The sequence below is a fragment of the Lolium perenne genome, chromosome 1 (assembly GCF_019359855.2).
Source record: "Lolium perenne isolate Kyuss_39 chromosome 1, Kyuss_2.0, whole genome shotgun sequence".
Lineage (NCBI taxonomy): Eukaryota > Viridiplantae > Streptophyta > Magnoliopsida > Poales > Poaceae > Lolium > Lolium perenne.
In genome coordinates this window covers 149,879,773-149,951,325 of record NC_067244.2, presented here as the reverse complement: position 1 = coordinate 149,951,325, position 71,553 = coordinate 149,879,773, and the positions used below count along the sequence as shown (strand labels likewise).

Sequence of the window (71,553 nt, the reverse complement as noted above, 5' to 3'; positions counted from 1 at the left end):
CAGTGGTTGCCGCACCGGCTTGGCATCTTTCCGGACGTTTAAGGAGTGCTCAGCCAGCTCCCTCGGAACACCTACCAAATCATCAGTTGACCAGGCAAAGATATTCCGATTCTCATGGAGGAAGCTGACGAGCGCGCTTTCCTATGCTTGATCAAGTCCGGCACCGATACGAACGGTGCGCTCTGGGTAAGCCGGATCCAGCACGATGTCCTTTGTTTCATTTGTTGGCTTGAATTCCTGTGAGCCCATGTTTTCACTCATTGCCGCTAAGCTCAATTGTGAGGACTGAGCCAGCGCAACGGCTGTTTGCATTCTTTTCTTTTCCTCCGCAATCACCAGTGACTCCGCCAGGTTCGATCCGGCAGATGCTGTTTCCAGTGAGACCTTATAGTTTCCCACCACAGTCAATGGTCCACGAGGTGCCGGCATCTTCATCTTGAGGTAAGCCGTGTGAGTTGTGGCCATGAAGGCTGCCAACGCCGGTCTCCCCAGTAATGCATGGTAGGGACTGTCTAGATCCACCACCTCAAACTCAACATTTTCAACCCGGCAATTGTCACGTCCTCCAAATGCCACGTCCACCCGAACTTTTCCTATCGGGGCACAGGACAAGCCAGGAACGATCCCGTGGAACGTTGTGCGCGTTGGCTGAAGCATGTTTTCTGTTATGCCCAACATGCGCATGGTGTGCTTGTACATGATGTTTATGCTGCCCCCATTGTCTATCAGCACCTTGCTGAATTTTACTCGAGCTTGCGGCCCCTTCATGATTGGGTCCACAACAAGAGCATATCCACCCGGATTCGGCATGATTTTAGGGTGATCCTTGAATGACCAGGTAATTTCCTGATTGGACCACAGCATGTACTTGGGGACTGCCGGCATCACAGCGTTGACCTCCATGGAGCGGCGGTGTACACTTTGCCTGTCTGTTGGCTCAGTGACAAAGACAACACAGCACAGATGCGGGTCTTCGTAAACATTCCGGCCTAAAGGTGCCGGTGGAGGTGGTTGATCATCTTGCTCCACCCGGTTAACTTGCCGTACCTTCTTTGCCGGTTTGGTCGCAGGTAAGGTGTTTGCCCCGGTAAGTGGCGGCGGTGGTGGTAGCTGTTGTTGCCGCGGCATGTCTTGTGGTGGCTGCGCATCTTTTACCGTTCCCTTCTGCATCAAGTACTTGGTCCAGGTACAATCCTTCGTCAGATGGTTTGACGGGTGTGCCGGATTCGGTGTGTGTGCCACCGGCAAGGTTGATCCATGGCAGCTTCCATGGTGTATTTTGCGGGTTCTTGCCAGTTTCTTTTCTGGACCCAGGGTTTCTTTTCCACCCATTGTTTCTTAGGACCCGCCCATGGCTGCGATCCGGTTTTTTGCCTCTGACTGCCGCTGGCCTCAGAGTTTTCCTGCACAGCAGAAACTTGCTGCGGACCATACCTTCGATCCGGAAAATCTTCCCTTCTTTTGTTATTCCGGTTATCCCGGTGTTGTTCGTGGCGCAGCTGTTCCGGCTCAGCTTGCACTGCCGGCTGCGTTGGGTCTCCCAACGCATAGCTATCCGCCACACGTATCATCTCTGCCAACGTTGTCGGCATGTTTCGCTGCAACTTTTGCCACAGCGGTGAACCTCTTCTGCATCCACTGCTAAACCAAGCAATGGCCTGTGCCTCGATTACCCCTTCACAGGAGTTCCTTGTAGTGTTCGACCGGGCCAGATAATCCCGGTCTGTTTCGTTCGGGCGCTGTACGCACAGAGCAAGTTGCTGCGGCCTGTTTGGCCTTTGATAGGTGCTGCTGAAATTGCTCACAAAAGCCTCCTCAAAATCTAGCCAGCCATTTATGCTTCCTGCCGGCAAGTTGTTTAGCCAGATTCTTGCCGGTCCAACCAAAAACGATGGTATGATCCTCACGGCCCAACGCCGGTTTCCTCCTCCTGCTACGGTTCCTCCACCGCCTGCGACGTATACCGCGGTCACGTAATCCGCGAGCCAGTCTTCCGGCTTTGTGGTGCCATCGTATGTTTTTGTGTCACGGGGCAACATAAAGTTGCGAACTGGTGGTTTTTCCTTCATGATCCTTGGGCCAAAGCACTTTGGACCTGGAGGACCTTCCTCCTCGATCATTTCTGACAAATACACTCTATCCAGACGGTGCCTCGCATCCCGTTCCGGTAAGTATCTCTCTCCCAGGCGTTCTCCCAATGGGTTCCAGTATGCTGCCGGTCTTGCAGAATCAGCTTCATCATAACATTCCGGTACCGCGGCCCTTGCCTGCCGGTACCTCGGGGGATCTATTTCCTCCTCATCGTACGCTGCCCTTGCAGCTCGATAGTTTTGCCCGGTTCCATATCTTCCGGCATGATTGTTCCCGGCATAGCCTCCTCTGGCGTAGCCTCGCTCTGCCCCTTGGCTTTTTCTACCGGCATCATGTTGCCCGGCTTGTTGCTTTCCGGCAAGAACCGGATCATACACAGTCATCTGCTGTGCGTTCACTTCTTTTTCTCTTCTTCTATCCGGATGGGGGGACGAAGCCTGCCCATGGGACTTGCTTCCGGCGTTCTTTGTTGAACGCGCGGATTTTGAGGCCGCTGCCTTGTTCAACTTAGCCAGCTGCTCAGCATTTTGCTGCTCAATAGTTTCCAGCAGCTCTCTAACACGCTCTTGCTGTTTTGCCAAAGCATCTCCGGAAAGCGACTCGCATAGCTCTACCGCAGCTTTAGCAGCTTTTATAGTTTTATCCGGGCTACTGTACTTAGGCTTTTCCACGATGCTAACAGATGCAGAGGTACTTTTGCCGGCATGAATCTCTTTGCGCAAATCCTGATCTAGGTTGCGAGCTTTTAGCCGGTTTTCCGGCATCCTAGCAGCATGCGCGCTAACAGAAGCAAAGCCATGGGCAGCGTTATACTCACGTACGGTTAGGTTCAGCTCGCGCTGCGCCCTGACGATGTCCTTGCCGCTCTCGAGCATCTTTTGGCGCTGCGCCTCCAGCTCCACCTGAGCCGCTGCCGGGTCGATGTTCTGCGCGATGGGGGTGGCGAGGACGTTCATCGCCGCCTGGAGCGGTGTTTCCGGTGGCGCGGATGATGCTCCCGCTGCGCCTGCGCCGCGCTCCAGCGGTGGCTTGGCTGCACGGGTCGAAACTGCGCGACCAGCACCTTCACCCACAGCTTCTTTTCCTGCACCAGCCACACCGGTCATCATTACCTCGACGCTGCCGGCGGCGCGACCAGCACAGAGCCATCTTGGCGGGTCCGGTGCCACCAGCACCGGCGAGAGGCGCTGGCGCACGGGGACGGTGCCGAGGTAGATGCGGTGGCTGCCAAACTCGATGATGCGGCCGTTCTTGGGGAAGACGCCGCCGTTGGCGAAGCAGCCCGCGTTGTCGTTGATGAAGTCCATGGCATAGATGCGCTGCACCAACGCGGACACCGTACGCTCGCCGGAGATCTCGAGGACGCCCGCCCAAATGTGAACTCCATCAAGCGCCACTTCGTGCCCCACGGTGGTTTGAGCCATCAGGATACCGGTTAGATGTTCATGCCGGAGTCCAAGATAGGCGTTTGGCTGAACAGGCTATGCCGGTATCCTCATAGGAGGGATACCGGAACCGGATAGAAAAGATACCGGGCCACCGGAAGGAAGGGCTTGTCGGCAAGGCTGGTCAAAGATCCTCTCCAGAGCTAGAAGACAAGGATGAGCTAAGCAAAGTAGCTTTAAACGAAGGGCTGACGATAAAGAAGAAGATGACGGAGAAAGAAGCTGGAGGACGTCAGCCTCCCTGATTAAAGAAGACCCCGGTGTCATCTATGATTAAAGTAGCTTTGTACAGTAGCCTTGTAAAGTAGTTTGTCCAGTCAAAGATGCCATTAGGGTTTCTTGCACTGTAAGCCACCCTCTCCCCTATATAAGGAGAGGGGGCATCCCTTCTTCACGGGCGCGGAAGACAGAGAGAGAAAAACCTGTAACTTATGTGAATCAATGAACATGGTGATCTAGAGCGAGTTCTTCCTTGTGTCTTTCTTCTTCAACCTCTGGCCTTGGCAAAGTTCTTGAGGAAACCATCCGGAAGTTCATCCCACCTGATCACAAACCCTCCCCCGAATCCTCTTGCGTCCATTCGGCCCCAATCTAAGCCATCCTATGGCATCTGTCCGTTCACCACGACGACAGGCATCGTTGATGCCTCCATGGCCCAAAGCATCCTCCATGAAAATGAAAGAAGAGAAAACAAGAGTAGGTGTCTTTGTTTTCCTAGAAACATCACGACACCCGCTCACTAGCTCACTTTCGTTGACCTCCTTATTTCGGACAGCGGCATCCCATCAGCAATGCTGCATTACAACCTAGATGAGCCATACAGAAATGGCCTTATCTAGGACTTAACTCAACTTAATATCTCAAATGAAAAATAAAAACACCCTAACTAAGTCACACAAAAAACTACAAATCAACACAACTACGTGTACACACAACCGATGCAGCTCCTAAAAGCACCATCCCCATCTTTCAAAAATATTGTTAAAGCAAACTATACAATACCCGACAACCAAAAACATCAAGAACATGAAACCCACCCGCCCGCATGCAAGACAGTACTATGAAACACAAAATACATCTCCCACACGGTAACAACACGGGCGCGGCGTGCGCCGCGCCGCAAACTTACTAGTCTAGTTGCACGCCCCGCGTCCCCCAACCGCGCCGAACATTTTTTTATTCCACCCCATGTGTTCGAAAGACCTTTTTCCTCCGCCGTCACCCAAAATAGTGTCCGGCGCCTCGAGCTCGTCCCTGATCCACAAGGGACACAACGAGAAGCGAAGCGGGAAATGGTGGGTCTGACGCTTCAGCGACACACGAACGAAGTGTCACAACATTTCCTTAATGGCGACGAAGGGCAGGAGAAACGTCTCGTCGGCGGCGTTCACACGCTACCGCGTGTTTCCGCCGCTTCTAGCCTCTTCCCGCCTCTTCTAGCGACGTCGACGTCTATAAAAGGTCTCCCCCGCTCAATGGTAGCCATCACAGCCGCCGACACCCCTTTCTCCACCGCAAGCACATCCCTCGTCACATACACCACCTACGCAATGATGAACCGCGCCGGCGCCGACCAGTTCCCTCCACCACCGTTCCACCACCACCTCCACCACCGCAGGAGTTCGACGTCGACTCGAAAGCTACGAAGAATTAAGCGTGGGAGGAGGCTCTAGCGGACACCATAGCGGTGTTCGAAGCCACCACGGCGGAAGAGGCGCGGCGGCGCCAGTCGGAGGAGATGGACGAGCGGTGGCGTGCAGAGCGGGAGCGCCTGCGCATGGAGCGGGAGCTCCAGTACCGTGAGGGGCGGGAGGCGCTGGAGCAGCAGCTGCGGGAGGAGGCGGCGGCAGCGGAGGCGGCCTGGGCGGCGGAGGTGGATGCGTTGGCGGCGGCTGTGGCGGCGCATATGGAGGAGGAGGACGACGACGACTTCGACTGGTCCGACGGCGACGGGCCAAAATCGGACGATGCGGCATATCAACAACGAGCGCTCGCCGAGTCGTTCGAGTCGCAGAAGAAGCTGCAGGACGACGCCCGTGCCCACGAAGGCGAGAAGATTCGACGCGCCGTCGAACTCTCCCTCCAGGCGACGCATCAGAGGAGGGCAGGCGACGAAGCATCGAAATCTTCTCTTCACGCTCCGTAGGGCGAGGCGGCGCGCGGCTCAGGAGCTGCGGCGGAGGGGAGGCGACGATGGGGTGGGGCCGTCGAATGCACCGCCGGACGGCCAGTATGCTAGGGTTAGATAAAATCTAGCAGTTTTCATTCAAACTTGTAAAAATAATATCAAATTCGAATAAAAACCTTTATTTTCGTGCACTTCTATATATTTGGGGATTTCCTTCCGGAAAGGCTTTCAGAGCGTGTTTTCATTCACCACTAGGCACTAGTGTATTGGGAGCCATTGACAAACAAATCAACCATGTTCACACGCAATGTTTGGCTCATGTACAATGTGTATCCATACCTTTGGGAGATTAAATAGTCTACATCATGATTAGAAATTAAAGTTCGGACTCCTACATGTAAGGCTGGAACACAAGCTTTAGTTTGTTCATACATGCATGGAACATCTTTAATCATGTCAGGCCAAAGATGACCACTTTATGCTAATAATATGTTACTGATTATTTTGCAGTAATACTACTGATTTATCAAATATAAAAGAACACAGACAAGTGTAATTTCTTTGCAATAGGTGATGCTATTAATCGCGATAAGGAGGAAACAACTCTAATGCCCCTTTGCATGACTTTTGTTGCGGATTATGTATAGTTCCAACCTTCCACCGCAGACTTGTTTTTTTTTCAAAATGGGGAGCGAAGCCCTGGCCACAACCATTCCACCGCAGACTTGTATCTCGAACATATCTGAGAACTGATTCACGGGATTTAGAGAACTTAAGAGTCAAATTCGTTGGCTAGTTTTTGGGTACACGCTTTGTGATTCGTGAATTGTAAAACTAAGGATTATGTTATCTGGATAATAAAAGAGGGCTGCGTGCATCGATTGATGCAGAGGCCGGGGTCAGCCCCATTTCCAGAAAAAAAGAGTCAAATTCGTAGATGACATGTGAGGGTGTTTGAGGGGCGCGGCTGGTGACATAGGCATCCCCAATGGGCCTGCCGAAGATGGTACCCGGGGTTTACTGAAGGCCCATGACCCGAAGAATATGAAATCCGGAAGATCAATTAAGCGTCGGTTTGGAAAGATAGAGTTGTATTAGGAATAATGATTTGTAACTATTACCACCGCTCGTCCCGTAATAATTACAAGTCGACTATTCGTAATACAACTATCTTTCCAAACTATCTCTTAATTGGGCTTCCAGGCTTCATAAACTTTGGTTCGTGGGCCTTCAGTAAACCCCGGGTACCATCTTCGGCAGACCCATTGGGGATGCATATATCAGGAGCGACGTCCCCCAAACGCTTGATCCGGCGTTGTTTGGGGGACGATTTGGGGGACGCGCCTGGAGATGCTCTTAGGCGCCCTTGTTCAGTAGGAGGGATCACCGAGTAGTGTTGAGTATTAGAGCATGTCTAGCCGCGTCCTGCAAAACGTCCCCAAACGATGTTGGATCGAGTGTTTGGGGACGCGTTTTCTTCGTGCCGCGTTTGGAGGACGTCGCTTCCCAGCTGCGTCCCCCAATTGTGGCCCTAATTTTTTGTACAGTATTCGAAAACACAACCATTTTATTAAACATAGCATACAAATAAATATTTTTGCTAAATTTGTTTTCAAATTAAAATACAACAAACAACTAAACAAATATAATAAGTGGGGCTAGATCAAGGCGCCGCGAAATTTGCTGATAATCCTTTGACACTCCACATATTCTCAACGAGATCATTTTGAACTTGCTCGTGGACATTGATGTCACGGATATCTGCGTGCATGGCAAGGAAATCAGCAAATCTACAGGCACCTCATGATCAACCTCCGGAAGAGGGCCCTGACACTCATAAGGACCAACATTTCTCCTGACTTGATTCTTGCGGTCATCCTCGATGATCATGCTGTTCATAATCCCATAAGCATGCATCACCTCCCCATTTAGTCGTGAGACCGGCTTAGAGCAGGGTACCGAATAATAGCAAATTGAGCTTCAAGCACACCAAATGCCCGTTCCACATCCTTCATGCAAACCTCCTGTCGCGAAGCAAAGTGGAAATTCTTCTGACATGATGGAGCCAAAATTGTTTTGACAAAATTCGCCCATTTTGGATGTATACCATCGGCTAGATAATAGTCTTTGGTATATTGGTGGCCATTGATCTCATAGTTGCATGGTGACAAGGTATCAACTTGTCAATGCCTATGGATTGTAGGCTAGGGTTTAGTTGGAAGTAGAGGGCAAGTAGATCTCGAAGGTTTCAGCCGAAAAGTACTCGACGATTATGAAAAGTAGGGTTTGTAAACAATGATTCGATGATCTCTTCGTCCCTCGACTCCCCCTTTATATAGAAGGCGGAGCCAAGGGATTCGTGTTGTACAAGTTACAGAGTCCGGGAAGGTTTCTAACTCATCCCGCAAGATTACAAATAACACTTCCTATTACAACTCTATCTTTCCTTAAATATATCTTGGGCTTCCGAATCTTCTTATTCTTCGGGTAGTGGGCCTTCAGTAAACCCCGGGTACTATCTTCGGCAGGCCCATTTGGGATGCCTATGTCAGTAGCCCCCGAGATTTTGCTTGAATCGTAGAGTTCAGGGAAAATCTCTACTGTTTATTTTTATTCGACAACTTCAACTTTTCTATATTTCTTCACATAAAATTCTATATTGTACAGGGATAATGGTAGTTGGGGCTAGTTCATCTGACGGATCAGATACTAGTTAACTGCTCTCGTGGCAATCCGCAAAAACCTACTTCAAGATCACGTCCCTGGACATGACCTCGGGATACTGGTGTAAACTTCGACAGGCGCCGCTTAAGGTCTTACCATTCTGTCAAGTCCCAGTAAAATTTATCGGGTACCTAACGCGTCCGTTAGGATTTTTCTTCGTATCTGTTGATACGGATAAAAGTAGCAGAGCGCAGTCTTCGGCGATGCCACGCCCAGCAGAACGGATCTGGGGTCTTACCTTCGCAAATTTGCGGCATTCAGAAATTGATCGCAACTTTGGCGTTCTGAGAATATATTGTCGAGTGCTTTTTTGGCTGTTGGAATGGCACATTTTATCGAGTCAAAGATGACTTATATTGCTCTCCCGATTGGAGTATATGTAGAGTTAATTATAACTCGAAATATACTCTTTTGCTCTCCTATATTTCTTTTTTCTCTTTCTTCCTTTCTTTTATAATTTCATCGGGCACGCGAACAGCGTTCCCGATGGGAGTAGCCCCCGAGGCTACAACCAAGCATTTGTTATAGGTTATAGGCTCCACGCCTCATGCCGCTATATTCTTTTTTTATCTCTCGAAGTTTTATAATTCCTCTGGTGCGCGAACAGCGCTCCCGATGGGAGTAGCCCCCGAGGCTATGAACAAATATTTGTATTTGATCATAGGCTCATGCCACTTCTATTTTGTCTTTCTAGATCTTTTTCTTTTTTCCAAAGTAGCCCCCGAGCATTTGATCAGAAACTTGTATTTGATCAAAGGCTCAATCATTATTTTTCCTTGTCGCCTTTTATGAAGCTGTTGAGTCGAATTTTTCCCTCTGTCAAGATGACGTTGTTGCTGACGATAGCCACGATTGCTTGTCAAAAATTTGCGACAAGCCTTTTCTCGCCGCCATGCGGGCCCAATTAATCCACTATCTTGACACGTCGTGCAAGTGGGGGACACACGTCCTCCGCTTTTTCTGGCACACGCACCGTAACTTCCGCGACGTTGAATTACTTATTTACCCTTGATGCCACATGGCTATCATCTGTCACACATTTTCCTTATCCAACGGTTCGTCGTTTCACCGCACCCCTATATAAATTCATCTTCTTCCTCCTTGGACACTTCCGCCCGCGCCGTCTTCCTTCTCTCATCTGCAAATTTCCCCTTGCAATCCACAATCTCCTGAGCTCCTCACCTCCAAACTGCGAATCCTGCGCCATTGTTGATGCCACCTCGCCGGTTGACCAGGCACAGCACGCCGGAATCCTCCATGGCCGCCGTGGATCTCGGAACGTCGGGGTGGGAAAGATCCAAAATTTCCACTCAAGACGTCAACATGCTGAAGAAGCTGGGGATCACCAAGAAACCCCAGGCATTGCGCTTCCCCAGCGAGGAGAGCTACCCAACCCCTCCAATGGGGTACCGGGTAAGCTTTGTCGACCACCTCATCCGCGGTCTCTCCGCCCCCATCCATCCTTTTCTCCGTGGACTTCTTTTTGTCTATGGTTTGCAACTCCACCACCTTACGCCGAATTCCATCCTCCACATCTCTATTTTCATCACTTTGTGCGAGGCCTTCCTTGGCGTCCAGCCTAACTGGGCGCTATGGAAGCGCATTTTCTTCTGCCGCCGCAATGGCTCGCCCAATGTCGCCTATAATATAGGCGGCGTTGTAATTTCTGTTCGTCCTACTGTCGACTACTTCGACGTCAAGCTTCCTGACTCAGTTCAAGGATGGCGCAAGAAGTGGTTGTACATTCAGGAGGAGAATCACGGATGTGCAGAAGACAACATCCCTCCTTTTGATGGCGCCGAAAAAATCTTTCGCCGCCGCTCATGGGACGCGGAGGCCACCGAAGAAGAAAGGGCGTCGACAGAAACCTTGATGTCTCGTATCCACGAGTTACAAAATACTCGCGGCAAGGAGTTATCTGGTATCCAAATCACTGCATACTTTCTTAGGACCAGGGTGCAGCCGCTTCAGGCTCGCAAGCATCCTCTCTGGAAATATGCCAGCGACAAAGATGTAGATCGGCTGTCTGTGAATTTGGAGGTCAAGGACTTAGAAAGACTTGTCCGAAAAATTTCATCTCTCAACAAAAAAGACGCTGTCCCTTCTTCTTGTCGAGTGACGCCATTCAGCGCCGCCAATCCACTTCCCGAGGTACTCTTTGTCTAATTGTCTTGTTGTTGCTTTGCTATCTTTTTTGTAACTTTATTTCTGATGTTGCTCCCTGTTTTGTTTTGTACAGAATCATCCAGACCTTGTCTCGCTTCCTCCTCTCCCTGAAGGTGGAGAAGTTGAAGAAAGGGCCATTGTCACTGATGACAATCAGGAAGCTCCATCTTTTGTGAATGAACCCGTGGATTCTCGAAAATCTGCGGGTTCTTCCGAAGGTACTGCGTCGGCACAATCTCCTCCTCCCGCTGTCTCCCCGAAAGGCAAAAGGAAAAGGAATGATGTCGAAGATTCCGGCACTTCTAAAGCCGAAGAAGTTGGTCCTTCTCATCCGAAGGCAGCTTATGATCCTTATATTGAATCCCTCGTCAGCTCGTAAGTCATTTTTATTTCTCCTTATTTCTGTACTCGAAATGTTTATCTTGTCTTGCTTTTTATGCTGTCGATTTTGAATTACAGTGATGACGAGGAAGAAGTACCAACTGTTGACGTGGCTCCTCGGACGAGCACGTCACATACTTTACTTGCCTCGGACACGCTAGTTGAAGGAGAAGAATCCTCGCCTCCTCAACGAAACGTCGTCACCACTACTCCGCCATCAAGCCCCCTTGCTCCTTCACCAAAAAGGACAAGGATTGAAACAATTCTTGAGCCTGTCCCTCAATTGGGCAGCTCTTCTACCCTGCTCTTGGATGATGTAAGTTTTTTCATTTTCTTGCCGCTGTCTATATTTCCTCTATTTTGCTTTTTCACGCCTTCACTCTGTTTTCATACTGATATTTCTCTTTCTTTGTTCTTCTTTGACAGCCCATGATCAAAGAGCTTATCCGCATCGGATCCCAATTCATTGGGTACCGTGAGTATGCCAACAGAGCTGAAGGTAATAACTTTTTTGCTGTCGTTGTTTTGACTTCTTGCTCCTGTCATTTGTCGCAACTTTTTTGACCTTTCTTGTTTTTCTTTTTTATTTCGACAGAGAAACTTGCAGAGGCCAACAAGCGTGCCGACGCACTTGCTCAGAAACTAGAGCAAAGTGAAGCGGCCCGCAAGAAAGCCGAACTTGTTGCTAGCGAAGCCAAAGCAGAGGCTGATGAAGCCAAAGCAAAAGCTGCTAGTGTCGAGGAACTGCAGAAAAGACTTGAGGATGCTGAATCTGCTTTAAACGAGCATAAAGCTGCACAGGCTGCTCGTGAGCAGGGGATCCTCAAGCGCCTGAAATCACAAAGTCGACGCACTCAAAGTAATATTATTGATCCCTTCTATTTTTATGAGACCCGCTGTTTCTTGTTTTTGACCAACGTTTTGTTTCCTGTGGCAGACCAAACAAACCAAGAGTTTGACCTGGAAAATCCCGACAATGATCCTCTCCTTGACGCACTTTCTTATCTGGAGCTTCATGGATCCGAAATCCGTGAAGGCGTGGCGAATGCTAATGCGGGACTGTCGACGCTGTTCCCCTACTTCTTCCCGAAGAAAGAGGAGCCCCCGACTTTCCTTGCCCTTGCCAAGAGCTTCAATTCATCAGAGGACCTTGGACTGAAGATGCGCCAGGAAAACATGAAGATTGCTGTCGAAAGTACTGTTGCCCTGGTCGCCGATGCCAACAAACTGTTGATTGGATGAAGGTTGGCGACACCGATCAGATAGAGCAGTCAAGATGGAGGTCGTTGATTAAGGCAGCCAAGCCCAACACGAAGAAAATCCTGGCCTATCTTGGGATCAAACCAGCTTCAACTCCTAGCTCATCAAGGCCGGAGGTCTAGTTGCATACCTCTTTGTTTTTTCGTTCTCTGTTTCTTTTGCCCTTGTCGCCAATTTAGCTGTGGCGACAATTATCCTGGTAGTCCTTTAGGAGAAACTTCTTTTGTAATGCCTATGTAAATATTTCTAGAAATTAATGAAATTCCTTCTGGCACTATCATTGATCCTGGCGCTTTCTTTTCCAGTTAATATTTGACAACTATTCGACCAATCCTTGCTCTGCCGATGCTTCTCCCGCTTCTTCCTTCTCGAAGAAAATGCCAATCGCTGATAACCCTCTCGAAGGTTCTTCAAGCAAACATTCGTCAGAAGATTTGGAAGAACTTCGACAACAACTTCAATCTATGAAGAAACAAACTCTTTCGATGATGGAACAATCTCGGAAAGCATCTGAGCAAGAAAAACTTGCTCTCCAACAAGCCAAAGAGGCTGTGGCTGCCAAGGATACTGTTGTATTGGAAGCAAAAGGAGCCACTACCCGAGAAAATAGCATGCTCGAGCTAATGTTGGAGGCTAGCACTGATATGTTAGGTATGTTTTTCCAACCTCGCAATGCCTCCTCTTTATTTTACTGTGCCTCCCTTCAAATTTTTTGCCTTGTCGCTTTAATAGGCTCAGTTCTTGATGCTGCCGCCGAAGAACGAAGAGTACTCGAGAGAACAAATCTTCTCGTCAATCTTTCCCTTAACCATGGCTGTTTATTCTGGGCCTCCCCTGAACGAACCCAGCAAATTGTCAGGTTTCAAGATCGTGCTTGCCAAGTGCGCGAATTTCTCAATTTTTGCACGACAACATTAACCCTTGTTTACAAAACTCTGTTTCCTCGGAATGAAATTCCAAAGACTCTTCCTGAATTGCTGGAGGTTTTCAGAGATGCTCCCCGCATTCATAATTTTGTGCGAGCTCAGTTAACTGCTGGAGCAAGGTTCGCCATGATTATGATAAATATTTGCCATCCAAAATTAGACCTGACGAAGATTGTTGCTGATTGCCTGGCCAAGAAATCGCGGCGAAAAAATGACATTGACTCGATCAATGAGATGGTAACTCCTGTGGCTGAGTCGATGATAAATGAACTCCTTCGGATGGACTCAGAATTCTTCATCAAGGGGTCCTATGCTGAGCATAAAACGACCAGAGGCTTGTCCATAGATAGTATTCTAGGTTTTGACTGATTTGTACTATATTGAACAACATTATGTCTATATCTTTTTTGATTCCCGAAGAAATTTGTTGTATATTGTAAACTGCTCTGTATTGTTGGAGCCCCCGAGCCTTCTGGCTAGAGTTGTACTGTTTTTTCCATCTCGAAGATTTTTCCTCCTGTCATAATAAGATATCTCTGTTTTTTCATTGATGGGTGGAAAGCCCCCGAGTGTCGTGGTGTCAAAGTTCTATATTTTTGTTGCGAGGTTCTTGGACCAAAGCAATAAGTTTTTGGCGCGTACACTATATTTATAATTTTATTAGCTTCCGATATTTGGCGAGGTATTTAGTGTACCAAGGCGAAATATTTTGGTAAGTCTAATATATCTATATTGTATATATTTTGAAAACTTGAAGGCATTGAGCCCCCGAGCGTGTCGAAGAATAAGAAATATATCTCCACTATCTTTATTATATTGCAGCACCGCGAGCCCGCCTCATTAAAAACCTTTCCGGCCCCACTCGGTGCCCCGAAAAGGAAAAGAGTGCGTCTGAAAACTCGCGGGCGTTTCAGTACATTGTATTTTTACAGAAGAGGACTATATTTCGACTCTAGGCGTAGAACCGCCTGAGCTGTGCTACGTTCCAGGGGTTTTTCTCGGGAACCCCCGTCTTCTTGTCCTTGATCCTGTATGCGCCTCCGTCGATGACTTCTGTGACAACGTAAGGTCCCAACCATGGTGATTCGAGCTTTTCAGTGCGTTCTTGATTGAGTCGCAAAACTAAGTCTCCAACTTGAAAAGATCTTGGTCTCAAACGTCGACTGTGGTAATTTTTCAGGTTCTGCTGATATTTGGTTACCCTTGATAATACTTCGTCTCGAGCTTCGTCGAGTGCGTCGACGTCGTCTTCCAATGCTTTCCTGGAAACTTCTTAATTATACTCTGTGACTCTGGGGGAGTCGTGCTCTATTTCTATTGGCAGTACTGCCTCTGCTCCATGGACAAGGAAGAACGGAGTCTCCTGTGTCGCTGTATTTTGTGTTGTTCGGATGCTCCATAACACACTTGGTAGTTCTTCTGGTCAGGTATGTCGAGCTTTTTCCAGTGGTCCTAATAAGCGTTTCTTGATGCCATTGCAGATGATGCCATTGGCTTTCTCGCCTTGACCATTGGTTTGAGGATGTGCAACTGACCCGAAGTGAAATTTGATGCCTACCTCTGCACAGTACGCCTTGAACTCTTTTGACGTAAAGTTGCTGCCATTGTCTGTGACAATGCTATGAGGTACTCCAAATCGAAAAACGATGTCCTTCACGAATTTTATTGCTGATGCTGCATCTGGTGAATTTATCGGCTTTGCTTCTATCCACTTGGTGAATTTATCGACAGCAACCAGCAAGTACTCATATCCTCCTGGCGAAGCTTTATGCAATTTGCCCACCATATCAAGTCCCCATTGGGCAAAAGGCCACGACAATGGTATTGGTGTTAGCTCTGCTGCTGGAGAGTGAGGTTTTGCGGCAAACCTTTGAAACGCGTCGCAAGTTCTTACTATTTCCTTGGCGTCCTCGATTGCTGTCAACCAGTAGAATCCTGCCCGAAAAACCTTGGCTGCAATAGCTCGACTACTTGCGTGGTGGCCACATACTCCTTCGTGTACATCCTTCAGAATTATTCTTCCTTCTTCGGGTGTGACGCACCTTTGCAGGACGCCTGATATACTTCGCTTGTATAATTCCCCTTTGATCACTGTAAAAGCTTTAGATCGTCGAATAACTCGCCTTGCCTCAACTGGATCATCGGGTATTTCTTTCCTGAGGATGTATGATATATATGCTTGCATCCAAGGAATTTGTACCATCATCACAAGCTCTTGGTCCTCTTCATCCTCCGTGGTTTCTTTGAGGGGTGCCAAAGTTTTCTCTTCTCTTGCTTTTTTCTGCACCTTTTTTGGCTTCGTGGATCTCTCCGCTATTTCTTCCCAAAATACTCCTGGCGGGATTGGGAGGCACTGCGACCCGATGTTTGCGAGAACGTCGGCTTCATCATTGCTCAATCTACTGATGTGATTTACCTCGCATCCATCAAACAGCTTCTCGAGCTCATTGTACACCTCCTTGTATGCCATCATGCTATCATTGACTGCATCACATTGGTTCATAACTTGCTGAGCCACCAATTGTGAGTCGCCAAAGATTTTTAGTCGAGTTGCACCGCAAGCTTTTGCCATCTTCATCCTGTGTATGAGGGCTTCATATTCTGCTTCATTGTTAGATGCGTTAGGGAACGTCATCCGAAGGACGTACTTCAACTTGTCGCCTTCAGGTGATATAAGTACTACTCCTGCGCCAGCTCCTTCTACTCTCTTGGACCCATCGAAGTTCATGGTCCAGGTTCTCGACAAATCTGGGGGTCCCGTGTTTTGTAGCTCCATCCACTCTGCAATGAAATCTGGCAGAACTTGTGACTTGATTGCCTTTCTTTTTTCATACGTGATGTCCCGAGGGGAAAGTTCTATTCCCCAAAGGGAGACACGCCCTGTAGCTTCTGGATTGTTCAGTATATTTGAGAGCGGTGCTTCATTGACTACTATTATCGGGTGTGCCGAAAAATAGTGACGCAACTTCCTTGCCGTTGCAATTACTCCATATGCTAGTTTTTGGTACTGCGGGTACCGCTGTTTAGAAGGCGACAGAACTTCGCTGATGAAATATACTGGCCTTTGCACTCCGTGGAGTTTTCCTTCTTCTTCTCTTTCGACAACTAGCACCGTGCTCACCACTTGGGGCGTGGCTGCAATATACAGCAGGAGAGGTTACTTTTCCTTTGGCGCCACCAAAATTGGTGGTGTCGAGATTGTGCGCTTCAAATCCTTGAAAGCTCTGTCGGCCTCTTCGTTCCACTGGAATTTATCTCCTTGCTTTATCAAAGCGTAGAATGGTAACGCTTTTTCTCCCAGCCTAGCGACGAATCTGCTCAAAGCTGCGACTCGCCCAGTTAGCTGCTGTATTTCTTTCAACTTTGTTGGCTTCCTCATTGTTACGATGGCCTGTATTTTATCGGGATTTGCTTCAATCCCTCTTGCTGAAACTAGAAACCCCAGAAGTTCTCCTGCTGGGACGCCAAAAGAACACTTCGTCGGGTTCAGTTTGAGGCAGAATTTGTCGAGGTTGTCAAAGGTTTCCTTGAGATCCTCGATCAGCGTTGCCCCCTTTTTTGATGTTATGACGACATCGTCGATGTATACTTGCACGTTTTTCCCAATCTGTGTCGCCAAACACTTCTGCATCATCCTCTGATATGTTGCTCCCGCATTTTTTAGACCAAAGGGCATTGTTCTGTAGCAAAACACGCCGTAGGGTGTAATAAACGCGGTCTTTACTTCATCTTCTTCTTTCAATCTGATCTGGTTATAACCAGAATATGCGTCCAGGAAGGAAAGACGTTCACATCCAGCCGTGGAGTCGATAATTTGATCGATCCTCGGGAGGGGAAAGTGATCCTTTGGACAATGTTTATTGAGACACGTAGAGTCGACGCACATGCGAAGGACTTTAGTGTTTTTCTTCGGCACCAACACAGGATTTGCTACCCATGTGGCTTCTGTAAATATTTCTTTGATAAAACCAGCTTCTCTTAGTCGATCGATTTCTGACAGCATAGCTTTGTGGTTTGGCTCCGAAAAACGCCGCAAAGGTTGTTTGATTGGTCTCACTAATGGATCCAAGTTTAGGTGGTGCTCGGCAAGTTCCCTGGGTACTCCTGGCATGTCAGCTGGACACCATGCGAAGATCTTCCAGTTCTCACGGAGGAACTCGACGAGCGCGCTTTCCTATGCGACGTCCATGTCGTTTGCGATGGATGTCGCCTTTTTCGGGTCTGTCGGGTGAATCTGCACCTCCTTAGAATTTTTCTCGGTGTTGAAAGTTGATTCTTTGTTTGGCCTTCCAACGTCTGGCAGCATATCGTAGTCAGTCATACTCCTTGACGCCAGGTACTCTGCTTGCATCCCGAAAGTTTCTGATATCCGGTGAAAATCCTTATCGCATTTGTCGGCTAAGGCGAAGCTTCCCTTGACTGTGATTGGTCCCTTTGGTCCAGGCAACCTCCACAATAGGTATGTGTAATGTGGCACCGCCATAAATCTAGCATATGCTGGTCGTCCCAACAAAGCGTGGTATTGTGACGGAAAATCCACGACTTCAAATTCCAGCCTCTCGATTCTATAATTCTCTCGGGTTCCAAACTGAACGTCGAGATTGATCTTCCCCAATGGATAACTTGGTTTCTCCGGTGTGATGCCGTGGAACCTTGTGTCTGTTGGCTTCAAGTTTGCTAAGGATATGTTCATCTTCCTCAATGTATCTGCATACATAAGGTTTAGGCTGCTGCCGCCGTCTATGAACACTCGAGAGACATCAAATCCCGCAATAATCGCCGCGTAATAAGTGCTGACTGCCCTGGTCGAGGAACTTGCTGCGGATGATCTGCTATGGTGAAGCCAATATCTTGTCCTGACCAATTAAGATACTCGACTGTTGGTGGAGGCATTTTTTCTGCCATAAACACCTGTCGTGAGATTACTTTCTGAGCTCTATTGGAGGGCCTTCCCTTCTGAATCATCGACACCGCTCTGTTGGAGTTAGGATCAACATAAGGTGGTGGTGGAGGTGCTGCCGCTATTCTGAGCTGATGCCGATTGTCGTCTGTAATCGCGGGAGGAGGCGGCAAGTGAATCTCGCTCCTGGGTTCTCGAGGATTTCTCTGTGTTGCCCGCGCGTTAGCGTGCTCTGCATACCTTAGCATTGCCTGAAAATTTCGACAGTCTTTCTGCAGGTGCCCTGACTGTCTTTTACCGTTGCTGTTGAGGAAAAAGTGCATCTGACATGGCCCATTCATCATCTCTTCGGGGGGACACGAAAGGCCTTGGGAACCTAGGCCCGCTATTTTGCCTCGTTGTTGCGAGAATCATCCCTGTTATCACCTCGCTGTTCACTGCTTCTCTGATAATCATCTCTGTTGTTTCCTCCTGTGTTTGCCCGAAAACCTGCCGAAATTTGCCCTGGAGCGTCATAGTTCGGGTACTGCCGAGGAAATCGTCGCCTCGGTTGATAATTTCGGCCACGGTCCTCCTCTGGCGACCTGTGCCGTTTGTTGTGGACAGCATCTTCTCCATCTGCCCATCTGTTTGCTATCTCCATTAACGCGGATACTGTCTTTGGATTGGTCCTTCCCAAGTCCTCGACAAAATCTCCACGCCGGATTCCTGCGACAAACGCGTCTATCGCTCTCTCGTCAGATATATTTTCTGCCGAGTTTTTGATGATGTTCCAACTTTGGATGTATTTTCTCATTGGCTCATCCGGCTTTTGTCGACATGCTCTCAACTCCTCCAACGACGCAGGTTTCTTGCATGTGGACCGGAAGTTCTTGACGAACACGTCCTCGAAGCTCTCCCAGCTGTCGATAGATCCTGGAGTAAGTTTCTTTATCCAAGATCGTGCGGCTCCACTCAAATGCACCTGGATGCTTTGCATAGCTGTTGCCCTGGTTCCTCCTGTGAGTTTCACTGTCTCGAGATAATCAACTAGCCAATCCTCTGGATCTTGAAGGCCGTCGAACTTCTTGAAGTTGTCGGGTAACTTGAATCCTGAAGGGACTCGAGTTTTTCGGACTCTCCTCGTAAAACACGGCAATCCACACATATCTTCGTCGTTAAGCTCTGGGGATTGCCGCTGTTCCCTTCTGCTTTGCCGCGCTCTGTCGACCCTTGCCTGTGCTGCCGTGTCTCTTGCTCCACTTGGTCCTTCAAAGTGCCGCCGTTGCCGCTGCAGGTCGTGGACTATTTTGCCTTGCCGCTCCTTCGGGAGGCGTTGATACAAACGCTGTCCCCATAGCTCCAACCTCGCTACCGCCATATTGTATAGTGTTTCCCTTGGATCACCTGGAGGTGGTTTAGATGCAAGGATAAAAGCATGTGTCGCCATATACCCAGCCTCTGGTGTCTTAGGGATGATGTTTCCTCTTGTATCTATCGACATAAAGGACATGTCGAGGTTTTGGACCAAGTGCTCTCTTTCTGCTTCGGGTATATGTTGCAACCTTGATCTTGCTCTGTTCCGCGCCTCCCTGTGGCTATCACCCGAAGTTCTAGATTGTCGACTTAAATCTGCCCTTCTCCTGCTAGATGCAGAAGCTGCCTCCTTTCTTCTGTTTAACTCAGCTGTCTGTTTTTCCAATTCTCTTGCGGCTCGCACGAGCCTATATTGATATGCTTGCAATTCCTCTGGTGTGGCTGTGGTGGCCATTGGTTCTGATCCGTTCATAGCTCTCGCGGCTCTATCCCACGCTGCTTGCGAAAGTTGAACTCTGTCTCGCGGCTGTGACCCAACGTATTTGTTGCCCAGGCCTTGTCGCAGATTGGAGGGATCGACGTATGGATTTCCCAGATCGTCGAAAGCCTCAGATGTTTCCTCTTGATCTTCAATGGCATAAATCTGATGATATTTTGTATTCAGATCTATGTTGGGTTTGGTGACATCATCGTTGAGATTGATGAAGACCTTGCCCACTGTGATAGATTTGTCGATGAAGTCGTAACTGTCGACATCGCTTGAGCCATCGCTTATATATGAGTCCGCAGATGACTCAAACGACATGTCGTTGAAGATCTTGGCGAGTTTCTCTCTTGCTCTGGTGCTGACGTAGCGTGTCGACGAAGTTTCTTCTTCTCCTGATTCGGTTGACGATGTATAGCTTGAAAAATCGGAATCGACCGCCGACGATCCCGACGGAATCGGAATTTCGACACGATACGATCCTTCCTTCTCGACGCGAAAGCGAAACCTTCCGAACGTCATCTCCATAGGCTCCGCCAGATACGCATATGCATCCAAACGGGAGGGTGGGTGAGGAACAAAATCGACAGGACCAGCAGCGATCTGTTTACCTCGATCCATTGCGTTGCTTGCGGTTGATGATGTCGAAGATCTTGAACGTGCCATCGAGATCAGATCCTTACGCCTCTAGTTCCCACAGACGGCGCCAATTGACAAGGTATCAACTTGTCAATGCCTATGGATTGTAGGCTAGGGTTTAGTTGGAAGTAGAGGGCAAGTAGATCTCGAAGGTTTCAGCCGAAAAGTACTCGACGATTATGAAAACTAGGGTTTGTAAACAATGATTCGATGATCTCTTCGTCCCTCGACTCCCCCTTTATATAGGAGGCGGAGCCAAGGGATTCGTGTTGTACAAGTTACAGAGTCCGGGAAGGTTTCTAACTCATCCCGGAAGATTACAAATAACACTTCCTATTACAACTCTATCTTTCATTAAATATATCTTGGGCTTCCGAATCTTCTTATTCTTCGGGTAGTGGGCCTTCAGTAAACCCCGGGTACTATCTTCGGCAGGCCCATTTGGGATGCCTATGTCACATGGTGAGCATGACCTTCCACTAGTTTGCTGAACATCGGAGACCGCTGCAACACGTTGATGTCATTGTGTGATCCCGCCATGCCAAAGAAAGAATGCCAAATCCACAGGTCATAATCTGTCACAGCTTCAAACACCACACTGCAATATCCATGACCAGCGGCGGACCTATGTTGGGGAAAAACCGGGCCATGGCCCGCCTAGCCCAAGAAATTTTAGCATGTATGCTTGTTAAATTTAGCCCAATAATAGCCTATTTTACCAATATTTAGTGTATTGGCCCGCCCAACATTTTAGGCCTAGTTCCGCCGTTGTCCATGAAGTCCTTTGTATATACCTTGTCAAGCAAACGGACAATTTTTCCATGACCAGTGCATGCCATCGATGCTTTCAAGCATCCCAGGGAATCCTCTCGCTGCATTTTGTGCCATGATCTTTGCAGTCTCTTCTTCAGTTGTCCCTCTCAAGTAATATTTCCCAACATTGCCCACAACAGCTCGACAAAACTTGTATATGCACTCAATAGCAGTAGACTCACTCATGCGAAGGTAGTTGTCCTGTGTATCGGCAGGTGCTCCGTATGCAAGCATCCTCATGGAAGCGGTGCAATTCTGAATCAACAAGAACCCGACAATGCCAACAGCATCGTGCTTCAGCTTGAAGTAGGGGTCGAGCTCTCGAACGCCGTGGAGGATATTCATGAACAAACCCTTCTCATCCTATACCGACGCCGGAAATTATCGGCATGTGTTGCTTCATCTGCGAAGTAATCGTTGTGCAGCATGGTATGCCCCTACATCCTCTGTTGGAGCTTCGACTTCTTTCTTCCCGCATTTGAACCTCTGCGGCACAGCCTCTTCCGCTTCTCCGCCTCGGCGTCAAGCATGTTCTGGAGGGACGCGATGATTGACAAATGCTCTCGAATGTTTTCGTCGAAGGCTTGCTCTTCCTCCAACAGTCGGACAATCATCTTGTCGTCGCTATCCATGTCTGAAGCAAAACTAAGGGTTAAAATTCAGCCGCGGCAGAGGAGGCAACGAACAGCGACCTATCCGCGCCTACTAGACAAGGCGTCGAACACCTTCTATGCGCGGAGGTGGGGCGGATTTGCCAGCGCGTTCTGGAACATACACTATCCCGCTGTACCCGAGAGTACATTTTTTTGAGTGTGCAGAAAATAATATTTCCAAGTTTGAAAACATAAAAAAATACACGCACATATTGAATGATTTACGTGTAAGTTTTTTTTTTTGTGAAACACAGTACAATTATCAACGCTCACACATACACACATACACTCACCCCTATGAACGCATGTACACCCACTCTACCCATATGAGCACCTCCGAGGAACTAGTAAATATGTACGCCCACCCTACCCATATAAGCATCTCCGAGGGAATAGTAAATATGATCATTTGTCTGTACAAGTTTTTTAAAGAATATTTGGGCTACATACTAATTAAGTTCCAAATTTTGCAGACTAAGCATGTGTAAACTTGTGATTTGTAAATTTTCATAGCTTATTGCCCAACTTTGCACATGTTACTTTCTATAAAATACTCTCTATTTTGGAGGGGAGATTTTTTCGGGTACATATGAAACTAGCTCCACATGATGATTCCTATAGAGAATGCAATCCAGATAACCAAGCCAAAAAACTGAACTAGTTCCTAACTACATCCAGAATGCTACGGGAGAAAATGACACGTTCTTAGACACTTGATAAGATTTAGTGGTGCGGTGGATGGTGGTTTGAAGCTCTCCATCACGGCTGTACTTGAGGCCAAAGATACTGATGTGCAGCAGCATGGATCCATCACGGTCGGCAGCATCGTCGTCGTCCTGGAGCTCAGGTCTCTTGCAGGAAACACACTCCACAAGGCAGAACTTGGTGTTGCCCATATACGTGAGGGTGGCGCATTTGCTCTTCCGGATCCGGTAGTCCTTGCGGAACAGCTTCTCGTTGCCCATCTTCCACTCGGGCTGCCGGGCACTCGCGCCGCCGCCGCCGCCTCCACAGGACGGGACTTGGCAGGAGCACACGTACCCGTCCTCGTGAAGCCCGACCCACGCATCCAGCTCGCCGTCGAAGTAGCCCTGGCCTTCGAAAGGCAGTGCCCATTCGCCATGGCACTTCCACTCGCAACGCTTGGTGTCAAAGGAGAAGGTATGAAAGCGGTTCTTGCCCCGCGGTCATGAAGATGGTCTCTCCATCCGGGTGCACGGCATATGAGGTGACCCTCTCGTTGCCGGAGAACGGCAGGGGCGAGGGAACGCTCTTCCAGGACCAGGCCCTGCTGGGGCTCGACGACATCCACGGAAGATTATTCTCGGTGCCCGCCGTCGACATCGCCGCGAAGGAGTGCTCCTTCGTCTTGAAGTTGTGCTTCAGCGCGTACAGTTGCATGTCGGCGGTGGCCGCCAAAGTGTGAATGCCGACGAGCATAGAATCCGGGAGGCGGGGACCGATAGCCACGCCCTCCGTCTCCGTGCTGTACACCATGGTTTCAGGGTACCTGTTGCACGACATGAAGATGTTGCTGCCCAGGGCGGTGAAATTCATGCTGTAGCACGGCCCAGGCGCCGCTAACCGGAGCACACAGGGCTCCAGCTCCAGGTCCGTGCTGGTTTCCAAGTTTTCGGCATCGATCTTGAGGATGGTGAAGCCGTCCTCCCCGTCATCAAGCACAAGGTAGAGATGCTTCTGCTTCTGCGCTGGCCGCAATCTCTTTCCGGTGCGGCTGCAGTAGTTTCGATCCCCCTGACGACGCCTCTTACTAGTGTTAGACATCTCTCCTCTAATCCGTTCCTCCGAATTGGTCTTCTGATCCATCTCAATCCCGTCCACTTAAATTTTTTAGGTCGCCGTCGATCGAGGTTATGCGATCGAGATCTGCCGCGATGCAGTCAGTCTTCATATAATAGCATTGGGCACAGCTACATAGTTGTAATCGGAATCCAAACTCGTCTAGGTATGCAATTAAGCGCAGAATCGGAGCCGGGCACGGTTGAATCGGGGAAGGAAAGAGACGGCAGCCGGCAGGTGCATAGACATAGCACATTAGCATCAGGAACGCAACAGTACGACCGTATTTGGTTGCGTGTATTGCAATCAGGCTCAAAACGAGCACCTACGTGCTAAAAATCGTGGATGAGATCCTCAAATTTCCCTAAAAGTACAAGTAGGTAGGTGGAGGGGCGTTTTTGAGGATCTCTGTCAAAAGTTAAGCATTTATGAGAGATATCCTACTAGATGCCTCTAACTAAACAAAAAGCAGTTTTTGCAGAGTTAAGAAATTTTCAGAGGTCTGCTTGAGATGCTCAAACTACAAGTAACCAGAGGAAATGTTAGGTTATTCATCAGCAAGTTGGAATTAGACTCTTCCATTTATAGTTCCTGGGAAACTCTGAAGCACTCAAATGGTACTCTGGTCTACTGTCACAACATGCACTCTCTGTAAAGTTCCCTACCACTTCAACAGTATGCTGATTTTCTAATCTAAAACATAACATCGTATATAAGTTAGTATTCCTAAGCACGACCGACTACCGGTTGGTCATTTCGCCGGCATATTCTGCGAATGTGGCAGCCTTGGAAAGGAAAAACTATCATGGTGATCTGGAGTCGTCTCGTCCACATCGACACGCACCTCTGAATCCAGGCTCCTCTGCTTTGTAGGCGGGATAAGGTACCTCGTCTGAGTCTCGCATTCTGTGTCAGAGCATTCGGAATCCGAGAGCGGCCTGGTGGCGCCAACGTGTGCTATGGTCTTGTAGCGGTGCAGGTGCCGTTGCACTGGCGCCGCCTCGACGAACTGGCACTGGCTAAGCCGGCTTGCCTCGGTTGTGTCCGTGGTTGCAGTCTCGGAGGGCGCATGTGATGACTCCTTTTGCTGCTGATGCTTCTTCTTCACCACCGCCTTGTGCCATTTCTTTAGGGCTTTCGCCGTCTGCTCGTCGAAGATTGTTCGCTTCATCTGCGATCCCATCTGGAGAACAAACGTTTCCCGGTTATTTGTCAAATTTACAGCTAACGTGCATTGACAGTTCGATGATCAAAGTGAAGTGTCAGTAGAAAGTCAAATTGGATAGCTATTCAACACTGTGAATTTGTACCTGGGATACAAGGGCATGGAGTGGAAGTGTGATATAGCTGCACACAAATTGGACGACAGCCCTGCACATATGAGTTGCGACAGCCATAGTTAGTACTATTGAGGAATAAATCGATATGAAGATGAAGTATTTGATGCTCACCCAAGGCAGACTCTTGCAATGATAAACTCAAAGTTCTCGTGGAAGCAGGATCGCAGCCCAAATTCGTACTGCACAAGAGTTACAGTTACCATCAAAAGAGTATTAACATATTAGTACTACCATCTAAAATGCTTCCAAATGTCAATAGTAGTCTTACCCAAATCCAAAAGAAATAAGTTATTTCAAATGCATTCTGCAAGAACAAAGAACAGCTATTAGAACTTTTGGCAGCCTTGCTCTTCAAATTTGATTTCCAAAGTGCATGCGGAAAGCTAGGAGTCAGGTTATTATATGACAATGAAACGAGTATTCTCTATCTAGTTATATCAATCCTGGAAACCATGTGAGTTCAAGGTCGGCTACCACTGTTATTCAGATATTTATCCAGCAGAAGAATCATTATAACATGATTGATGTACACAACCCAGGTCTAAATGCAGATCCGTAATTCAGTCTGGTCAATAAGGGCTTTAGTTTCTTTTATATGAAGGTCTAAATGTACACAACCCAGGTCTAAATGCAGGTCTACCACTGTCGGCATTAGTTTCTTTTATATTTTCTCTCTTCTTTCTTTTGGGCTTGATGTGCTGTTTGCCCCAGCGGTGTTTGCTATCTTGTATCGGTTGGTTGCTATATTAATATAGCGGGGCGAAAGCCTATTTCGAGGAATAAGGGCTTTTAATTGACCTGGAATAATGCAAAATGGATAAGATGAAGAACCATCTGAGGCTTTCCGAACCAGAAATGTTCATCGCTGAGTTTCACCACTGGCATTCCTTGAATAACTGTGTGTCTTTCTGTAATTTCAACAGCCATCCTTGCAATTATAGCCTGCAGCTTTGTCCCAATAGCTAAAATCACCTAGATATACATAAGCATGGTTAGTAACTTAGCAGCATGAATAAAAACATGTTGCGCTAAAAGGTACTTCGTACAATAGCAAGAACTTACTAAAAGGGGAATTGTAGAGAACCAGAACAAGTTATGCCACCCTGAAGAATATATATTCCAAATTAAAAAAAAAAAACATATTTTCACAGAAAGCATCCCAAAGATCCTTGGGTCGTAGAAAATATATCATGCCAATTGCGGAACTCCAACAAAGGAAATATAGGATTACAACTCACCATGAACATTGAAGAGCATGACAGCTAGAGCAGAAGCCCATAAAGGTGGACTATTAAACCAACGATGATACAAATGAGTCATTCAGTTATTACGAAGACAAAAAAAGGTGATTGATAGGCAACCTTACCTAATGCCAACAACTGTCTTGAAATCATCCTCCAAGGATCTCTTGATGTACTTTCGAAAATTGAATCTAGTCCCTGGGGATAAATGAGCCTATACAAAGGTAAATCATAGCAATGAATCCGTGCCGCTCACAGCAATGAATTCAGTCACAGCAAAGTAAATTACTGGTAAATATGAAGCCACTCACAGAAATGAATCCATGCCGCAAAGTCAGGTAGTCTGTCCTCCGGACAGATCTGAAAAATTGCCTAAAGAAGCTCGCCTGTAGAAATTGAAAGCATAGCAAGCTCCTGAGCTACAGCATTTGTAGATACATTATGTGGAAAAAAGTCATGACGATGGTTGAACTTCATTTTGAACTGTTGAACACTTGGGTGTAGCTTATGGTTTTATTGTGAAAATCCACTGTACAGTGAAAACCTCCTATTTTGTAATTTGTTTGTAATAAAGAGGCTACTATTCAGTATTTTCTACAGGAGATAGATCACCTGATCAAGTACGCACCTTATATGTTGAGTAGAAGTATAGAATGGTAAGTACTAATTGATTTCTTTGAGGTAAGTACAATTTTCATTAAAAGTGTAGAATCTTAAGGCTATCTGATATATATTAGAAATCTAGAATGCTACGTACTATAAATAATATTATAAATTCAGTAGAAATATGCCCGAGGCAGATAGATTCAATGCTTGGACATTGTACTAATCTGAAAACTTAAATTTACAACTTACCTTGAAAAATGTATATGATATGCTACACTATGACCATCATTAGGAGGAGCCATGAGATAACTTACCACATAGAGCATAATTGTGCTTTTGCTCCAACAGCTTGCGTGCTGCCTCACAAAAGATGTCTGGTGAGTAAGCCTGAATTTTGACGGATCTGAAATATTAAAATATGAACCATTGATATCAGAAACTTACAAAAAAAATGTGCCTCACAAAAGATTGCAAAACTGCAGATTAAAAAGGTATCATCTGGGGTGATCTATGTTTCCATTCTATCTGGACCATGGATTCTACTTCTAGCATAACAAGAGACGAACTAAAAATCGCATGCTGCTGACACATTTCAGTTAAAGCATACGAAACAATATCTAACAAATGGAGAATTGGAGACATTACCAGATGAAAACTCATAGGTGATGGAGGAAGTATCGTTTTCCCACTCCTTCCATATCCGCGTCTACATAAAAAAATTCAGAGTGATTTCAAGCTTGTACTTTTGGATATTGAGAAGTGGCACCTGTATGAAGCCTGAGGAATCTGCCTTTACCTTTGCTCTACCCAGTGACATCGTAATAGCACTGAACGTTACATGGAAGACGGCCAAGAAGAACACAAAGATATGCAGCTGGTGTAGCCCATCGGCTGAAACGAGCGACACCATACCCTGAAACAGCATTTTCCAGGTAAGCACGCGTTTTTACAATGTCCTGACATTGAGGAATGGGGAAACAATCTGAACGCAGCAGACAGAAGAAAAGTAAGAACCGGGGGATCCAAACACAGGCCGGCGTCGGAGGCATCGATGTGACAAATCAGAATAATGGTGTAAACCACCACGCCGTAGTTACTCACTTTGCGGCAGGTGTAGTTGGTGGGAGCTTCAGACAGGTGTCGTCGGCCGTGGGCCTTGGGCTCTTGGTGCTCTGAGTTCCTGGAGAGGCGGCAGGGCAGCATGGTGTCCGCGGCTCCCTCCGGGATGCAGATGCGCGATATGTACCTCGCCGTGATAGTCAGCAGCAGCGAGATGAACCCCAGGGTCATGAGCTCTGCAAATGGTAAGCTTCAAACCGCGTCAAGAAAAGATTGACAGAGTTACGAGTGGCAGGCAGGAGAGAAATTTCAGTGCGGGGATCGATCGTGCCCCAACGTACCTGATTTAACCTTCTCCAGAGCGTCGAACAGCGCCTTCTTCCTCCTCTTGGTGAACCACTGCAGGCAGGGCGACGCACCACCGGCAACCAACAACGGTGAGCCAAATGTCTCAAGGAAACAAGTACTAGATCGATTCTACAGCGACGGAGAAATGGGGACTGAAGAAAGGAAGAAAGGGGGCTTGTGGGGACGTACCTGGCCGAGGTGGTGGAGGATGCCCTCGAGGAGGATGGAGGCGACGACGATGACGGCGCAGACGGCGACGACGGCCCACGTCGGCGTCTGGTCCAGCGCCCGCGTCCCCTCCCCGCCGCCTTCGCTCTCGCCCATCCCTGCTCTGCTCCTCTGTCCTCCGGCGCCTGCCTGCCTGTGCTTGCAGTTGAGGCCGGCTAGGCGGCGTTAATGGCTACAGTGGCTACGGGACGGGAGCAGATGGGGGAGGCGCTCGCCGGTGCGCTGATATAACTTCGGCAAGGACAAGACAAGCTGCGTTTTTTAACGGGGGGCAAAGTTCAAACGACCACCGTCGGAAAGCGAGGGCTTCCAAAGAAAAGGGCCAGGCACATGTATCTCTGCCCTGCTACATATTAGGGATTTGGTGGGTCCAGTGCGACGACTGTGTTCGTGTCTGCCCGCTGGAATTTTTTACAACTTCCAAATAGACTCAGTCAGACTCGTAGGACAAGGGTATTGACAAGGTATCAACTTGTCAATGCCTATGGATTGTAGGCTAGGGTTTAGTTGGAAGTAAAGGGTAAGTAGATCTCGAAGGTTTCAGCCGGAAAGTACTCGACGAATATGAAAACTAGGGTTTGCAGACAATGATTCGATTGATCCTTTGTCTCTCGACTCCCCCTTTATATATGAGGTGGAGCCGAGGGATTCGTGCTATACAAGTTTACAGAGTCCGGGACGGTTTCTAACTCATCCCGCCAGATTACAAATAACACTTCCTATTACATCTCTTTATTTTCCTTAAATACATCTTGGGCTATCGAATCTTCTTATTCTTCTGTAGTGGGCCTTCATTAAACCCCGGGTACTATATTCGGCAGGCCCATTTGGGATGCCTATGTCAGTAGCCCCCGAGATTTTGCTTGAATCGTAGAGTCAGGGAAAATCTCCACTGTTTACGTTTACCCGAAAGCTTTAACTTTTTTTTATATTTCTTCACATAAAATTCTATATTGTACAGGGATACTGGTAATTGGGGCTAGTTCATCTGACGGATCAGGTACTAGTTAACTGCTCTAGTGGCAATCCGCAAAAACCTACTTCAAAATCACGTCCCTGGACATGATCTCGGGATACTGGTGTAAACTTCGACAGGTGCCGCTTAAGGTCTTACCATTCTGTCGAGTCCCAGTCAAATTTATCGGGTACCTAACGCGTCCGTTAGGATTTTTCTTCGTATCTGTTGATACGGATAAAAGTAGCAGAGCGCAGTCTTCGGCGATGCCACGCCCAGCAGAACGGATCTGGGGTCTTACCTTCGCAAATTTGCGGCATTCAGAAATTGATCGCAACTTCGGCGTTCTGAGAATATATTGTCGAGTGCTTTTCCGGCTGTTGGAATGGCACATTTTATCGAGTCAAATATGACTTATACTGCTCTCCCGATGGGAGTATATGTAGAGTTAACTACAACTCGAAATATACTCTCTTGCTTTTCTATTTTTGCTTTGTTAATTTCATCGGGCACGCGAACAGCGTTCCCGATGGGAGTAGCCCCCGAGGCTACAGCCAAGAACTTGTGCTTGGTTGTAGGCTCAACATTTTAGTCCACCTTGTCGCTATATTGTCATTATTTCTCAATATGATCTTCTTCTCTTTTTTTTTTTTTTTTTTATCCCTCGGGTGCGCGAACAGCGCTTCCGATGGGAGTAGCCCCCGAGGCTACAGCCAAGAACTTGTACTTGGTTGTAGGCTCCGCAATTTCTATATTGTCATAGTCGAATTTTTACTTTTTGTCGAAGTAGCCCCCGAGCATTTGGGGAAAAACTTGTTTTTGATCAAAGGCTCCCGAAGTATTGAATAATTCTTCCTGTCGCCAATCTTCTTTAACTTTTCTTATCGACATGCTTCCCTTAACCAAATTTACTTCATCCTTCTCGAATAGTCGTGATTTTTCTGCCCTGTGGGTCCATTGCTTCCACCACGTTGACACGTCGTGCAAGTGGGGGACACACGTCCTCCGCTTTTTCTGGCGCACGTACAGTAACGCCTATCTCAGTAAAAATACCTTTTTACCCTTGTATCTAGAAGATCTATTCTCACCATACGATTTCTTCATCCAACGGCACACTGCTTCACCCAATTCTTATATAAACCTTTCTTCAACCTCCGTTCATCCCCTCGCTTGCGCCGCTCACCTGTTCCTCTTCGCAAAACTTCTCCTGCGCCCAATCTCTCTCTGATTTTCCGCACTCACACACATTGCTCTGTCATTGCCATTGATGCCACCGCGCGCGCGTCTGACTCGCCACAGCACTCCGGAATCCAAGATGGCCGCCGAGGATCTTGAGTGGGAGAGATCCAAAATCTCCAACCAAGACACCAACATGCTGAAGAGGCTTGGCCTCATGAAGAAGGAGGACGCCATCCGCTTCCCTAGCGAAGAAAGCTACCCCAAGCCTCCAATGGAGTATCGGGTTAGTTTTGTTGATCATCTCATCCGCGGCCTCTCGACCCCAATCCACGATTTCCTCCGCGGTCTTCTTTTTGTTTATGGGATTCAATTGCACCAATTGACTCCCAATTCCATCCTTCACATTTCTATTTTCATCACACTTTGCGAATGCTTCCTCGGAATCCCTCCCAATTGGGCTCTGTGGAAACGCATCTTCTGCCTCCGCCGCAATGGCTCCCACAACGTCACTTATAACATAGGTGGCGTTGTTATCTGTGTTCGCACTGATGTCGACTATTTCGACGTCAAATTTCCTGATTCTGTCCAAGGATGGCGCAAAAAGTGGCTCTACATTCACGAAGAAAGCGCCAACTCCGTTGAGCACAACATAGTTCCTTTCGACGGAAGTGCCAAAATTCAGCGCCGCCGCTCCTGGGATGCCGAAGCTTCCGAGGAAGAGAAAAAGGCGACAGAGGCGCTCATGTCTCGTATTCGCCCGCTTCAAAATACTCGAGGCACAGAGCTTTCTGTTTTTCAAATCACTGCCTATTTCCTTAGGATTAGAGTGCAGCCTCTTCGTGCTCGCAAAAATCCCCTTTGGACATATTCGGTAAAAATGACGCCAACAGATCTCCGGTGATCTTTCCACCAAGGACTTGGAGAAGTTGATTCGAAGACTTTCTCGCCTCGGGTAAAGACCCAATTCCTTCCTCTTGTCGCGTGGAACCGTACAGCGCCGCCAAACCACTCCCCGAGGTATTTTGTCTTGCCGAGTTTTTACCTTAATTTGCACTATCTCTCCACCTCATTATATTGTCATCTCTATTAATTTACCATCTGGTCACTATTTTTTACAGAACCATCCTACCATGACTTCCCTTCCTCCTCTTCCGGAGGGTGGAGAAGTCGAAGAACAGGCCATCGTTGCCGAAGATACTCAAGGTTCTTCTATTCGTGAAAGTGAAGTCGCGGGTTCTCACAAATCTGCGGCTTCTCATGAAAAAGAAGTTGAGTCTGAAGCCAGTGAATCGACGCAATCCCTTCCTCCTGCTGTTTCTCCCAAGAACAAAAGGAAAAGGACTGATGTTGAAGATTCTGGCACCTCTAAGGCTGAAGAAGTTGTTCCTTCTCATCCGAAGGCAACTTACGATCTTTATGCTGAATCCCTCATCAGCTCGTAAGTCGTCTTTATTTCTCTCTATTTTTGTACTCGAAATATTTAGCTTGTCTTGCTTTTTATGCTGCCGATTTTTTGATTATTAGTGATGACGAGGAAGAAGTTCCAACTACTGACGTGGCTCCTCGGACAAGCACGTCACGTATCGTACTTGCCTCGTACACGCTAGTTGAAGGAGAAGAAACCTCGCCTCCTCAACAAAACGTCGTCACCACTACTCCGCCATCAAGCCCCCTTGCTCCTTCACCAAAAAGGGCAAGGGTTGAAAAGATTATTGAACCTGCCCCTCAGTTGGGCAGTTCGTCGACTCTGCTCCTAGATGATGTAAGCTTGTCGACATCTATATTTTCCTTATTTTGTTTTTTCACACCTTTTCTCTTTTTCATGCCGATGTTTTTCTTTCTGTGTTCACGTTGAACAGCCTATGATCAAGGATCTTCTCCGCATCGGTTCCCAATTTGTTGGGTACCGGGAATATGCTAATAGAGCCGAAGGTAACGACTTTTGTACTTGCTGTTTTTCCTTGATTTTTTACTCTTGGTGCTTGTCGCGATTTTTGATCTTTCTCCTCTCTTTTTTTCATATCTCGACAGAGAAACTTGCAGAGGCTAACGAACGCGCCGACGCACTTTCTCGAAAACTTGAGCAAAGTGAGGCGGCTCGCAAGAAAGCGGACCTCGCTGCTAGCAAAGCCAAGACCGAAGCTGATGAAGCCAAGGCGAAAGCTGCTGGTGTCGAGGAACTGCAGAAAAAGCTTAAGGATGCTACAGCTGCTTTAGATGAGCACAAAGCTGCGCAAGCTTCTCGTGAAGAAGGAATCCTCAAGCGCCTGAAGACTCAGAGTCGCCGTACTTTCGGTAATTTTACTGCTCCCTTCTATTTTTAGGAGAATCTTTGTTTCTTGTCTTTTCACTAATACTTTGTTTCCTTGACAGTCCAAACAAACCAGGATTTTGACCTGACGAATCCTGTCGATGATCCGGTCCTTGACGCACTTTCCTATCTGGAGCTTCATGGGTCCGAGATTCGTGAAGGTGTATCGAATGCTAATGCAGTATTGTCGGCATTGTTCCCCTACTTCTTCCCGAAGAAGGAGGAGCCTGCGACTTTCCTCAACCTTGCCAAGATGTTCAATACACCGGAAGACCTTGGACTGAAGATGCGCCAAGAGAATATGAAGGTTGCCGTTGAAAACACTGTCGCCTTGGTTGTTGACGGTCGACAGGACTATCATTTGGATGAAAGTTGGCGACACCGAGCAAATAGAACAATCAAGGTGGAAGTCGCTGATCAAGGCAGCCAAGCCCAACACGAAGAAGATCTTGGCCTATCTCGGGATTAAGCCAGCGTCGACTCCTAGCTCGTCAAGGCCGGAGGTCTAGTTGCATGCCTCTGTTTTTCTTTGTTTCTTTTGCTGTTGTCGCCAAAGTAGTCGTTTAGCGACACGTATTTCCTTAGCTCCACTGTAATGCCCTTGTAATTATTCCAAGAGATTAATGAAAAATTTCTATCTTTGCTTGTCGTTTGATTTTATCCTGTTTATATTTCAGTTGATATTTGATAACTATACTCCAACTTCCGCTCCTTCCAATGTGTCGCCTTCTTCTTCTCACGCGAGGAGAGCTTTTGCTGATACTGCACCTGTCGACGATACCTTGTCGCAAGAACTGGACGAACTTCGACAGCAGCTTCAGTATGCAAAGAAGCAAACACTTGTGATGATGGAACAATCTCGCAAGTCATCTGAAGCCGAAAAAGTTGCTCTCCAGCAAGCTCGCGAGGCCGTGACTGCCAAGGAATTTGCTGCTTCCGAGGCTGAAAAGGCGACTACTCGAGAAAATTTCATGCTCGAATTAATGAATGAAGCCAGTGCAGACATGTCGGGTATGCCTGTTTCATCCTCTGATATCTTTCATCTTCATGCTATTGTCTCTTAAAGGTTTCCACTTCTTTGTTTTGATAGGTGCCTTTACTGATGCTGCTGCCGAGGAAGAGAGAGTAAGTGCTAGGACAAACCTCCTTGTTAATCTTTCCCTGGATCATGGTTCTTTGTTTTGGGTTACCCCGGAGAGGACCCGCCAAATTGTCAGATTTCAAGATCGCACCTCTCAAACTCGCGATTTCCTTGACTTCTGTACCAAGACCTTGTCCATGGTTTACAACTCCATGTTTCCTCGGAACGTCCAACCAAAAACTCTTCCTGAATTGATGGAAAGGTTTAAGGATGCTCGCAGTATCCATGATTTTGTCAAAGCTCAACTAGTAGCTGGCGCCAGATTTGCTCTTATCATGCTCCAGATCTGCCACTCGAAACTTGACCTTACCCAGGTTGTCGAGAAGGTTCACCAAAAGGTAAAACGTCGGAGAGTTGGTGTTGATAGGATTAACACGAAGGTTACGCCCATAGCCGAAGAAATGATTGGGGACCTGCTTCGGATGGATGCCGACTTTTTTGCCGATGGCCATTATGCCGATTTTCTTGGTGCTGCTCCTGAGGAAAACAGGGTTACTCTTGATGACATACTGAATCAAGACTAGTTATTTTCTTCTTGTAGATATTTCTTCTTTGTAATCCATGACTATATTGTAAAGCAATCATTATATTTCTCTGTTTGTCTAGCCCCCGAGTGTTTCGGTGACTCTTTACTATATTTGTATATTTGCGAGGTTTTAAACCAAGGCATATATATATATTTAAGGTGAATATGAGCCCCCGAGCTTTTTACTGAGTACTATTTTGTATTTTTATTGACTCACGAGGTATTTGAATACCAAGGCAAGGTTTTTCTTTTGTCGATGAACTATATTGAAATTCGTCGGGGCAAAGATTTTGGTCATGCCGATAAAGAAGAGAAGTTATATTGTCACTATCTTTATTATATTGCAGCACCGCGAGCCCGCCTCATTAAAAACCTTCTCCGGCCCCACTCGGTGCCCCGAAAAAGGAAAAGAGTGCGTCTGAAAACTCGCGGGCGTTCCAGTACATTGAAGTTTTACAAGGACTATATTTCGACTCTAGGCGTAGAACCGCCTAAGTTGCGCCACGTTCCAGGGGTTTGGCTCCTCCACCCCTGTCTTCTTGTCCTTTATCCTATATGCTCCTCCTCCGATTACTTCCGTGACGATGTAAGGGCCAAGCCATGGTGACTCGAGTTTTTCATGACTTTTTTGCGTGAGCCGAAGAACTAGGTCGCCCACCTGAAAAGATCTTGGCCGCAAACGTCGACTGTGGTAATTCTTCAAGTCCTGTTGATATTTGGTTACCCGAGATAATACTTCATCTCGAGCTTCATCAAGTGCGTCGGCGTCGTCCTCTAGCGCTCTTCTCGATGTTTCTTCATCATATTCAGCGACACGTGGAGAGTTGTGCTCTATCTCGATTGGTAGTACTGCTTCTGCTCCATGAACCAGAAAAAACGGAGTTTCCTGCGTTGCTGTGTTTGGTGTTGTTCGGATGCTCCACAACACGCTTGGTAGTTCTTCTGGCCAGGTATGTCGAGCTTTTTCCAGTGGTCCTAACAAGCGCTTCTTGATGCCATTGCAGATGATACCATTGGCTTTCTCGACTTGCCCATTGGTTTGAGGATGTGCAACTGACGCAAAGTTCAGCTTGATACCCACCTCTTCGCAATAATCTTTGAATTCATGGGATGTGAAGTTACTGCCGTTGTCTGTGACGATGCTATGGGGCACTCCAAATCTGAAGACGAGGCCTTTTACGAATTTTACTGCGGATGCTCCATCTGGTGAATTTATCGGCTTCGCTTCTATCCATTTTGTAAACTTGTCGACAGCTACTAGCATGTACTCCTTTCCTCCTGGCCAGGATTTGTGTAACTTACCCACCATATCAAGTCCCCATTGAGCAAAGGGCCATGACAATGGTATTGGTGCTAGCTCTGCCGGAGAGTGAGGTTTTGCGGCAAACCTTTGACACGCGTCGCAAGTTCTTACTATGTCCTTGGCGTCCTCGATTGCTGTCAACTAGTAGAATCCTGCTCGAAAAACTTTGGCTGCGATAGCTCGACTACTTGCGTGGTGGCCACATATTCCCTCGTGTACATCCTTCAAAATTATTCTTCCTTCCTCTGGTGTGACGCACCTTTGCAAGACGCCTGAAATACTTCGCTTATACAATTCTCCCTTGACCACCGTGAAAGCTTTGGAGCGTCGAATTACTCGCCTTGCCTCAACTGGATCATCGGGTATTTCTTTCCTCAGATGTATGATATGTACGGCTGCATCCACGGTATCTGTATCACCATGACCAGGTCCCGATCTTCTTCTTCGTCCTCTTGCTTTTCCTTGGTAGCCCCGAGGGTTTCTTCTCCTTCTTTTTTGATTTTGTCGACTTAGTGGATCTCTCTCGTTATTTCTTCCCTGAATACACCGCGGGACTGCAAGGCATTGCGACCCGATGTTTGCAAGAACATCGGCTTCGTCGTTGCTCAATCTGCTAATATGGTTTACTTCGCATCCATCGAACAACTTCTCGAGTTCGTTGTATACCTCCTTGTATGCCATCATGCTCTCATTTATTGCATGACCTTGGTTCATAACTTGCTGTGCCACCAGCTGTGAGTCGCCAAAGATTTTTAGTCGAGTTGCTCCGCAGGCTTTCGCCATCTTCATTCCATGTATGAGAGCCTCGTATTCTGCTTCATTGTTAGATGCGTTAGGGAACGTCATCCGGAGGATGTACTTCAACTTGTCGCCTTCAGGTGATATGAGTACTACTCCTGCGCCAGCTCCTTCCAGTCTTTTGGACCCGTCGAAGTTCATGGTCCAAGTTCTCGATAAACTGGAGGTCCCGTATTTTGCAACTCCATCCACTCTGCGATGAAGTCCGGCGTATTTGCGATTTTATTGCTTTTCTTTTTTCATACGTGATGTCCCGAGGGGAAAGTTCTATTCCCCAAAGGGAGACACGACCCGTAGCTTCTGGGTTGTTCAGTATATTTGACAAGGGAGCTTCATTGACCACTATGATCGGATGTGCCGAAAAATAATGGCGCAATTTTCGTGCTGTCGTGAATACTCCATATGCTATCTTTTGGTACTGCGGATACCTTTGTTTAGATGGCGATAAAACTTCGCTGACGAAGTATACTGGCCTCTGCACGCCGTGGAGTTTTCCTTCTTCTTCCCTTTCGACAACTAGCACCGTGCTCACCACTTGGGGTGTGGCTGCGATATATAGCAAGAGAGGTTCCCTTTCTTTTGGTGCCACCAGAATTGGCGGTGTCGAAATTGTGCGCTTCAAATCCTCGAAAGCTCTGTCGGCTTCTTCGTTCCACTGAAATTTATCTCCTTGTTTTATCAAAGCGTAGAACGGCAGTGCCTTTTCTCCCAGCCTAGCGACGAATCTACTCAAAGCTGCGACTCGCCCCGTTAGCTGTTGTATCTCCTTCAACTTTGTTGGCTTCCTCATTGTTACGATAGTTTGTATTTTGTCGGGATTTGCTTCAATCCCTCTTGCTGAGACTAGAAACCCCAAAAGTTCTCCTCATTGGGACGCCAAAGGAACACTTCGTCGGGTTCAGCTTTGAGGCAGAACTTATCAAGGTTGTCGAAGGTTTCCTTGAGATCCTCGATCAGCGTTGCCCCCTTTTTTGATGTTATGACGACATCATCAATGTATACTTGCACGTTCTTCCCAATCTGTGTCGCCAAACACTTCTGCATCATCCTTTGATATGTTGCTCCCGCATTTTTTAGACCAAAGGGCATTGTTCTGTAACAAAACACGCCGTAAGGTGTAATAAATGCGGTCTTTACTTCATCTTCTTCTTTCAATCTGATCTGGTTATAACCAGAATATGCATCCAGGAAGGAAAGACGTTCACATCCAGCCGTGGAGTCGATAATTTGATCGATCCTCGAGGGGAAAGTGATCCTTTGGACAATGTTTATTGACACACGTAAAGTCGACGCACATGCGAAGGACCTTAGTGTTTTTCTTCGGCACCAAAGACAGATTTGCTACCCATGTGGCTTCGTGGAATATCTCTTTGATAAAACCAGCTTCTTGTAGTCGATTAATTTCGATAAAGCATGGCTTTGCGGTTTGGTTCCGAAAAACGCCGCAAAGGTTGTTTGATTGGTCTTGCTAGTGGATCCAAGTTTAGGTGGTGCTCGGCAAGTTCCCCGGGTACTCTGGCATGTCAGCTGGACACCATGCGAAGATTTTCCAGTGCTCACGGAGGAACTCGACGAGCGCGCTTTCCTATGCGATATCCATGTCGTTTGCGATAGATGTCGTCTTTTTTGGGTCTGTCGGGTGAATCTGCACCTCTTTTGAATTTTTCTCGGTACTGAAAGTTGATTCTTTGTTTGGCCTTCCAACGTCTGGCAGTACGTCGTAATCAGTCATGCTTTTTGATGCCAAGTACTCAGCTTGCATCCCGAAGGTTTCGACAACCGGTGGAAATCCTTGTCGCACTTATCGGCTAAGGCAAAGCTTCCTTTAACTGTGATTGGTCCCTTTGGTCCAGGCAACCTCCACAACAAGTATGTATAGTGTGGCACTGCCATAAATATAGCATATGCTGGTCGTCCCAACAGAGCGTGATATTGCGACGGAAAATCCACGACTTCAAACTCGAGCCTCTCGATTCTATAATTTTCTCGGGTCCCAAACTGAACGTCGAGATTGATCTTTCCCAATGGATAACTTGGTTTCTCCGGTGTGATGCCGTGGAACCTTGTGTCTGTTGGTTTCAAGTTTGCTAAGGATATGTTCATCTTCCTCAATGTATCTGCATACATAAGGTTTAAGCTGTTGCCGCCGTCTATGAACACTCGAGAGACATCAAATCCCGCGATAACTGCTGGCAGAATAAGTGCTGACTGCCCTGGTCGAGGAACTTGCTGCGGATGATCTGCTATTGTGAAGCCGATATCTTGTCCTGACCAATTAAGGTACTCAACTGTTGGTGGAGGCATTTTCTCTGCCATAAACACCTGTCGTGAGATTACTTTCGAGCTCTATTGGACGGCCTTCCCTTCGAATCATCAACACTGCTCCATTGGAATTAGGATCAACATAAGGTGGTGGTGCAGTGCTGCCGCCATTCCGAGCCGATGCCGATTGTCGTCTCAGATCGCGGGAGGAGGCGGCAAGTGAATCTCGCTTCTGGGTTCTCGAGGATTTCTCTGTGCTGCCCGTGTATTAGCGTTCTCTGCATACCGCAACATTGCTTGAAAATTTCGACAATCCTTCTGCAAGTGCCCTGACTGTCTTTTTCCATTGCTGTCGAGGAAAAAATGCATCTGGCACGGTCCGTTCATCATCTCTTCAGGGGACACGAAAGGTCTTGGGAACCTAGGCCCGCTATTTTGCCTGTTGCGTGAATCATCCCTGTTATCACCTCGCTGCTCACTGCTTCTCTGGTAATCATCTCTGTTGCTTCCTCCTGTGTTTGTCCGAAAACCTGCCGAAATTTGTCCTGGAGCGTCGTAGTTACGGTACGTCCGAGGAAATCTTCGCCTCGGTTGATAGTTTCGACCGCGGTCCTCCTCTGGCGACCTGTGTCGTTTGTTGTGGACGGCGTCTTCTCCGTCTGCCCATTTATTTGCTATCTCCATTAACGCGGATACTGTCTTTGGATTGGTCCTTCCTAAGTCTTCGACGAAATCTCCACGCCTGACTCCTGCGACAAACGCATCTATTGCTCTCTCGTCAGATATATTTTCTGCTGAGTTTTTAATGATATTCCACCTCTGGATGTACTTCCTCATTGGCTCATCGCTTCGTCGACACGCTCTCAACTCCTCTAACGACGCGGGTTTTTGCACGTGGATCTAAAGTTCTTGACGAACACATCCTCGAAACTTTCCCACTGTCGATGGATCCCGGAGCGAGTTTCTTTATCCAAGATCGTGCGGCTCCACTCAAATGCACCCGGATACTTTGCATGGCTGTTGCCCTAGTTCCTCCCGTGAGCTTCACCGTCTCCGGATAGTCGACTAGCCAATCCTCTGGATCTTGAAGGCCGTCGAACTTCTTGAAATTATCGGGTAACTTGAATCCTGAGGGGACTCGAGTTTTCCGGACTCTCCTCGTAAAGCATGGCAAGCCACACATATCTTCGTCGGTCAATTCCGGAGATTGCCGATGATCCCTTCTGCTTTGCCGCGCTCTGTCGACTCTTGCCTGCGCTGCTGTGTCTCTTGCTCCACTTGGCCCTTCAGGTGCTGCCGCTGTTGCTGCTGCAGGTCGTGGACTATTTTGCCTTGCCGCTCCTTCGGGAGGCGTTGATACAAACGCTGTCCCCATAGCTCCAACTCCTGCTACCGCCATATTGTACAATGTTTCCCTTGGATCACCTGGAGGTGGTTTAGACGCAAGGATAAAAGCATGTGTCGCCATATACCCAGCCTCTGGTGTCTTAGGGATGATGTTTCCTCTTGTATCTATCGACATGAAGGACATGTCGAGGTTCTGGACCAAGTGCTCTCTTTCTGCTTCGGGTATGTGTTGCAGCCTTGATCTTGCTCTGTTCCGCGCCTCCCGATGGCTATCACCCGTAGTTCTAGATTGTCGACTTAAATCTGCCCTTCTCCTGCTGGATGCGGAAGCTGCCTCCTTTCTCCTGTTCAACTCAGCTGTCTATTTTTCCAATTCCCTGGCAGCTCGTGCGAGCCTATATTGATATGCTTGCAGTTCTTCTGGTGTAGCCGTGGTAGCCATTGGTTCTGTGCCGTTCATAGCTCTCGCGGCTCTGTCCCACGCTGCTTGTGAAAGTTGAACTCTATCTCGCGGCTCTGGCCCGACGTATTTGTTGCCCAGGCCTTGCCGCAGATTAGAGGGATCGACGTATGGATTTCCCAGACTGTCGAAAGCCTCGGATGTCTCCTCTTGATCTTCAATGGCGTAAATCTGATGATACTTTGTACTCAGATCTACGTTGGGTTTGGTGACATCATCGTTGAGATTGATGAAGACCTTGCCCACTGTGATAGATTTGTCGATAAAGTCATAACTGTCGACATCGCTTGAGCCATCGCTTATATATGAGTCCGCAGATGACTCAAACGACATGTCATTGAAGATCTTGGCGAGTTTCTCTCTTGTTCTGGTGCTGACGTAACGTGTCGCCGAGGTTTCTTCTTCTCCTGACTCGGTTGACGATGCATAGCTTGAAAAATCTGAATCGACCACCGACGATCCCGAGGAAATCGGAATCTCGACACGATACGATCCTTCCTTCTCGACACGAAAGTGAAACCTTCCGAACGTCATCTCCATGGGCTCCGCCAGATACGCATATGCATCCAAACGGGAGGGTGGGTGAGGAACAAAATCGACAAGACCAGCAGCGATCTGTTTACCTCGATCCATTGTGTTGCTTGCGGTTGACGATGTCGAAGATCTTGAGCGTGCCATCGAGATCAGCTCCTTACGCCTCTAGTTCCCACAGACGGCGCCAATTGACAAGGTATCAACTTGTCAATGCCTATGGATTGTAGGCTAGGGTTTAGTTGGAAGTAGAGGGTAAGTAGATCTCGAAGGTTTCAGCCGGAAAGTACTCGACGAATATGAAAACTAGGGTTTGCAGACAATGATTCGATTGATCCTTTGTCTCTCGACTCCCCCTTTATATATGAGGTGGAGCCGAGGGATTCGTGCTATACAAGTTTACAGAGTCCGGGACGGTTTCTAACTCATCCCGCCAGATTACAAATAACACTTCCTATTACAGCTCTATCTTTTCCTTAAATACATCTTGGGCTCTCGAATCTTCTTATTCTTCGGGTAGTGGGCCTTCATTAAACCCCGGGTACTATATTCGGCAGGCCCATTTGGGATGCCTATGTCAGGTATCTCCGAGGGGGCGATCTAAATCGGATACCAAAATCAATCGGTCGCGTTCATTTATGTCAGCTCGTGGATATCAAAATAGTCGTCAGGCCAAGTTTATCCGTTTGCGTTGGGGGAACGGGGCAACCATGTGCTCTGTTTTTATAGTTCCACATCGTAGTTCCGATCATGTACAAATGATTGAGATTTTGAAACTTAAAAAAACTGCAGCATGCAGAAACAAATTTAACATAGAAACTGAGAAAAAGATGTTGAAACTAATTTTTAAACTAAGCTACTTCTTCTTAGAAAGCCCTGCCTCATCATCCTCACCGAGGCGCTTCCTTCTCGTCACCTGTTCGTAAGAGCTCGTGGCGTCCGACGTGTCAGAGGAGGTTATGTCCCTCTCCGACAAGTAGTCCTTGCCTCCTTGGTGTCTTCATCGTCGTCGGCACTACTAGAAAACAGGCAATCAGTGGCGCACCACTTTTTGCCATCAGTGGCGCACTAGTGGTGCGCCACTACTATCACGCCACTGCTAAGTATTAGCAGTGGCGCACTACTTAGTGCGCCACTAGTATTTCACTGTAACAATGGCGCACTACATCAATCATCAACATGCGCCACTGCTAAGGTTTTTTTGCATTAAAAAAAATAAAAGCTGGCCACCAGGACCATGTACTGCGGGTTGATTTCAAATGTTACAGGGGTCTTGGGCAAAAACGTCAGATTCAGATCTAGATCCACATCAGAAATTTTACAGGGGCCTAATTACAAAATGTCATCTAGATCTAGATCAGCTTTGGCAGCGGTTGGCCGGTTGGTGGCGGCGGCGGGCGGCTGGCTGGTTGGTGGCGGAGGCAGCGGCTGGCCGGCACCGTCGCGAGCTCGACCATCTCGAGCGCCTCCACGCCACGCCCCATCGGATCGCGCCCGCTGACGGCGGTGCTGGACAGGGGACGGCGGCGCTAATAGGCACCTGGGGAGTCGGCGCTCGCGATGCTCCACGACCTCGCCGCCGGCACCGTGGGGCTCGTCGCTGCTCGACGTGCTGCTGCTACCGTCGTTGCGTCAGGGGAGAGGACCAGGCCCGGCGATTCGACTTCGCATCTGTGGCCGTCGGGGCCTCGCGCCTTCGCCGCTCGCCTCCAAGCCTTCGACGGGGGCCGCGAGATTGGGGAGAAGAACCTGGGTGTGGGGGAGAGGAACGGGGGCTGGGGGAGACGTAGGGACCTGGGGCAGGGTGAGCGGGGTCCTGGACGCCGGCGGAAGTGGTGGTCTGGTGCGAGCACGGCGGTGTGGAGGGCGGTGTAGAAGCGGCGGTGAGACAGGGGACATCGCGAGGTCTGGGGAAAGTGCGGACATCGCGGTTTGGAGTTGGAGAGAGAGTGGTGGGTGGGTGGAGATTGGAGAGAGAATGTGGATCTGGGAAAGTGGGGCCGGTAGCATAGTGGCGCACCACAAATGTGCTATTGCTATTTCATCACAGTGGCGCACCACATATAGGTGCGCCATTGCTAGCCAATGCAAGTAATGGCGCACCTATATGTGGTGCGCCACTGTTAACTCTAGACCTGTTTATAACCCAGTCTCACAATTAGTAGTGGCGCAGCACTATACTAGTGCGCCATTGGTAATAGGCTAGCAGTGGAGCACCACTTTTTAGTGCGCCACTGCTATATAGTAGTGGCGCACCTATTTAGTGGTGCGCCACTGTTAGCAATCTTACGGCTAGGCCTTTTCCTAGTAGTGCGGTGCACACTGGCTGCGCCTCGGCCTTCACCTTCGCTCGGGCCCTTGCCTCCTTCTTTGCCGCCGCCTCCTCGATCGCCTCCTCCGCCTCCAGCCGTGTCCACATGGCATGTTCATCCTCTTCCTCCTCCTCCTCGTCCTGGCCGTCTGTCGGTGGTTAGCTAGAGCTGCTCGGCGTGGCAATTCTATCCCACCAATGTCGCCATCCCGGCGACTTCCCCTCGCTATCGGAGTCCGATGGCAAAAGGAGGTTGCTCATGGCGCCGTCAGTCGTAGAGATGAATGGCGGTGGCCATTTGGAGATCCGAATGCACATACGTAGGGGTCTTATTGAGCGAGGATGAATGGCGGCACAAATATTGAAGATGGCTGCGGTTGCTCTTCCGCGGCAGTTTATGAGTTCGCGCTCCATTCCGGTGGCTCGCGCATCGATCGATGCGGTTGCCACTCTGACGTTTGCCCTTCCCAGCAGTTGTTGTGCTTAAAGTCACGCTGGCTGAGAAGACACATCAAGCCAGGGGTTGCTGCCAGGCATGCCTGTGGGAGAAGCGAGTGGGCACGCGACGTCCCGCAGACGCAAACATGCCGCATATTTGAGCCGTGTTTATGTTTCCGCGGACAGACCAATCACTATGTGTCGGGCCGCTAGGCTTGGTTCCAGGCACATTTTCAGACCGCGCAGTTGCAAACGGACGCTGCGTTGGAGATGCCCTAATGGGTGCGAGCGGGTGAGATAGGATGAAACTTTTGGACCAACAAAATTTACTGACCATTACCTATTTTTCCGATATGGCATGCTTTATTTTTTCAATAAAGGGAATATATTAATATCAGAAGATACCAATTACACCCAGCCTCCGCAACAACGCAATACCCTAATGGCAGTACGTATGCACACAACCAAAAAAGACAAAGAGAAAACTAATTAAGAAAAAAATCCCCGCTACAGAATTCCAGCACCTAGCAACTGCAATACTACCACCACCTAACAACACCTGAATTTCAGACAATCCAAAAGCGACGCCTCCAAGAAGGGAACAGTGCACCAGCGCCGACGTCGCCTGATCAAAAGTTTTAGGCTTTTAACCGGAAGATAGTCCCCACTCTCAAAACAATACTTTATTAGAAAAAGGTAAAAAGTTCGTCATGTTGTGGCAGGAGAAAGCTTTGCATAGACACGTTTTAGGGATACTATTATATGTATGTAGCTAGTTTGTGAGAATTGATTGATCAGCACGAATATGCATAGGCGTGTTTTGCACTTTTCTACAAAATAAACCTTCATCTTTAGCCATATTTACAAACTTCATAGTTCTTACTTCCTAAACAGAAAAGCAACCATGATTTTTTCTTGCAATTTGAGACACATTTTTATTCTCTTTCTTGACTTCCTTTCTCTTGAGAGGTGGGAAAAGAGCATGGACATGTATCTCTGCCCCGCAGATAGGGATTTGGTGAGGCCAGTGTGACAAATGTGTGTTTCGTATGTGTCCCTTTTTTATAACATCAAAATCTACTTTGAGTCCTCAAGAGAAAACGGGTAGAACAACTGGGTGTGAGGCAAAGAAATGAAAAATCCAAACCAAAAAGAATAGAATTAAATCATTACTATTAGAGAAATCAGCAAGTGAATACCGATAGCATATGCTCTATCACACGTCCATAGTCTTATTCGTAGAGGTACAAAATTGTATTTTTTTATTAGAAAAATTGAATTTTGTGGAATTATCATACTGTATATTATCATGCCATTTTACAATACCGCAGAATGTCATTCGACAAGCTTTACACTATGTAATTTTTCACTATATCTATATAATGTATGTTGTGAACACTACTAAGCATAATACCGCATATTAATTAGGGTGATTTAGTGATAAAAATGAAAAATGCTAAGATAAACTAGAAAGTAGGAGATTCTGTTTTTTTGTCAATATGAATTGTTTAAAATAAATTTTACACTATCCATGTTGTTTAGCTATTTTTGAAAGAGGGGCAAAGCCCTGAGGTCAGCAAGGATCAAGGATAATATCCTTTAGTGGTTTACTAGATTTTTTTGATGACATGCATGCCAATTCAATGTTTGGACAGAAGTGCGTGGCGGGGGGCAATTCCATTGATTTTTTGGGAACATTGAAAGCAGAAGTGCAGATAGTCATGTTAAAAATGTGACAAACTTAAGCATCAGAGAACATTAAGTTTCCGTATAAACTTTCTACGAAATGCATTATTTTCAATGAAAAGTCGTATACTCGTATGTACTATCTGCTGAGACACTTATTTTTGGAACGAAGGTAGTATACATAGACTTAACAAGCTGGAGATTCCAACGAAAGAATCTGTCTCATTTAACGATGATGGTTTAGCTACCACCGCCGCGAAATCATCTGATTAAGCAACCGAGTCGAACCTTTTTCCACAACATTGACTTGCCTTGTGCATTGAGTGTTCTCTCTTCCACGTCACCGGGCAGTAGAGCCTGAAATATCTGATGTCATGTCACTGGAAACTCGGTGACCGCGAGAGATATGAATACGAGACACATAATATAGGTAGAAGGAGGCATCACACTCTCGTGAGTCATGACAGTAGGCAGCCAAAAATAAGAATGTTTCTTTAGCCGTCGAAGTCTCTGCTTGCTTGGACAGCTCGATCACTACCATGGATGGTCCATGGTAGCTTCTTTTCTTGTGTACGAGCTATCATTGTACCGAAACTTTGTCTTAAAGAAGAGATTAGTACAGTATATGCCTTGAAACTTGGAAAATTTTCTATAAAAATATATATACAACTGAGTCATCATCAGTTACTATACTTACTGACCCATCGATAATTTTCTTGCCACTCCCCACTTTTCTATTGTGAAACATAGTACCGATGCAGACGCTCACTACGTATATATACTCACCCGTCCTAATTATCCAACCACTTAACGAAGCTTTGAAATTAGAGCCGGCTGACAGCTAGAAGAATTTGAAGCCCTTCGGTTCATAGAACTTGTGTAGAAATTGCGTAGGATATAGATCCTATATAAAAGAAAATACTACCTCTGTTCATAAAATAATGTTAAAAGTTTTTGTAAATTAAGATGCATATAGACACTTTTTAGTGTATCTAGACACTTTTTAGTATATAGAAACATCCGAATTTGAACAAATTCTCAACATCGTTTAATAGGCTGATGAAGTACATAAGTTGTTTGATTCATATGAACATATCCCACATGAATTAATTCTATATGAATCTTTTAGTGCAAATCATATATATATAGGGAAAAATTATTAGCGTATACCTCACGAAAAATTATTTTGCTACAATAAAAAACATTTCAATTCAAATAGACATGACACTTCAATCATATGTCATTTTTATACTCTTTTTTCCTGCAATCATACTTCATCCGGTCTCTTTTAATTAACTCAAATTTAGTATAACTTTATACTAAATTTAAGTTAATTAAAAAGAATGGGAGTGAGTATAAATCAAAGGAGCTGTTCATAGGAGTCGCACTGAACCTTGACGTTTCTTCTCTCCATGTACCCACCGAAGGAACTTCTCATTTTTCGTCTCTCCAAAACGAAAATATAGAAAGATTTTCCTTGATTGCTCAGTCATTCCTGAAGGACCTCAAGGAGTAAAACCAGTGCCGAGATCACGGGAACCTTGAGCCCCAACAATAGTGGCTAGCTAGCAATCACCGCAGTTTCTACTGCCTGCACGCGCAGTTACCATATCTTGCCACTCTTTACCCGAAGAACTGTTTGGTCCCCCACCGGCCGGAGCCCGGAGCCGGCCACCGTCGATCTCCCGGAGAAGCAATTTCATAGGTGGTCGGCATGTTCCAAGCGGAGATGCCTATCAATGCTCGCCTGCGATTCCAACATTGATGTCACACACAGCTCCGGCCATATCCATCTACCCAGTTACTCTTTGGATCGTATCGTGCACGTGATCGGTCGATGTGGCCTAGAGCGTGTACGTAGGCGTCGCACATGGCGTATAAACGATGTGTCGACGTCGTCACACACCGTGCCCATCTTTGTCCAAAATCAATTGCAACTGTACGTGTGCTCACTGTCTGGCCCGTGATGTTACTGTTGTACACATCACTATTATCGTCATGACCGTGAGGACGTGTTAGACTATATTTGCTGTTAGAGATATTACGGAATCAGGATTATTTTCATATTTTCTAGCAACTTTCTTAGCAACTTTTATATAGTACATACTTGATTATAAGGTTCAATATAACATCCACCGTACCAGACAGTTCTCACACTCCTTCACTCACGAACGACATGTGCGATATGGACTTTATAGACCTCCTGTAGGCTCTCATACGTGTGCGATATGCTCAAGCTTCTGACAGGCCATTGATGAGATATGTGTATCTAAGGGCATCTCCAACCGAGCGACCCAAACGGACGCGCTGGGCCGTCCGTTTTGAACCGTTTGGGTAAGGCCGAGCGGACACCCGGACAGCGGCCCGTGTCCGCGTGTCCGTTTGGGTCGCACGCTGCGCCCAACGCGAGGACGCATCGCATAATCGAAGAAATAGAAAAACAAAATTAAAAATGCAAATTTAAACAAAATTTGATTAAACATATGCCCTATTTTGGGCAAATTTGTACATAGCCCTATTTTGGACAAATAACTAACAAAATAAGCCCTCTATATGGGCTTTAAAATTTAAACTAAAAAACCCTCTATTAGGGTTTGGTCAACGGCGCGGTGGCCGCCGGTGCGCCACCTAGCCCCTGTGGGCGTCGTCGGCGTCGTCGTCGGCGTCGACGACATCCCCGGGCGGCGAGGCACTGTTGTGGCTCGAGCGCGCTGGGGACTCCGGCCACGGAGACCACAGGGCCTCCTCCCAGGCCGAGTGGGGGTCCGGAGCCACCCGAGGAAGCGGCGGCGCACGGAGCAGCGCCTCCTCCCTGAGGCGCTGCTCCCTCTCCTGCCAGGCGCGGCACCTGGCCTTCTGGCACCGCTCCTCCTCCGCGCGGCGCCTCGACTCCTGCCGCTGCTGCTCCTCCGCGCGGCGCGTGGCCTCCTCCCGCCGCGCCGCTTCCTCCTCCTCCCGTCGCGCCTGGCGGGCCTGTGCGTACAGCTCCCAGGCCTCGGCTTCCTCCACCTCCCGTCGGGCCGCTTCCTCCATCCCGGAGGTGCGAATGGCCGCATGGAGGTGCGACCATTTCGCGTCCTCCTCCGCCGCCGAGATGAGCAGCGCGGCGCGGAGGTCGGGGTCCTCCTCCGAGGACTCGGGCTTGGGCTCGAGCAGCAGCGGCGGCGGTTGCGGCAATGCTGCGCCGCCGCGGGCGGCCTCTCTGATGTGGAGGCCGCCTGGTTTCCTCCGGATGCCCGCAGCGCTGACGGAGGACGGTGGCTGCTGCTCGCCTCGTCGTCGTTGGCTTCGGGAGCGAACCGTCTCTTCGGGGCCATGGCGACGGTTTCGCTCGGGGAGTGGTAATAGCCTCCCGGGTCACCGATAGGCGGGCCCAAGGGAGACGAGACGACAAGCGCCCGGACGCGAGCGGACGCCGCGTGCCATCCGCGGCCACGCAAACCTAGCCCAGATTTGGGCCGGGTTTGCGTCATTCCGGACGCCGCAGCCGTCCGCTTTTGCGGTGCGTCCCCGCGTTGGGTCGGGATTTTGTCCGGCTCGACCCATCCGGACGCGCGGGCGCGGGATGGGTCGCCCCGTTGGAGATGGCCTAAGTACCTATGTTGAAAAGTTAAGAAGGGACAAACAGCCCTGGGATTGGGGTCACGTCGCTCCACCGCCAAGTTTGTCGGCACTATATCCAAGGATGATTAGTTTAGCCTTAAAACCTGTATATGATGATGACAATAGACAGCGACGATGGATGGTACGGAGTACAAAGTCTGAAGCTAAAACACAAGCTAGAAACGTGGCCGCTATTAGTAGTTCCTTCGTTTCACAAAGCTTGTTTGATACGGAGTATTTATTAAAATTTAGATGTATCTAACTACTATTTAGTGTATCGAAAAAAACTAAGTACTATTTAGTATTTAGATATATCTAAATTTTGATAGATCTTAGACAAGTGTTAGAGAGTAGTAGCTAGCACATATCCTGCAAAAAAAAAAAAGCTAGCACATCAAACTGTTACTAATTATAGTTGATACTAAACGGGTCAGAGCATATAGCATCTCCACCCAATAAGTTTAGCCAATAAGTTCCTTGCAATCCTATCGACGGTTACGTCACGTGTCATCTGACTAATTGGCAAAGTCGACACCAACATGACCTGTTGGCTAACTGTTAGCCAATAAGTTTTATTGGCTTACAAAATAGCATTGATCATGCAACATTTTAGCCATGTGTAAGCTAATAAGACTTATTGGCTAACAGTTAGCCAATAGGTCATGTTGGTGTCCAATTTGCCAATTAGTCAGATGACGTGACATCTCTGATGATCGATATTATTTTTAGAAATCTTCTAATTTACGTAATATTTTTGAAATTTAATAAAAATATATTATAATTTCTTAAAATAGCCAGTCTAGTCAACCCAACTGATATGTCATATACTATCTCCGTCTCATGAAACTTGTCTCAATTTTGTTCAAATTTAAATGTATTTACATACTAAATAGCATTCAGATTTATTTAAATTTAGGTAAAGTTAAAACAAGTTTTATAGAACGGAAGAAGTACTGTACTTTAGTTAAGCCATCTAGCATGGCGTGATCAAAAAGTTGCTGAAATTTTATTTTTTCCGGGAAGGGTCAAAATTGTCTAGAGTTTTAAAAATTGCCATTTTGGTGAAAAAAAAACTCAGCAGCCAAGGTCGGCGCGGAAAACTTGACACCGTCCGAGTCGGAAGTCAGGGCAGTTGTCACTTGTCAGGTATCCACCGGCCGTGTGCACTGCATGGTATGCTGCAGTCCCGACGCAACTACTCCACTGGCACTGGCAGTCTATCAAGTGCTCACTGCATCGTCCAACATGTCGGCAGACAAGAGTCGTGTCCAAGTACATTTTTGATTTCTCGGGGTTCGGCGCAGTTTGCACAAAAAGATTCCCGAACTGTGACCGTCCCGTGTGTGTGCGCGCCTCTGTTTTCGATGACGGCGCACGTACGCGCGGCACACACGCGGACAAGGCCGGCGGAATGAGCGCCGCGAGGCAACTCGGACTCGATTGGCGAGGCAGGTGGCTGGCGCGTGGGACGCGGGCCGCCACTGTCGCAGGCCGTGCCACGGCTGGCACCGGTGGACGCAACTTTTTTTTTAAGAAAAGGGCATATCCCCTGGTTGCTGCATTTCTGGAACCAGATCGTTGCAGAATTTTACAAGTCATTTTACAGTACTTTTCCTTCCATCCCTAAACATCACTACAGAGAAGTTTTCGAAAACATAGAACACCAGGGAATACATCTAAACATATCACCAACGGGAAAACCCAGCTCACTAATCAGGGAACGTCAACTGATTCTCAAGGCCTAGGCAAGACCCAGAATCCATCACCATCTCCAACCATTATCAGTGCATTTGCTTTCAAGGTCCTCGCTAGGTCCGTGGTTGTGATCTTTACAGACTCCTCGACACCACGATTCTGGTTCAGGACACACGCCTCCAACTTAGTTCTTGCATTCTTCTCAGGAGTCAACTAGGTTTCGGCCATAATAGCAGAGGTGGAGCCCGAGCAAAACCCTCCAACTTGCTTACTATTACCATCAGCCTTTCTTTTTCTTCCATTTCGAGCACGACGCTCCATTGGGCAAGGGTTTAAGTCACACAACACACCAACCTCTGATGGGAGAACTCCTGTATAACTGAAAGAGGTCAGTGGATCTAACACTTGCTTATGACCCCAAGAGCAGAAAACATAAAAACTAACCAGTTCATGAGAAGGCATTTGGTAAACATAAAATTCAGATCTCACTCTGCACTTAGAAAGAAATAACAAGTTCGTTGTATTTTTTTTTTTTGAAACGCGGGTAAAAGCTTTGCCCATTCTATTAATTAAGGAGAAGTTTTTCAAGAAATTACGATATTTCAGACTTATTACACCATCATTCTCCCGGCATCAAATAACCCAAATTCTTCGCACCCGCTAACACCCATAGCCTAGCCTCGACCTTAACCCTATCGAAGACGACTTGCGAAGGCACACGTTTGTTGTTGAACACTCTATTGTTCCGCTCCTTCCACCACCTCCCAAAGAACTAGCATGGCAAGGGATGCCACACTTTTTCAGTTTTGTCCAATAGACATGAAGTTCCACCATTCCGGGAAAGATTGTCCCCCCATGGGGGTAGAGTGAAGTTCGGGGCTGCCAAGCCATTCCTTTGTCTTGTCCCAAATGTTTAAAGTGAACCGACAATGAACGAAAAGGTGATCCACGGACTCTGTGCATTGCTTGCAAAACGAGAGGAGGGGGCGGCGGCAGGAGCTCCCGGTCGGCGGCACCGTCAATGGCAGCGCTGGCGTGAGGGAGCGGCGACGGGACAGTGTGAGAGAGCAGCGGTGGGATAGCGTGAGGCAGCAGTGTCATCGTCTTGGAGTGTCGGCGGCAGCGGTGGCACCGGCATGGTCTTGGAGCGTCAGTGGCGACGACCGGCCAGCGTCGCCTCTTGTCCCCTGCGTCGCGTCTTGTCGTCCTCCCTCGCCACCAGCAACGAAAATGCGAGCGGGGTGGAGCGTTTTGATTCCACCCCGACCGACGTGTCTTCGGGTGTTTTCTGGGCCCTAACCTGGCCAAAACCGGTCCACCGAACGGTCCACAAGTGTTTTGAAGTGTTTTGGAGTGTTTTAATCTGGCCCGAGAAAAACACCCCAAAACTGGCCCAAACACTTCTAAAAACACTGGCACTGAACGAGACCTGAGTGTTGAATGTTGTTTTTTCATCGTGGCGCTTGAGGCCGAGCGCGGCTACGTCGTCGAGGCAATTGAGGATCTGGTCTAACAGTCCCCGACTCTCCGCTCCACTTGCCTCCATAGTCATGAGGAGTTGTTGCTTCTATGTGGTGCCCTTTGTTGGCGCCGTTGCAACTTACTCCAAGCAAATCGGACCGAACTAAGTATTATGCGGAGAAATCACCGAGAAGATTCTCCACCTTTCACTCGGGTTTACGGATCGATGTCGAGAGGGATTAGAGCGCAAACAACGAGCAAATATTTTTTGCCGCAGAATCGCTGGCTCTTGATAAATAATTATCACGACCTCGCGGATGAATCGAAAGATCGGACAGAGAAGAGAGAGAGATGAGAAAACAACAAGCAGAGGGTGGGGGAACAGAACACGAGGATAGATATCACGCAACAACGTTCTATTCATTCTGTAGCTCAAATTAGTACATCCACGAGGGTCTTATGACCCTCAACCCTGGCCCACAACGCATAGACTCACGCCAGCAGACCCTCGGCCCAACACTATTCTGACACAATGACACCAGTCAGGTATTATCGTTTACAGACGCAGTGTCACTTGTGACATCTACACGGTGGTGAGGCAGGGAGAGGAGGTGTTGGGAGGAGGCGGAGGAGGAGGCGACGAGGAGGGCATGGATGTGGGTGAGGTTCCGGAGTGTATGGCAAGATGTCCGGAGGCGACGGAGGCAGCTCGGGTAATCGAGGAAGGCGGGTAGGTGCATCGGCAAAACACACTAGCATCCTGAACGAAAGAGTGGACTATTTCCATTTTTTTACCTAGTACCAAGCGTCATTCGAGTGATCAGGGTAAAAATAAGCCGGCTCCCGGCGGTAGGATCATTATACAACGTGAAATCTCGACCGTCCAATCCATACAATATATTATCACGTGCCTAGCAATTTTTGCTACAGTAGCATCGTTGCAACATTTTTCTATCTTGAAAACCTGTAGAAAACACCGCAACCAATGCATAAAACCTATATGCGGTCACAATAAATCCTGACTAGGAAAATTCCTGGAAAAGGTCATCTCACATGTATGCAACATGGGGGACAATGTGTGCAACTGCTCACGAAAATATTAGCGGCATTGAAACAACATTTGCAGCATACACTTAGCATCATGGCAACATCTCACTTGTGTTCTCGCAACATATTTAAATGTGAGTGCTAACCTTGTTATGGAGCACTGGCTTCGCCGGACCGGGGTCACCGACGGCAAATGCGTGAAGAGTAACATTGTTTGGCTTGGTAGGCGCCAAATTTGGTCAACATGGACGCATTCCCCTTTGCCCATGTGTCTTCTTAAGCTCAATAAGAAAGTTACGCCTTAATTTTGAGCTCGACATCATCCATGGCTACAAGCGGAATTAAAGGGGGAGAGGAGGAAGACGGTGGAGGAGGTGTTTGGTCCGGCAAGCTTGTGGAAGCTATGCTTGGCGTTGGAGCATGGCGAGCCACGCGTGGAGCGATGTACCATTGGAGCATGTGGAGGTGGAGTGATCCGAAGGTCAAATCATTCGGGTGATTAATTTACGCGGCAAACAGAAGAGTGGAACTGGCAGACTTAAACATAATAGGCGGAACTTTCGGAACATACAATATCCCGTTGTATCCGAGAGTACAGTTTGAGTGAGCAGAAAATAATATTTCTAAGTTTAAAAAACTACCAAAAGAACACGCACATAGTGAATGGTCGTGTGCAAATTTAAAACTAGTAAATATGATTATTTGGCTATGTATTTTTTTTAAAAAAATTCGGGCTACATACTAACTTCCCAATTTTGCAGGCTAAGCATTTTTAAACTTGTGATTTGCAAATTTTCATTACTTGTTGCCCAACTTTGCACAGGTTACTTTCTATATAACTCTATTTTGGAGGTGGGAATTTTTCAGGTATGTATGAACCTAGCTCTAGATGACGATTCCTTTTTGTAGGGTAAAGAGGGTTTATTGATTATCCGAAGAGGGGATTACACTCTAGGCTTAACAGTTTCGAGATCATCGGAGGGCCTTCAAGAACCCACTCCGAGTCAACACCAGAACTCTTTGCCCGTTTTGCTAGTTCATCAGCTTCTTCCAATAGAGAATGCACTCCAGATAACCAAGCCAAAAACTGAAGTACGGAGTAGTTCCTAACTACATCCAGAATGCTACTGGAGAAAATGACACGTTCTTAGACACTTGATAGGATTTAGTGGTCCGGTGGATGGTGGTTTGCAGCTCTCCATTACGGCTGTACTTAAGGCCAAATATACTGATGTGGAGCAGCATGGATGTACCGCGGCCGTCGCACGAAGACGACACACACTCCACGAGGCAGAACCTGGTGTTGCCCATGTACGTGAGGGTGGCGCATATGCTCTTTCGGTAGTCCATGCGGAACAGCTTCTCGTTGCCCATCTTCCAGTCGGGCTGCCCACTGCTTGCGCCGCTGCCACTGCCTTCGCCGCTGCAGGACACGACTTGGCAAGAACAGACATACCCATCCTCATGAAGCCCCACCCACGCATCCAACTCGCCGTCAAAGTAGCCCTGGCCTTCAAAAGGCAACGCCCACTCGCCATGGCACTTCCACTCACAACGCTTGGTGTCAAAGGAGAAGGTATGGAAGCGGTTCTTGCCCGCGGTCATGAAGATGGTCTGTCCGTCCGGGTGCACGGCATATGAGGTGACCCTCTCCTTGCCGGAGAACGGCTGGGGTGAGGGCACGCTCTTCCAGGACCAGGCCCTGCTGGGGCTCGACGACATCCACTGAGAATTCTCGGTGCCCGCAGTGGACATCACCGCGAAGGCCTGTTCCTTCGTCTGGAAGTTATGCTTCAGCGCATACAGCTGCATGTCGGCGGTGGCCGCGAAGATGTGAACGCCGACGAGCATCGAGTCCGGGAGGCGAGGACCAATGGCCACTCCCTCTGTCTCCGTGTTGTAGACCATGGTTTCACCATATCTGCTGCACGAGATGAAGATGTTGCTGCCCAGGGCCGTGAAATCCATGTTGTAGCATGGCCCAGGCGCCGCTAGCCGGAGCACGCAGGGCTCCAGCTCCAGGTCGCTGCTGGTTTCCAAGTTCTCAGCATCAATCTTGCGGATGGTGAAGCGGAAGCAATCCTCCTCATCATCAAGCACTAGGTACAGATGCTTCTGCTTCTGCGCTGGCCGCAATAATCTCTTTCCGGTGCGGCTGCAGTAGTCAGCTTACTCACCCTTCCGCCTCTTACTGTTAGACATCTCTCCTCCAACCCGTTCCTCCGAATTGGTCTTCTGATCTATCTCAATCCGTCAGCTAGAATTCCATTGATTTTTAGGTCGCCGTCGATCGATCTGCCAATGAAGTCAATATAATAGCATTGGGCATAGCTATATATAGTGGTAGTCGGGTTCCAAAACCGTCCAGGTTTGCAATTCATCGCCAGTTTGCCACATGGGTGACAACGTGATATGCCTCCGACGAATCGGAGCCGGGAGCTGTTGAATCAGGGACTGGACGGTGGCACTTTGGCAGTTACATTTGACACCGGTTCCCTCTTCCCTGCCTCGCTTACCTTGCCCCCGGCCAGGAAAGAAACTTTTTTTTTTTTGAGAATTCTGCATGTGAGCTGCACGATATATATTAATTGAAGAAGATTTGGCTCAGTTAATAGAGAAACCGGGCCCAAGAACCATACAAAGCGGCCGAGTTTATGAGGAAAACCGGCGCAAAAACCGCACAAATATCGGAGCCTCATCGCCCACACGAAACCAGACTACCGACAACCAAACACACATCACCAAACCCGGAGCCGCTGCTCCGACATCCCTTGCTCGGAGGCGAGCTGCAACGCCGCACGGCATGGGCGTCTTGTAGCCCAAACTACCAAGGGGACCACCCGCAGACCACAAACGCCGCGTCAAAAGACCCGAGGCCGCCACCCCGACATGCCAGCCACACCGACCGTCCCGTCGTGTAGGCCGGGCCGACGAGCTCGCTACCCACGTAGCACCAACACGCCACCCATGCCTTGCTAGACCAAGACCACACCCCATGGAGTCATCGCTGCAAGACCTTCCGAGATGGCCACCTCAGCGTACGTCAACCGTCCGGGGCCGCCGCCCCGGCATCCACCACCCCCGACAAAAAGGCAACCATGCACAACTGGCACACATCTACCGCACCACGAGGAACACGGACTCCTAAAGCGACGCCTTCAGGAAGGCGGCGACACACGCCGCCACTCGCTCCGAGGAGCAGAGGTTTTCACCCGGAGAAGGAATCAACTCGCGACAGCAGGAGACCAAGCTCCCCGATGAAGCCCTCAACAGGAGAAACGGTACCCAGGGGCACCGCCAACATCGGCACCAATGGTGTGAAGCTTTCGCCTGGAGTGTCAATGCTGTCGTCAGGCCCAACGTAGGCCCTGGCCATAGGTGTGGCCAGCCGATCAGGGGACCTTGTTTTCGTCCACCAAACGCCCAACACTCGCCTGAGCAGCGCGCCCCGGCCAGACCGCTGCAGAAGGCAGCAGATCGGCCGCCCACCGCCAAGCCCAGGCCGCTATGACATCGCCCTGGACACAGGCCCGCCGAAGCCCAGAACGGGCCCGACCGCTGCATCCCCCGCGCCTCAGCCAAGCCCACCACCTCGTCGCACAGCAACACCACGGCTCCGCCGCGCCGACAAGCGCGCCAAGCAGCGCCGTCCTGCGCCCAAGTCCGGCGCCGGCCCGCGCCTCCGGCCGACGAGACTGCCCCGCGCAGCCTGCCTCTGGAGCGGATTAGGGAGATCCCGCCGCCGCCATGGCCGGACGGGGCGAGCTGCAGACCAGACGGCGAGCCGCAAGGAGCAGCGAAGGCCGGGTCCGGCCCACAAGCCCACCGCTAGGGCCGGCGCGCAGAGGCACCACGGCGAGGATGACGTGGGCGCGACGAGGGGGAGGCGGGGAGGCAGCGACGAGCAGGACGGCGAAGAGCCCAGCGCGGGCGGCGGTGACCTCCGGGACCGGCATGGTGGCCACCCTCCTAAACAGCCATGCGGGGGGCCGAGAGGCATAGATCCTCGCCACACATGTCCTTGGTGGCACACGGCTTCGCCAACGGCGGCCTCGGGAGGCAATGAGGAGGCGGGCAGAGGGTGGGGAAGGTGGCGGCGGGGGGCTAGGGTTTCGCTCCCACGTCGCCTGGAGGAGAGGACAGAGGAGCGGGCACTAGCCAAGAAACTAATCAAAGGTCGTTTCTACTCTTTTTTTTTTGCCGAGGTTGATCGTTTCTATACTTCTGCCAGGCCAACAAGCACCGCAAAAGGATAGATTGTGTCTATCCAAATAAGAGGCACAGCGCCCAACCATCGATGCACCACCATAGGAGTCGATACAGTACCATGATGATTTCATGTATCGAGTCTTTTTTTTATTTTTGTATACCTACCTTGGATGTCGAGCGGATGTGTACATCTTGTTACGGAGAGATCGGGTGTGAGAGCATCTCTAGCCGTCACTCCGGAAAGGCTCCAGCACCCTTTTTTTAATCTGGATGAACGAAAACGGTTTAGTTGCGTCCCTGAATTCTCGTTTTCGTCCGGATTTAAGCTTTCATCCATCCGGGGAGCTCAGATCATCCCGGCTCCTGGGGAGCGCTCGAGCAGTCCGGGCAAAACGAAAGCGCGGGAAACATCGAGAAAACTTCCCGAGCGGCTGGTGGCTCTGACTTGTCGGAGCGCGCGCTGTAAAATCCTGCCGCCGGTCAGTCTTCACCGGCCGCGTAGCTTCCACGTGGCGAGTTAATACCGTCGCCTCGGTTTCACGCGCGTCGCTCTATTTATCGCGGAACTACCGCGTCTGGCCACATTCACCACCCCGTCTCCCTATTCACCACCTCTCTTCCCAATCTCATCGAGCAATGGCGAACTTCGGCGACGGCGCGGCGAACAATGGCTTCGGCCGTCGCTCTCTCCACCAATGGGAGGGGAGGCTGCTGCACGCGGCGGGCTACCCCACGCCACCGGACTTCTGCGCGCCGGAGGCTAGCACCCGACCCCGGGGGGCGTCCCGATCTCGCCGCCGCCAATCGGACGCGCCGCCCTCGAGGTGGAGATCGACGCGGTGCTTGTCACCCTCAGCGACGAGCAGCTCCTCCACCAGCGACGACAACCGTCATCAAGAAGGAGCCGTCCTCTCCACCGCCGACCAGAGGTCGTACCAACAGCGCCCTCATCATCTGCGAGAGGGGCACCGGTCGTTGTCTCCTTCCCGCGGTCGCAAGAGGAAGACGACCAAGAACGACGCTGCAACGGTCGCCGCCGCGTCCCAGCTCGCCGAGGAGGAGGCCAAGCGGGTCGAGGACGTCGCGGTGGCCGAGGCGATCGCGAGGTCACTGACCGACCTCGTCCCCGCCGACAACGCCCTCCCCATGGCCGCGCTCGCCTGGTCCAGGCAGGACTAGGAGCAGCAGGAGGCGAAGCAGCAGCGGCGTCTGCTAGACCTAGCAGCCGCGCGGCGACGCGCCGTCCGCGCCACACCCACCGCCGCACCGACCACACCTGTCGCACCCGTGCCGCTCATCAAGCTCAAGGAGAGCAGCGACGATGAGCTCTATCGGCCAACGCCGCCACACGACGACCCTGGTCAGGGTTCAAGCCGTTGGTACGGAGACGCTGGCCATAGCAGCCAGCAGGCGCCGCCGCCCGAGGACTCCGGCAACTCCAGCGACGATGACGACTACACGGCATTCTACCGCCAATTCGGCATGTAGATCGCCGTGTTCTAGCTTTAGTTTATGTTTCCCTGTGGCCCAATTCAAATATATTACGAATTCGGTCTATATATATACGAACTCGCCTATATATGCTAAAAAATCTCTAAATTTCGCCTATGTTTGAACGTATTTCGTCTGATTTTGTCTGAATTGGCCTACATTTGTCAAAAAAAATCATCCATCCTGGACTCGCCACCGGGAAAATGAGCCTCTCCAGCCCAAACTTTACATCCATCCGGCGCTAAATAGCACCGGATTTCGGCCTAGGAGTCCCAATAGCTGGAGATGCTCTAACACTTAAATCTTTTAAGTAATATAAACCTCCTTTTATTGGAGAAAAAACTGCAAACAAAGTGCATCTCTGCATATACATCCGTTTTGGAGCAACTAGCGCAAATTTGGAGTGGATTTGCGGTCGAGCAGCACTCCCGTGGCCTGCAAGTGAATGGAACAAAAGCCATTACTTGATTTTTTTTGGGTGGCTACATGTTTGCATTTTACATAATAAACCTAACTAGACCAAATTAAGCTACTAAGAAATCCACAAATAAGTGTACATCTAGACTTCTTGGTATATTTTTTACGTTTAGACCCCTAGTGCATACCTTGATTTCAACCTCATTAATCATTTTTGGTTTCTCAATGTTATTTTATTGGTTACTAGCATGCACAACATTTATTAGCGCCTAAATCAAAGCATCTTTTTAATTAATGAGCAGATTGATTGAAGGAATGAGGATTTTTTTTACAAAAAATTTAAGGTCTCTTGAAAACCGCGGGCGTCCATTTATTTGTGGATGGAGGGAGTAGTACATAGGGGCTTGTCCAGTGTAGACGTAGCTGGTTTGGCCATCGCTGCCTTGGCACTCGCTGGCCGCTGGGCCGTCGACCTTGCCACCGGAGCTTCCTTTGTCCCCGTCACCCCTTGGCTGCCACGGATGCATGGCTTCGTGGCGCGGCGCATCGTCTCGCGGGTTGCCTGCCTCCTCATGGTCTGGACGTAGGTCATGCCCTGCCGCTGATCCGCCTCCACCTATGCCGCCGCGTGAGCAGTCGCCTATAGCGCATCGCGTGAGCGGCCGCTGCTGTGCCGCCACATGAGAGGCAATGATCACCGCCGCTTCCGCATCGGCGGACGCCTCGATCTTACCATCCGTCGTCGCCTGCCGCACCGCGGATGCTTCCTCCCGAAGCCACTCTGACGCAACCTGCACAGCGACAAAGGTTGCTTGCCTATAGGCCGCCTCTTCCGCCTCCAACACGGCGTGGAGGGCGGCCTCCTGGCGTGTGGCCTCGGCCGATGACTGCTCGGCGAGCTCTTTGGCCGCTCAGTGGGAGCCCAACTCTGCCCAAGTGCGTCACTCTGGCGCCATGAACTGGCGGCCGCGCTCCTCCAAGGCCATCGTCTAGCAGCTCGAGGAGGCAGGAGTCAATGGACTCATCGGAGGCTTCCAGGGCTTCGTGCCGTACGCTCTCGAAGGACTCGAGTAGGACTCGGTGCTCCACGGAGGTCGGCCTAGATTGTTCTCGCCATCGGTGTCGTCGCCCCAATCCTCACCGCTCGCCGTGGGGCTCGGAGGGTACCTCTCCGGCGCAGCCTCGCTAATCTGGGCCCAAGTGGTGGGTGAATGGCTAGGGTTATGTGGTCTAGCCGAGATCCCGGCGCCCCCAATTTTATAGGCACGACGGCCTACGCGGGAGAACGGCGACCAAATGGGGCACGGGCGGGAAATGCAAATTTATAAGCCGAGGGGTGCTTACGGTTCTAGATATTCACAGGACGAAGTGACAACTGAAACGACATCATTGTAATTGTTGGCAGCGCGGGGAGGAGGGAGCTGTGATTTCCACTGGCTGTATTCCAGGAGTGGCCTGCACAGCTTCGTGTCGCGTGTGGAGTTTTGGCATTTTGTTGGAGGAAGTGACGGTCACGGTGAACTGGGACCTCGCTAGAATCAAAACGAGAAGCCCACCTTCAGAAGCTCATGATCTAACTTCTAACCTGTCGTGTAGATGTAGCGCAAGACATTGCTGCTGGCTTTGCTTTCCACAACGGTACGCACGACAATTGAGATTTGCTCTGCAGCAGCACCTATCATAGAACCACCAACATGCCTTATGGTCCTACATAGGAGTATGAAATTTACCAGTTACAGATTGGTATAACAGATTATGAAAAATTGCAGCTGAACACAATCAGTTACCAGTATGGTGTGGGCTGAGCTAAGTCACACAATACACAAACCTCCAATGGGAGAACTCCTGTATGATTGAAAGAGGTCAGTAGATCTAACAGTTGCTTATGACCCCAAGAGCAGAAACATAAAAACTAACCCAGGTTTGGTCTACTTTCAAGACAGAGCTCATGCACACTAACACATTCTTCTTGGACACCAGAGAGGCCCCGGAGAAGAACCTCCGGAGCTTCTACATGCTGCATATAACGAAAGAAGAACATATGTTCGAGTAATGGCATTCAAATAAAAACTAAATGATCTCTAAATGAATATTGAGATGAATCAAATAACAACATATAGTCAAGTGATTCCTCCAACCGTACAGCAATATGTTATGTTATATCATAAGTAGTGCTCTCACAAAACAATATGGTTGACCTATCAAATATGGTTCACATATGGTGGTCAGCATGATCTAACATCAATTTTGTGACAGTCTGCTTAAAAGTGTAGTGTTGTTTCATTCTGATAGAGCAAACACCAAGTGACTAGTGGCTACAATGATAACGTTCCGATGCCACCTCATGCTTATAGAAGAAATACCAAAGTTAAGTGTCCCCTTAAGAACAGAATAAGGAGAGCCGCTCCTTTCTACAGTATCAAATCAGCTGAGGTTGCTGGGGTTCAAATCAGTGTGTTTGCACAAGAAATCTGGAACTGGTACTCTGTGGCTGTGCTATGCACCTATGCTGGAGAGAGGTGGACAGAGGACAGCTTGTCTTGTCAAACACCCTTCACCAGTAATCACCGCAGGAGCATGCTCCGTCTTTGAAATGGTGGAAGCGTTTCGCATCCCGCACCACGATCTCTCTGTCAGCAATCTTCGAGATGTACTTGATGGCGTTGTGACAGTCGCCACAGACCCTGAGGTTCTTTATGACGACGAGCCTCGTTCCTGGGGTTGTGTTCAGCAGTCCAAAGGCGATCGCCAGCCTCTCGCTGTGGCGGCTGAGGAGCTGCTCCTTGACACCTTCCTCGAGGTCATGGTACACAAACTCTGTCTTGGGGACGTAGCCAATCTTCCTCATCTCGGAGTCGAGCTTCGAGACCATCTGTAGAATCTCTTTGTGCTGAGGATGGCTCTGATCTTCCATGACGAACGTATGCACCGCCCCGTGGAACTCTATCGAGCTGCACCCAGGCACCTTTTTGCTGCCATGGTCCTTCATTAGCTTGCGCACTTCCCTGACCTTCTCCCAGTTCTTGGCAGCGGCATACAGATTTGAGACCAAGGCAAGGACGCCAACATCGTCAGGTTGCAGTTCAAGGATCTTTTCTGCCGTGCTCTCTCCAAGCTCCAGCTTCTTGTTATTCAGACAGCCCGAAAGTAGAGCGACCAAAATTGCGATGGTTGGTTCAGTGCACATCGATGCCAGCAGGTCATTGGCCTCTTCAACAAGGCCAGAACGGGCTAAAAGATCCACTATACACACCAGGTGCTTCTCCGCAGGGTCGATTCCATGCTCATGAACCATGCAATCGAACCAGAACTTGCCTTCCTCGACGAGACCGGAGTGGCTGAGAGCCGACAAAAGAGAAGCAAACGTGGCATGATCAGGTCTCACCTCGGTTTTCTTCATTTCCTGGAACAAAGACAGGGCATCACGGCCTCGTCCATGAGCACCGTAGCACGCAATCATCACATTCCACAAAATCAAGTCTCTCGAGCCAACCCTGTTGAAAAGCATTTGTGCGCTCGCCAGGGAGCCACACTTCGAGTACATGTCGATGACTGCTGTAATCGCCATACAGTCGAGCTCGAGCCTCCTCAAGATGAAACCATGTATTGACTTCCCTAGCTTGAAGAATCCAAGATCGGAGCTAGCTAGCAGAGCGCTAACAAGCGACCCTGAATTAGGCTGCAGACCAGAGGCCTGCATCTCTCTGAATAAACCGAGCGCCTCGTCCGCACGCCCGCTCTGCGCAAACTGCGAGATGAGCGCGTTCCACGACACGATGTTCCTACACGTGGTAAGCTCCAACAGCCGACGCGCCTGATCAAACAGCCCATTCTTTGCGTACATGTCCACAAGGCTTGTTGAGATGACAACGTCCATCCGCATACCATGCCGTAACAGGTACCCATGAGCCGAGGCCCCCATGCGGACATCCCCGGTCGCCGCGCACGACTTTATAACCCCGACCATGACAACCTCGTCTCCATTCAGACCGCCGTCCCTCATCCTCCTGTACATGTTGATCGCCTCCTCCGGCTGCCCGGCGTTGGCGAACCCGGTGACCATGGTGCTCCAGGTGACGCGGTCCCTCTTCGGCATTCGGTCGAACACCTTGACGGCGTCGCCCATGGCGCCCCATTTCGCGTAGAGGTTGAGCAGCGACGAGCAGACGAAGACGTCGCTTCTGTACCCGGACTGGGACGCGAGGGCCCTGACGACCTCCCCGGCGGCGAGGTCGCCGAGGCGCGCGCAGGCGGAGAGCGCGAGCGTGAAGGTGGTGCTGTCGGGGCGCACGGCGGGCGGGAGAGCGCGGAAGACGCGCAGCGCCGCGTCCGGGGACCCCGCGCGGGAATGCGCGGCGAGGAGGGCGTTCCAGGCGGCGACGGAGGAGGGAGAGGTGGGTGCGCCGGCGAGTGTGGACTCGGCGGCGGCGAGGTCGCCGGCGCGGGCGTACGCGGTGGCGAGGCTGGGGGAGAGGAGGTGGTGAGAGGAGGAGACGAAGAGGAGGGCGTGGATGCGGGTGAGGGTCCGGAGCGCGGGGCAAGATGTGAGGAGGCGGCGGAGGCGGGGGAGGTCGTCGAGGAAGATGGGTAGGTTCATAGGCATAGTAGCACATTAGCATCGATAGACTGGAGTTGAACTAAATCTCGGCGATTCAGCACGAAGGGTTATTTTTTTGCAAATCGCCCTAAATCTCAGGAGTATTACAGCATTTTTTACTGTTGGATTAAACCTGCAGAAAACAGCTCAAGCAATGCATCGCGTCTATTTACCAGTTGACTAATTTTCAATCCGTCTAGTTTTTCTTCCAATTGTAAGGTGACACATGTCATGGTGGAAAATCACCCAAACCCATAGAAAAAGGCAATTACTGAGCTTTATAGGTGGGCTAATTACCTATAACTAGCAACAAGGAAACAAATTGAAAACATAATAAATCGTAATATTGTGTAGTACTCTGTTCCATACCTCACCGGAATGTACGCCACCTTGCACCACCGTTCCATACCTCCCTAGGCTCCTTCGACCACATCACAAGTTATGCATTTTCGTTCGCCTTCTCCTGGCAGAAGGAATCGATGCGGGGTGCAATGAATCATCGTCGTCCACTTCTTCCCCGGCTCCGGCGTTGTGTCCATGAATTGTTTTGTCGCCTCCGTTCCTCCTATGTCGTCTACGAACACACATCTTGACCAAAGCGAGCTTCTTGTCCTATTGGCATAGACGGAGCCAAATGAGGACATGGGTGTATAAATATACACCCATTATTTTGACAAAAATCTTATATACACCCAGTTATGCGCAGTATGCGTAAACATTTTCATGAAAAACTTGAGTTAAATTGTCAGTTTAATGAACTTTGCGCACCCATTATCTAGATACTAGATCAGCAAATGCCTATTTGACAGTTCGGTTGGTCTCACGTGCTTTCTAGGGTGCTTCCATTGTTTACCTCTATGCTCCCCCGCTTCAGTGTTCATCAATATCACGCTCGGTGACCATATGATCAGTGCAGCAGCCTGTTAGGTTCCACACAACGCCATGGAGGACGTAGCAGGGGACATGCTCGGCGGCGGTTGAGGAGGAGGGTTGAACGTGCCCTCCATCGACCATGATGCGTTGACGTGAAGGAGGTCTAGGCAGCCATACTCGGCGGCGGGGACGGGTCCACCATGGCATGGTGATGGAGAGCAGAGCCAGCCGCGGCGGCACTGAAGAGGCTAGGCGGGAACGAGTCGGCCATGAAGCTTGATATTTTTTTTAGATAATTTAGATCTTTAATAGTTGTGTTGGCATGTGGGACCCCGGTGTATCTTAGGATATTGATGGTAAATGATTGGAATAAAAGGGAATTAGACCTATTTAGTCTCAATTTTTTCCTTATGACTCTAATTCCAAAAGAGGTTGATGTTGTAATTATACATAAGTTCAAGCCTATTGCAGTTACTAGTTGTAGCTTTAAAATCTTTTTCAAGTGTGCTACAAATAGACTGGGTGTAGTGAATGAAAAGCTTATTTCACCAAACCATACAACCTTTATTAAAGGTAGATACATTTTGAAAAGTGTTGTTTGTGCTCATGAAATTATTCATGATGTTGTGTAAAATGGACAGTCTGGTTTCATCTTTAAACTGGATTATGATAAAGCATATGATAGGGTGGATAGAGAGTTCCTGCTTCAAATGATGGAAAAGAAGGGATTTAGTCCGAAGTGGATGTCTATTGTTAGAAGCTTATTACAAAATGGTTCTATGGGGGTTAGGTTAAATGATGAAAATAGTGATTTTTCCTAACCAGACAGGGTTACCCCATCTCTCCCATCTTATTTAACTTTATAGCGGATGTGTTTACTAAAATGCCGACGAAAGCTCCTGCAGATTCCTAGGTTAATGCAAACTATGAATAATTTTGGGATCATTAGTATGGAGTGTGCTGATGACATCCTTCTTTTCTTGGAAAATAATATTAATTCTGCAATCAATTTGTAATGGATACTATCCTGCTTTGAACAAATCCATGGTATGCGCATAAACTTCCATAAATGTGATCTGGTTCCCATAAATATTGGGGATGGAAATGATGTTTGCACGAACGTTGAGCTGCAAGTTGGGGAAGTTTCCTATGCAATACTTACGAGTGCCTTTGCATCATAGTAAGCTAAGAAAACAAGACTAACCATGCTGCCAAATTGGAGCTGGTTAGAAGTGTTTTAGCTAGTATTCCTTTTATATATGCCAAGTGTTATTAAATTCCCTAAATTGGTTATTTCTCTGATTAACTTCCAAATGGTGCGTTGCTTATGGGATGATTATGAGTTTCATCACAAATACCATCTGGCTAATTGGGGCCTAGTCACCTGGAAGAAGGTGTATGGGGGATTGGCATTCCTGATTTAGCTGAAATGAATCTTTGCCTACTAGCTTGTTAGCTGAAAATATACAATTTGGATGAGATTAAAATTTGGAAACAAATTATAGAATATAACTATAGGGTGAATAGCCCTAATATTTTTTTTCTTGCTCTGCCACTGGTGCTCCATTTTGGAAAGGTGTGCTATGGGCTACCAAAGCAACCAAAATGGGTTATCAATGAAAAGTGTCAAATGGTAGGAAAGTAAAATTCTGGAAGAACCACTGGTTTGGTACTTGTAATTTGGCCATCCAGTATTGGGATATATATTACCTGGCGAATGAACAAAATCAAACCATTGTTGAACTCTGGGATGGAGAGATTTTGGAAGTAACCTTTAGGACATGTTTTGATTGTAGACTAATGCTCCACTGGTATGAGATTTTCAATTTGCACAAACCATTCATCTTATTGAGGAAAATGATGGCCCCATCTGAATGTGGGAGGCTAATAGGGTTTAAAGTGTAAAATCCATGCATGCTATTGTCAATTTTAGATGAATTTTACCCGTTGATGTACATTCTATATGGAGAGTGAAAGTTCCCCCAAAAATACATTCTTCTTATGGTTTGTGATACACAACAGGATCCTCACTAGAGATTACTTGCTCAAAAGACAATCAGTGGATGACTTGACCCATGTCTTCTGCAATGAACGTGAAACTTGGCAACATCTATTTTTTGATTGTGTTGTTGCTTCCAATATGTGGTTGAAATGAAGAGGGTGGTGAGTATTAACTCCCAGTCCTCAACTTTAGTTGATATTTTGACTTATAGAATTACAAAAAGAAGAACATGTTGACTAATATGGTTAATGTTGCTATTTTAAGAATTATTTGGCTAACTAGAAATGACATGGTGTTCAATCGAACTTTTTGGGTGGGTATTCAGGTATTGTGAAGGAAGTTTTCTTGGGCCCACTTCTTTTGAGCTTCTGTTTATGCATAAGTTGGCTTATGGGTTTCGGTTGCAGGAAACTGTGATGGGGAGAAGCTCATAGAAACAGTTTTTCCTATTCTTTTGATCTTCTGGAAATCTAGCTTATGTACTGTGTTGAATTGTGTAATGCTTGTAATGCCCTCAAATTTGATATATTATCTAAATAAGTGATTGCACCACATGTATGATAGTTTTTAGTAGAAAATAACATATAAACAAATGAGAAAAATTATGGGAAGTCAAATGACAACTAGAATATATGGAGTCGCAGTATAATCCATTACGTGTCGAATAAAAAGATGTGTTGGCCATTTCGGAATTACAGTATGTATAACTTTTCAAGGTACCAAATTAACTTTCAGCAATGGTTTGTCGAAGTGCAGCTATGATACCATCGGTGGAAGAGGAAGAGGGTCCATTGGTGAAAGATGCACTTTTCGCATGGAGATATGTGCCTCGTTCGATCCTGTCAAAATGATCATCATATAACTTACTATCACGGATGAAATTGTGCAAACACATGCATGCAGTGATGATCTTCATTATGCGTCAGAGGATCGTAATGAGTATAGAAAGCAGAATGCGCCACTTCATCTTCAGAACGCAAAATCCTCTTTCAACAATTTTTTGTAGAGATGAATGACGATGGTTGAATTTCTCTTGCATGTTTAATGGATGTGCCCCTTGGAATTGGAAGTCCCGAATATGGTACCACTGCTCTTTGAATGGAGCGAGATAACCAATTCTACTTTTTTTGAAAGTTCAAACAGTGAGGGAAACCCCCACTGCAATTTTTATTATTATTAAAAATTCAAACAATTTACAGATGTACAAGTTGTACAAGGTAGAAAAAAAGAAAGAAAGAAATTAAGAAAATAAGTCTAAGCCTAAGACATCATAAAAAGAGCTGAAGCCAAGCTTTTAAAGGAGCATCCCATTTCTTCTTCATTCTGTAAGAGAGCAACTGAAGTTCTTGTTTGAACACTGTCTTCCAAGTGATACATCCCAAACGTATCTATAATTTCTTATGTTTCATGCTACTTTTATGATGATACTCACATGTTTTATACACATTATATGTCATTATTATGCATTTTCCGGTACTAACCTATTGACGAGATGCCGAAGAGTCAGTTGTTGTTTTCTGCTGTTTTTGGTTTCAGAAATCTTACAAAGGAAATATTCTCGGAATTGGACGAAATCAACGCCCAGGGTCTTATTTTTCCACGAAGCTTCCAGAAGACCGAGGGAGATACGAAGTGGGGCCACGGGGCGCCGCCACAATAGGGCAGCGCGGCCTAAGGGGGGCCCGCGCGGCCCTAGCATGTGGGGCCCCCGTGACTCCTCCGACTCCGCCCTTCCGCCTACTTAAAGCCTTCGTCGCGAATACCCCAGTACCGAGAGCCACGATACGGAAAACCTTACAGAGACGCCGCCGCCAATCCCATCTCGGGGGATTCAGGAGATCGCCTTCGGCACCTTGTCGGAGAGGGGAATCATCTCCCGGAGGTCTCTTCATCGCCATGATCGCCTCCGGATCGATGTGTGAGTAGTTCACCCCTGGACTATGGGTCCATAGCAGTAGCTAGATGGTTGTCTTCTCCTCATTGTGCTATCATGTTGGATCTTGTGAGCTGCCTATCATGATCAAGATCATCTATCTGTAATACTACATGTTGTGTTTGTTGGGATCCGATGAATATTGAATACTATGTCAAGTTGATTATCAATCTATCATATATGTTGTTTATGTTCTTGCATGCTCTCTGTTGCTAGTAGAGGCTCTAGCCAAGTTGATACTTGTGACTCCAAGAGGGAGTATTTATGCTCAATAGTGGGTTCATGCCTCCATTAAATCTGGGACAGTGACAGAAAGTTCTAAGGTTGTGGATGTGCTGTTGCCACTAGGGATAAAACATCGATGCTTTGTCTAAGGATATTTGTGTTGATTACATTACGCACCATACTTAATGCAATTGTCTGTTGTTTGCAACTTAATACTGGAAGGGGTTCGGATGATAACCTGAAGGTGGACTTTTTAGGCATAGATGCATGCTGGATAGCGGTCTATGTACTTTGTCGTAATGCCCTGATTAAATCTCATAGTACTCATCATGATATATGTATGTGCATTGTTATGCCTTCTTTATTTGTCAATTTCCCAACTGTAATTTGTTCACCCAACATCTGTTTATCTTATGGGAGAGACACCACTGGTGAAATGTGGACCCCGGTCCAATTCTTTACAACTGAAATACAATCTACTGCAATTGTTCGTTACTGTTCTTCGCAAACAAACATCATCATCCACACTATACATCTAATCCTTTGTTTACAGCAAGCCGGTGAGATTGACAACCTCACTGTTACGTTGGGGCAAAGTACTTTGATTGTGTTGTGCAGGTTCCACGTTGGCGCCGGAATCCCTGGTGTTGCGCCGCACTACACTCCGCCACCAACAACCTTCACGTGCTTCCTTGACTCCTACTGGTTCGATAACCTTGGTTTCTTACCGAGGGAAACTTACTGCTGTGCGCATCACACCTTCCTCTTGGGGTTCCCAACGGACGTGTCAACTACACGCAGCAAGTAAATTTCTGGCGCCGTTGCCGGGGAGATCAAGACACGCTGCAAGGGGAGTCTCCCACATCCAATCTCTTTACTTTGTTTTTGTCTTGCTTTGTTTTACTTTATTTACTGCTTTGTTGTCTCTTATATCAAAAATACAAAAAAATTAGTTGCTAGTTTTACTTTATTTACTGTCTTGTTCTCCATATTAAAAACACAAAAAAATTAGTTACTTGCATTTACTTTATTTAGTTTGCTTTATTTACTACTGCTAAAATGGGTACTGTTGAGAATACTAAGTTGTGTGACTTCACTAGCACAAATAATAATGATTTCTTATGCACACCTATTGCTCCACCTGCTACTACAGCAGAATACTTTGAAATTAAACCTGCTTTACTAAATCTTGTTATGAGAGAGCAATTTTCTGGTGTTAGTTCTGATGATGCTGCTGCCCATCTTAATAATTTTGTTGAACTATGTGAAATGCAAAAGTATAAGGATGTAGATGGTGACATTATAAAATTAAAATTGTTTCCTTTCTCCTTAAGAGGAAGAGCTAAAGATTGGTTGCTATCTCTGCCTAGAAATAGTATTGATTCATGGACTAAATGTAAGGATGCTTTTATTGGTAGATATTATCCTCCCGCTAAAATTATATCTTTGAGAAGTAGCATAATGAATTTTAAGCAATTAGATAATGAACATGTTGCTCAAGCATGGGAGAGAATGAAATCTTTGGTGAAGAATTGCCCTACCCATGGACTAACTACTTGGATGATCATCCAAACCTTCTATGCAGGATTGAATTTTCTTCGCGGAACCTATTGGATTCAGCTGCTGGAGGTACCTTTATGTCCATCAATTTGGGGGCAGCAACAAAGCTCCTTGATGATATGATGACAAATTACTCTGAATGGCACACGGAAAGAGCTCCACAAGGTAAGAAGGTAAACTCTGTTGAAGAAACCTCCTCCTTGAGTGATAAGATTGATGCTATTATGTCTATGCTTGTGAATGGTAGATCTAATGTTGATCCTAATAATGTTCCTTTAGCTTCATTGGTTGCCCAAGAAGAACATGTTGATGTGAACTTCATTAAAAGTAATAATTTCAACAACAATGATTATAGGAATAATTCTGGTAACAACTATAGGCCATATCCTTCCGCTAATGGTAATAGTTATGGTAATTCTTATGGGAATTCTTACAACAATAATAGGAGTGTACCCCTGGTCTTGAAGCCATGCTTAAATAATTTATTAGTACACAAACTGCTTTTAACAAATCTGTTGAGGAAAAGCTTGATAAAATTGATATTCTTGCTTCTAAGGTTGATAGTCTTGCCTCTGATGTTGATCTTTTAAAATTGAAAGTTATGCCTAATAAGGATATTGATAATAAAATTGTTACTATAGCAAATGCCATCCAAGTTCGAATT

General features: G+C 48.0%; 2 protein-coding genes across 3 annotated transcripts; both read right to left on the bottom strand.

Annotated features, from left to right (window-relative positions):
• Positions 1 to 24,253: 24,253 nt before the first annotated feature.
• Positions 24,254 to 28,814, bottom strand: LOC127307424 (MLO-like protein 9). The gene is made up of 15 exons (XM_051338153.2): positions 28,490 to 28,814; positions 28,294 to 28,351; positions 27,995 to 28,188; positions 27,690 to 27,806; positions 27,539 to 27,599; positions 27,208 to 27,296; positions 26,599 to 26,673; positions 26,413 to 26,501; positions 26,285 to 26,334; positions 26,109 to 26,149; positions 25,845 to 26,018; positions 25,315 to 25,350; positions 25,158 to 25,225; positions 25,017 to 25,077; positions 24,254 to 24,889 (listed from the first exon to the last, which is right to left on the bottom strand). Exons 1-15 carry the CDS (start codon positions 28,622 to 28,624, stop codon positions 24,458 to 24,460), a joined length of 1,680 nt encoding a protein of 559 aa, XP_051194113.1. The 5' UTR covers positions 28,625 to 28,814; the 3' UTR covers positions 24,254 to 24,457.
• Positions 28,815 to 59,686: 30,872 nt separating this feature from the next.
• On the bottom strand, positions 59,687 to 64,331 carry LOC127334401 (putative pentatricopeptide repeat-containing protein At3g25060, mitochondrial). 2 transcript variants are annotated; one of them, XR_011743369.1, is made up of 3 exons: positions 62,204 to 64,331; positions 61,487 to 61,716; positions 59,687 to 61,406 (listed from the first exon to the last, which is right to left on the bottom strand). XR_011743369.1 is itself a non-coding variant. In XM_051338147.2 (1 exon), exon 1 carries the CDS (start codon positions 64,300 to 64,302, stop codon positions 62,254 to 62,256), a length of 2,049 nt encoding a protein of 682 aa, XP_051194107.1. In that variant the 5' UTR covers positions 64,303 to 64,331; the 3' UTR covers positions 61,961 to 62,253. The 2 variants fall into 2 exon arrangements, 1 of the variants encoding a protein (XP_051194107.1); XM_051338147.2 differs by lacking the exons at positions 59,687 to 61,406; positions 61,487 to 61,716 and having other exon boundaries at positions 61,961 to 64,331.
• Positions 64,332 to 71,553: the final 7,222 nt, after the last annotated feature.

Excerpts from the sequence above, each read along its gene's own strand:
- LOC127307424 (XM_051338153.2), bottom strand. The coding sequence starts at position 28,624 with ATGGGCGAGAGCGAAGGCGGCGGGGAGGGGACGCGGGCGCTGGACCAG. Across the intron at positions 28,352-28,489 it reads TCCTCCACCACCTCGGCCAG|TGGTTCACCAAGAGGAGGAA; the intron begins GTACGTCCCCAC and ends CCCTGCCTGCAG. Across the intron at positions 28,189-28,293 it reads TCTGGAGAAGGTTAAATCAG|AGCTCATGACCCTGGGGTTC; the intron begins GTACGTTGGGGC and ends TACCATTTGCAG.
- LOC127334401 (XM_051338147.2), bottom strand. The coding sequence starts at position 64,302 with ATGCCTATGAACCTACCCATCTTCCTCGACGACCTCCCCCGCCTCCGC.